The 72,089-nt window shown below is 53.3% G+C and overlaps 1 protein-coding gene across 1 annotated transcript; it reads right to left on the bottom strand.

The window, feature by feature from the left end:
- Window positions 1-23,117: 23,117 nt before the first annotated feature.
- ZNF318 (zinc finger protein 318) lies at window positions 23,118-68,130 on the bottom strand. The gene is made up of 10 exons (XM_075332472.1): window positions 67,511-68,130; window positions 64,199-64,284; window positions 39,576-39,699; window positions 37,353-38,774; window positions 27,689-27,788; window positions 27,357-27,607; window positions 26,706-27,167; window positions 26,484-26,574; window positions 26,291-26,409; window positions 23,118-26,129 (listed from the first exon to the last, which is right to left on the bottom strand). The coding sequence occupies exons 1-10, from the start codon at window positions 68,108-68,110 to the stop codon at window positions 23,961-23,963; spliced, it is 5,424 nt and encodes a 1,807-aa protein (XP_075188587.1). The 5' UTR covers window positions 68,111-68,130; the 3' UTR covers window positions 23,118-23,960.
- Between the last annotated feature and the right edge of the window lie 3,959 nt (window positions 68,131-72,089).

The raw sequence follows: 72,089 nt of genomic DNA, 5'->3' as shown, positions 1-72,089 counted from the left end.
TTTTTTAATAAATGGGGTCTGTCTTATAATGCCAGTGTCCGTCTAACAAATAATATAGGGTATATGTCCCTCATAGCCCCCTCATCCTAAAATTAGCCCCCTTAATCTGGATATGGCCAACCTTATATTGAACACGTCCCCCAGTGATGCCACATTTCCTCTATGGCTGGCACACAGGCCCACTCTGGCTGGCACACAGGTCCACTGTGGCTGGCACACAGGCCCACTGTGGCTAGCATACAGGCCCACTGTGGCTAGCATACAGGCCCACTGTGGCTGGCACACAGGCCCACTGTGGCTAGCATACAGGCCCACTGTGGCTGGCAGACAGGCCCACTGTGGCAGGCAGACAGGCCCACTGTGGCAGGCAGACAGGCCCACTGTGGCAGGCAGACAGGCCCACTGTGGCAGGCAGACAGGCCCACTGTGGCTCGCATACAGGCCCACTGTGGCAGGCAGACAGGCCCACTCTAGCAGGCAGACAGGCCCACTGTGGCTGGCATACAGGCCCACTGTGGCTAGCATACAGGCCCACTGTGGCTGGCACACAGGCCCACTGTGGCTGGCACACAGGCCCACTGTGGCAGGCAGACAGGCCCACTGTGGCTGGCAGACAGGCCCACTGTGGCTGGCAGACAGGCCCACTGTGGCAGGCAGACAGGCCCACTCTGGCAGGCAGACAGGCCCACTGTAGAAGGCAGACAGGCCCACTGTGGCAGGCAGGCAGACAGGCCCACTGTGGCAGGCACACAGGCCCACTCTGGCAGACACACAGGCCCACTGTGGCAGGCAGACAGGCCCACTGTGGCAGGCAGACAGGCCCACTCTGGCAGGCAGACAGGCCCACTGTAGAAGGCAGACAGGCCCACTGTGGCAGGCAGACAGGCCCACTGTGGCTGGCATACAGGCCCACTGTGGCTAGCATACAGGCCCACTGTGGCTGGCACACAGGCCCACTGTGGCTGGCACACAGGCCCACTGTGGCTGGCACACAGGCCCACTGTGGCAGGCAGACAGGCCCACTGTGGCTGGCAGACAGGCCCACTGTGGCAGGCAGACAGGCCCACTGTGGCAGGCAGACAGGCCCACTGTGGCTGGCATACAGGCCCACTGTGGCTGGCAGACAGGCCCACTGTGGCTGGCACACAGGCCCACTGTGGCTGGCACACAGGCCCACTGTGGCAGGCAGACAGGCCCACTGTGGCTGGCAGACAGGCCCACTCTGGCAGGCAGACAGGCCCACTCTGGCAGGCAGACAGGCCCACTCTAGCAGGCAGACAGGCCCACTCTAGCAGGCAGACAGGCCCACTCTGGCAGGCACACAGGCCCACTCTGGCAGGCACACAGGCCCACTCTGGCAGGCACACAGGCCCACTCTGGCAGGCACACAGGCCCACTGTGGCAGGCAGACAGGCCCACTCTGGCAGGCAGACAGGCCCACTCTGGCAGGCAGACAGGCCCACTCTGGCAGGCAGACAGGCCCACTCTGGCAGGCACACAGGCCCACTCTGGCAGGCACACAGGCCCACTGTGGCAGGCAGACAGGCCCACTGTGGCAGGCAGACAGGCCCACTGTAGAAGGCAGACAGGCCCACTGTGGCAGGCAGGCAGACAGGCCCACTGTGGCTGGCACACAGGCCCACTGTGGCATTAAGGAATAACGTTTGGAACTCCATTCTATGTCTGAACTGGGTGCAAAAAACCTAAAAAACATCACTATGGGGAGATAAGGTATGCACACCAGTGACTATGGAAGGGGAATACATGGAATAGCAGAAACTGCTGTGTGAATACTGACATGAAAAATCCAATAGCTATATGTAAGAATGAAATGTGAAAAATGGAACCTGCATTACTGCCATGAATATATGAATCAAGAGAAATTTAGTTACTGAATTGATCAATGCAGAAGAGCCCCAACACTACGCCAAAGTATTTCTCTACGTTGGGGTCCCTAGCTTGTGTGTGTCCTCTCATGCAGTTAATACACACCTATTGCCAATCCACATTATACGCATATATAGCCTGGGTCTCAGCGTCCCATACACGGTAAGTTTTTTAACTGCATGAGAGGACACACACAAGCTAGGGACCCCAACGTAGAGAAATACTTTGGCGTAGTGTTGGGGCTCTTCTGCATTGATCAATTCAGTAACTAAATTTCTCTTGATTCATATATTCATGGCAGTAATGCAGGTTCCATTTTTCACATTTCATTCTTACAAATAGCTATTGAATTTTTCATGTCAGTATTCACACAGCAGTTTCTGCTATTCCATGTATTCCCCTTCCATAGTCACTGGTGTGCATACCTTATCTCCCCATAGGCCCACTGTGGCAGGCAGACAGGTCCACTCTGGCAGGCAGACAGGCCCACTCTGGCAGGCAGACAGGCCCACTGTGGCAGGCAGACAGGCCCACTGTGGCAGGCAGACAGGTCCACTCTGGCAGGCAGACAGGCCCACTGTGGCTAGCATACAGGCCCACTGTGGCTGGCAGACAGGCCCACTGTGGCTGGCACACAGGCCCACTGTGGCAGGCAGACAGGCCCACTGTGGCAGGCAGACAGGCCCACTGTGGCAGGCAGACAGGCCCACTGTGGCAGGCAGACAGGCCCACTGTGGCAGGCACACAGGCCCACTGTGGCTGGCAGACAGGCCCACTGTGGCTGGCACACAGGCCCACTGTGGCAGGCAGACAGGTCCACTCTGGCAGGCAGACAGGCCCACTCTGGCAGGCACACATCACCCTCTGTTACATATCGCCCCCATGTTGCTGCTTTTAGTAAAATAAACTCTTTCCTTACCTTCTGCAGCGCTGTCCTGTCTCGTGTGTCCCTCCTCGGGGTTGAGCTCCTCCAGTGTCTCCTGCACTTCCTACTTCCTGGTTCTAGTGCAGGTCATGTGATCGGGACAGCAGAGAGATATCTCTGCGTGCCTAATCACAGCAGCAGGAGGGAGACCGGGCAGACACGCTGGAGGAGGTGAGGAAAGAGTTTATTATTTTACTATGGGCAGCAGCATGGGGGCCATAGCTAACACAGGGGAAGGGGGGATCCTGTGCAATCAAAGGTAAGCACAGGCAGATAATATGCACAGCTCCCCCAGCCCATCAGCGCGATGCAGTTTCAGCACCACGCTTCTGATGGACAGCGGCTGTGCATATTATATGAGCGGGAGCAGGAGATCAAACGCTGCCGCTCCCAGCTCTTCCTGCCCCCAGCAGCACCCAGCACCGCTCCAGAGCAGCCTGCACCTCCACTGGACTCTGTATATATATAATAATCACGAAAAACGTTTGGAACACCATTCTAAGTCTGAACTGGGTGCAAAACTGGGGGTTCTCTTGATTCATATGTTCATGGCAGTAATGCAGATTCCATTTTTCACATTTTCACTCTTGCATATAGCTATTGGATTTTTCAAGTCAGTATTCACACAGCAGTTTCTGCTATTCCATGTATTCCCCTTACATAGTCACTGGTGTGCATACCTTATCTCCCTATAGTTCTGTATATATATACACACCCCCCTCCCGTATATTCGGATTATAAGACGCACCCCCTACTTTCCCCCAAAATTTGGGGGAACAAAAGTGCGTCTTATAAAGCGAAAAGGTTACCTGGTGACAATAAACAAGTCTCTCGATGTTCAGCCTCTCCATGTGCAAAACTGATAGACACATCCCCCAAGAGACTGCAGCTGTAATCGCAGCAAAAGGGGGCGCTACAAAGGATTCACTTACAGGGGATGAATAATATTGCACGCCCCAATTTACAGTTATTCATTTTTTTAAAAAGTTTAAAATAAGCAATAAATATCCTCCATCTTCACAATTGTGTCACTTGTTGATTCTTCACCAGAACATTAACATTTTATCTTTATGTTTGAAGCCTGAAATGTGGGAAAAGGTTGAAAAATTCAAGGGGGCTGAATACTTTCACAAGGCTCTGTAAATATAAATGAGATCTCCTCTGAGACATCTTTTTTTCTAAGCTAAACAGATCTAACTTTTTCAACATCTCAGATGGGCGGCCTCCATTACCAGTAGTCGCCTAGTTACCCAACTTCAAACTAACTTCTGAATGTCCTTTTTAAATGTGGAGCCCAAAACTGGATCCCATATTCCAGATGTGGCCTTACCAGTGATCTATAGAGGGGTAACAATACGTTGGGATCTCAGGATCTAATCTCTTTTTATACAACCTAAAATCTTGTTTGCTTTTGCAGCTGCTGCCTGACATTGATGCTGCTGCTCAGCTTAGTTGTAAGGAGAATCCACAGGTCCTTCTCCTGTTCTGTAGTCCCGAGTTTACTTCCATTTAATGTATACGCAGCTATAGGATGACGCAGTGTTTGGGGAGTTACACTACATTTATCCCCATTACATCTCCTCTGTTCAGTGTCTGCCCATTCTGACATCTTCCAGATCTTTTTGTAATATTGTATCAAGGTCAGTTTTTAATATCCTACATAGTTTGGTGTCATCAGCAAAGACTGACACTTTACTATCCGTCTCATCCACAAGGTCATTAATAAAGAGATTAAAAAGAATCGCCAATTCCTTACCCATCTGCATATAGTTTCGGGTGGTCGCGGCTTCTGGAGCTTTAGTATAAGGCTATTGTGTGGTACAGTATCAAATGCCTTTGCAAAGTCCAGATAAATCACATCAGCTGCATTACCAATATCCAGGTTTGCACTTACCCCCTCATAGTAACCCAACAGGTTGGTCAGACACGACTTATCTTTCATGAATCCATGCTGTCTGTCAGTTATTATATTATTTTCTGCAACATATTTTTGCATGTCATCCCTTACAATGCCCTCAGACACCTCACACACTGCTGATGTCAGGCTTACTGGACGGTAGTTGCCTGGATCCACCCTCTTACCTTTCTTAAATATCAGTACCACATCAGAAATCCTTCAATCCTGAGGCACCAACCCTGTTATAGTCTAAGAAAATGAGATACAGCGGCCTGTTGATTACGGAGCTCAATTCCCTTGATATTCGTGGATGAATGCCATCTAGCCTGGGGGATTTGTCAGTGTTTAATTCACTCAGACATAGGCGTACTTCTTCTTGTGTTAAAATGAGTTATATCAGTTGGTGAACTTTGATTTTTGCTTTGTTGAATGATCCCTGGTACAGTCAGTTCCTTGGTGAACACTGATGAGTAGTGCCTGTTTAATATCTCAGTCTTTTCTTTGTCCTCTATAACTAACTTATTATATTTTAAGGGGCTGATACGATCCTTTTTTTCCTTTTGGCATTAAAGTATATATAAAAGATTTTGGGATTTATATTAATGTCATTGGTGATTTTTGTTTCAGTAGCTAGTTTTGCTTCTTTGATTTCTTTTTTTGCATTTCCTATTGATATCTTTATACTCCTGAAATGCTATTTCTGTATTCTCAGCCTTAGAGATTTCTCGGCCCTTTGTTTTTGCTTTATTATACTTTGTACAGTCTTATTTATCCATAGTGGTTTCTTTATTCCTGGACATTTTATTACCAGAGGGTATACGTTTTTACATGACTCTAGGAGTATATCCTTAAACTTGCCCCATTTATGTTCCATATCCCCAGCTACCATGACATTGTCCCAATCTATACAACTAAGCTTTTTTCTTAATGGGAAGGTGTCGTCAAAAATTTTTTTTCAATAACTGAAAAAATATAAAGTATTAATGTTTTAATGTTTTGTTTAAATAAAATTATTTTTAATTGAGAAAAATTAAAAAAAAAATTAAAAGTTTGATATTTTCCACTCAAACACTAGGGGGAGCTGTAACAGAGTGTCCCTCCCCCACCTGTGCTCATGGTGTAATAGTCTGTCCCTCCTTTGTACTGCTTCTGCTGGGAGATTGGAGAAGTCCCATGCTGAGAAGAACAAACAATCACAACTTGGTAAACAGAACAGAGCCAGGAGTCTAAACTCCATTCATGTATCAAGTGTCCAGGCAGAGTTGGGCTCTTCTGCCCACCTAAGGGGCTGATCCCAGGAGAGAAGAACAATGAGACCCATGTTAGGTTAGTTGGATCTTGGCTGGAGAAGCACTAGGATCTATAGCTGAGGCTGGATCCTAGGGCCTGTGTATGGACTGTTCAGTGGCCACGTGGGATTGTGTTTTGTTGTTCCCCCTGTTGGACTCAAGGAACTCATATAAGGACCATTGCCATATTTTCCCTGGCATCGGAATACCGGGCGGTGCCCCTGGATCTTTTGTTTTGTTGTGGACTCCTTGCAGACTTTAAGGATCTATATTTATGTTTGGTGCTTTATCTTTGTGGTTCCAATAAAGCCCTTTGGATTGTTCCTTGACCTGGTGTCCCTTACTGCTCTGCCGCATACCCCGTCACAGGAGCAGCTGCTGAAATCCTGCTTCAGGAGCTACTGTAGAACTGGCTCACATTACAACTGCAGTAAAGGGGGCAGACTCTGCTCTCCTGTGTGTGATGTCACAGCTCCCCCTCCCAATCTGGGTGTTTCCATAAGGATAAGGGAAGATGAAGTTTAGTATCACAGTCCGGAGCCATTTTGTTGGTGGCCACAGAGTGATGCTAATATGTCTAAAGTGTCACGAAGGCCAGCTGCATAGTGCTTCACTGTGTCCCAATACCCCGCTAGCTGTTTCCCTAGGCCCCGCTGGTTGTTTTCCTATGCCTTGCTGTTTCCCTATGCCCCGCGGACTGCATCCCGCACCCACATATACTGTGCTGCCGACCGGGATCGGAGGTCCGAGGTGACACGCGGCGAGGAGGGGTGATCGGTAGTGTAGTGCTGCTTAGGCTGTGTTTGTTAGCCGCAATCACCACTCCCAGCCGCATGCTCTCACCCCAGACCTGCGCCTCCAGGAGCCTGTTTTGTCAGCAATCACCGTACAAGCAGCGGAGGTTCGAGGTGACCTGAAGGGGGGGGTGAGTGGAGTGGTTAGGGGGGGGTGCACGGCAGTGTGGGGGGAGCATAGCAGAGTGAAGGGGGATGCGGCAGAGTGCGGGGGATACGCGGTAGAGTGTGGAGGGGCGCGGCTGAATCAGTTACGGTCCAATCACCGGTGGCCGGCGTCGGTACTCACCCCATCGATTCTGGAGGGTGACAGAGGGTAAGTACAGCATACAGCATATGTTGTGTGCTCCACAAAGATGGCACGGATCTCCTCCCTCTGCTGTGATCTGGACAGCCCAGGGGGCGCGTACATTCAAAGCAGATGCCTTCTCTATGTTAAAGTACAGGGTCGGAGTCCGACAAAGGTCTTCTATGCCCTGGGCACTGCCATAAAGGAGGTAACTGTCGTTACTCACAGCAAATCCAAGATGGCAGCGCCCAGTGTGTCAGTAAAACTAGAATTAAATAAAAACAAAATAAACAGTGAATTTAATTTTGTACTAAAAATACTTGATTCCATAATTACTATTAATACAAAAATAAAAAAACGTGACACCTTACCTTTAATTTGTTGAAATCACCTTTGCTAAAATTCCAGGTTTTTGCATTTCCCCTTTCAAATGTTCTATTGAATATTACTTTGAAGCTTAAAATATTATGATCGCTGCTGCCCAAGTGCTCCCGGACCTGTCAAGTGCTCCCGGACCTGTCAAGTGCTCCCGGACCTGTCAAGTGCTCCCGGACCGGTCAAGTGCTCCCGGACCTGTAGATCTGAAATTGCTTCTGGTCTATTTGATAGGACCAGATCTAGCAAATAGATTGCTCTATATACAGTAATATGTTTCCTTTTTGTATTGAATTACTGAAATAGAATATCATCAAAAAGTTAATTTAATTTATTGAGAAGCACTTGAATATACACGCCCGGTTCCAATGCATGCAATATACATATATACACACACACACACCTCGGTGCGGTCACTGCCAAGCTCCGCAATAACCTCCAAGACAACTAGCTACCACCACCAATCGTTTATACAGGCAGATTGGACTCCTGTTACTGGTAGGGTTTGGCCTCATGAGACTTCAGTCACGTAGTTTAGAGCAAGATAAACAAAGCTCTTACATTTTATATATTTAATCTGAAAAGTCGGCAATGTTTATAAAAATATGCAAAAGATGTTACAAAGGGGACAAAACAATACAGTATCTAGTTACATAAAAGTGCTTTACCTGTGGTGTCAGGGGTGCCACAATTCTCTTTTTGGAGTGAAGCACTCCCATTAGAAAATATGGAACAATTCTACATAGAAGTGCATCTTCCAGCATTGAACAAAGGTGTCAACTCAAAAGAACAGTCACGTCCACATACCTCCCCTTGGTGACTTCATATGGGGCAGGTCATGGGATGTAGCTTTGTTCCCTAGAAAATTATGGGTTCCCCAACATTCAGGATCGCTTCTTTCCTGGAAGTACCAGTTGGAATATGTTAATGTCATATTTCCTATCATGATTTTAATTTTCCATAGATAGGAAGAAGGGAATTTTGTTACTTACCGTAAATTCCTTTTCTTCTAGCTCTTATTGGGAGACCCAGACGATTGGGTGTATAGCACTGCCTCCGGAGGCCACACAAAGCAATTACACTAAAAAGTGTAAGGCCCCTCCCCTTCTGGCTATACGCCCCCAGTGGGATCACTGGCTCACCAGTTTTAGTGCAAAAGCAAGAAGGAGGAAAGCCAATAACTGGTTTAAACAAATTCACTCCGAGTAACATCGGAGAACTGAAAACCGTTCAACATGAACAACATGTGTACCCGCAAACAAACCAAAAATCCCGAAGGACAACAGGGCGGGTGCTGGGTCTCCCAATAAGAGCTAGAAGAAAAGGAATTTACGGTAAGTAACAAAATTCCCTTCTTCTTCGGCGCTCTATTGGGAGACCCAGACGATTGGGACGTCCAAAAGCTGTCCCTGGGTGGGTAAAGAAATACCTCATGTTAGAGCTGCAAGACAGCCCTCCCCTACGGGGAGGCAACTGCCGCCTGCAGGACTCTTCTACCTAGGCTGGCGTCCGCCGAAGCATAGGTATGCACCTGATAATGTTTGGTGAAAGTGTGCAGACTCGACCAGGTAGCTGCCTGGCACACCTGTTGAGCCGTAGCCTGGTGTCGTAATGCCCAGGATGCACCCACGGCTCTGGTAGAATGGGCCTTCAGCCCTGACGGAACCGGAAGCCCAGCAGAACGGTAGGCTTCAAGTATTGGTTCTTTGATCCATCGAGCCAGGGTGGCCTTAGAAGCCTGCGACCCTTTGCGCTTACCAGCGACAAGGACAAAGAGTGCATCCGAACGGCGCAAGGGCGCCGTGCGGGAAATGTAGATTCTGAGTGCTCTCACCAGATCTAACAAATGTAAATCCTTCTCATACCGATGAACTGCATGAGGACAAAACGAAGGCAAAGAGATATCCTGATTAAGATGAAAAGAGGATACCACCTTCGGGAGAAACTCCTGAATGGGGCGCAGCACTACCTTGTCCTGGTGGAAGACCAGGAAGGGAGCCTTGGATGACAGCGCTGCTAGCTCAGACACTCTCCGAAGAGACGTGATCGCTACCAGAAAAGCCACTTTCTGTGACAGCCTAGAAAGTGAAACCTCCCTCAGAGGCTCGAAGGGCGGCTTCTGGAGGGCAACTAGTACCCTGTTCAGATCCCATGGATCTAACGGCCGCTTGTACGGGGGTACGATATGGCAAACCCCCTGTAGGAACGTGCGCACCTTAGGAAGGCGTGCCAAACGCCTCTGAAAAAAGACGGATAGCGCCGAGACCTGACCTTTAAGGGAGCCGAGCGACAAACCTTTTTCTAACCCAGATTGCAGGAAAGAAAGAAAGGTAGGCAATGCAAATGGCCAGGGAGACACTCCCTGAGCAGAGCACCAGGATAAGAATATCCTCCACGTTCTGTGGTAGATCTTAGCGGACGTGGGCTTCCTAGCCTGTCTCATGGTGGCAACGACCCCTTGGGACAACCCTGAAGACGCTAGGATCCAGGACTCAATGGCCACACAGTCAGGTTCAGGGCCGCAGAATTCCGATGGAAAAACGGCCCTTGGGACAGTAAGTCTGGTCGGTCTGGTAGTGCCCACGGTTGGCCGACCGTGAGCTGCCACAGATCCGGGTACCACGCCCTCCTCGGCCAGTCTGGGGCGACAAGTATGACGCGGCTGCAATCGGATCTGATCTTGCGTAGCACTCTGGGCAAGAGTGCCAGAGGTGGAAACACATAAGGGAGCCGGAACTGCGACCAATCTTGCACTAGGGCGTCTGCCGCCAGCGCTCTTTGATCGCGAGACCGTGCCATGAAGGTTGGGACCTTGTTGTTGTGCCGTGACGCCATTAGATCGACGTCCGGCACCCCCCAGCGGTGACAGATTTCCTGAAACACGTCTGGGTGAAGGGACCATTCCCCTGCGTCCATGCCCTGGCGACTGAGGAAGTCTGCTTCCCAGTTTTCTACGCCGGGGATGTGAACTGCGGATATGGTGGAGGCTGTGGCTTCCACCCACATCAGAATCCGCTGGACTTCCTGGAAGGCTTGCCGACTGCGTGTCCCCCCTTGGTGGTTGATGTATGCCACCGCTGTGGAGTTGTCCGACTGAATTCGGATCTGCCTTCCTTCCAGCCACTGCTGGAAGGCTAGTAGGGCAAGATACACTGCTCTGATTTCCAGAACATTGATCTGAAGGGTGGACTCCTGCTGGGTCCACATACCCTGAGCCCTGTGGTGGAGAAATACTGCTCCCCACCCTGACAGACTCGCGTCTGTCGTGACCACCGCCCAGGATGGGGGTAGGAAGGATCTTCCCTGTGATAATGAGGTGGGAAGAAGCCACCACTGCAGAGAGTCCTTGGCCGTCTGGGAAAGGGAGACTTTCCTGTCCAGGGATGTTGACTTCCCGTCCCATTGGCGGAGAATGTCCCATTGAAGTGGGCGCAGATGAAACTGCGCAAACGGAACCGCTTCCATTGCCGCCACCATCTTCCCGAGGAAGTGCATGAGGCGTCTTAAGGAGTGCGACTGACTTTGAAGGAGAGCCTGCACCCCAGTCTGCAGTGACCTCTGCTTGTCCAGCGGAAGCTTCACTATCGCTGAGAGAGTATGAAACTCCATGCCAAGATACGTTAGTGATTGGGTCGGTGACAGATTTGACTTTGAGAAGTTGATGATCCACCCGAACATCTGGAGAGTTTCCAGTGCAACAGTCAAGCTGAGTTGGCATGCCTCTTGAGAGGGTGCCTTGATCAGTAGATCGTCCAAGTAAGGGATCACAGAGTGTCCCTGAGAGTGCAAGACTGCTACCACTGCCGCCATGATCGTGGTGAACACCCGTGGGGCTGTCGCTAGACCAAATGGCAGAGCTACGAACTGAAGATGGTCGTCTCTTATCACGAAGCGTAGAAAGCGTTGGTGCTCTGTAGCAATCGGCACGTGGAGATAAGCATCCTTGATGTCTATTGATGCTAGGAAATCTCCTTGAGACATTGAGGCAATGACTGAGCGGAGGGATTCCATCCGGAACCGCCTGGCGTTGACATGCTTGTTGAGCAGTTTTAGGTCCAGAACAGGATGGAATGAGCCGTCCTTTTTTGGCACCACAAAGAGATTGGAGTAAAAACCTAGACCTCGTTCCTGAATAGGAACAGGGACCACCACTCCTTCTGCTCTTAGAGAATTCACCGCCTGCAGAAGGGCATCTGCTCGGTCGGGATGTGGGGAAGTTCTGAAGAACCGAGGCGGAGGACGAGAACTGAACTCTATCCTGTACCCGTGAGACAAAATGTCTGTTACCCACCGGTCTTTGACCTGTGGCAGCCAAATGTCGCAAAAGCGGGAGAGCCTGCCACCGACCGAGGATGCGGAGGGAGGCGGCCGAAAGTCATGAGGCAGCCGCCTTGGAAGCGGTACCTCCGGTTGCTTTCTTGGGGCGTGAGTGAGCCCGCCATGAATCAGAGCTCCTTTGCTCTGAGTCCCTTTGGACGAGGAGAATTGGGGCTTGCCCGAGCCTCGAAAGGACCGAAACTTTGACTGCCACTTCCTCTGTGGAGGTTTGCTTGATCTGGGCTGGGGTAAGGAGGAGTCCTTACCTTTGGACTGTTTGATGATTTCCGCCAATTGCTCACCAAACAGTCTGTCTCCAGATAATGGCAAGCTGGTTAAACATTTTTTAGAAGCAGAATCTGCTTTCCATTCCTTTAACCACAAGGCTCTGCACAAAACTACAGAGTTGGCAGAAGCCATTGAGGTACGGCTCGTAGAGTCCAGTACCGCATTGATAGCGTAGGTCGCAAACGCAGACAATTGCGTAGTTAGGGACGCCACTTGCGGCACTGCTGGACGTATGAGAGAGTCCACCTGTGCCAGACCAGCTGAAATAGCTTGGAGCGCCCACACGGCCGCGAATGCTGGAGCAAACGACGCGCCGATAGCTTCATAGACAGATTTCAACCAAAGGTCCATCTGTCTGTCATTGGCATCTTTAAGTGAAGCCCCATCCTCCACTGCAACTATGGATCTAGCTGCAAGCCTGGATATTGGAGGGTCCACTTTTGGACACTGGGTCCAGCGTTTGACCACGTCAGGGGGAAAAGGATACCGTGTATCCTTAAGGCGTTTAGAAAAACGCTTGTCCGGATAAGTATTATGTTTCTGGATGGATTCTCTGAAGTCAGAGTGGTCCAGAAAAGTACTCAATTTACGCTTGGGATACAGGAAATGGAATTTCTCCTGCTGTGCAGCTGCCTCCTCTGCAGAAGGGGCTGGGGGAGAAATATCCAACAGCCTATTGATGGCCGCTATAAGGTCATTTACCATGGCGTCACCATCTGGCGTATCCAAATTGAGTGCGGCGTCAGGACAAGACTCCTGATCACCCACCTCTGAACCCTCATATAGGGACCCTTCTCGCTGAGACCCTGATCCACGTGATGACGTGGAGGGTCTCTCCCAGCGAGCTCGCTTAGGCGGGCTGGGACTGTCATCGGAGTCAGAGCCCTCAGCCTGTGATGCCTGGGACCCCCTTGAAGTACGGATTAGTTCCAACTGAGGGGGACCGGGGAACATAGACACAGCAGTGTCTATGGTCTGAGCAACTGGCCTGGACTGCAAGGTTTCCAGGATTTTTGTCATGGTCACAGACATTTTATCAGCAAAGACTGCAAATTCTGTCCCCGTCACCGGGGCAGGGTTCACAGGCGTCTCTGCCTGGGCTACCACCACAGTAGGCTCTGGCTGACGAAGTGCCACTGGGACTGAACATTGCACACAATGAGAGTCGTTGGAGCCTGCTGGTAGATTAGCCCCACATGCTGTACAAGTAGTGTATACAGCCCGTGCCTTGGCACCCTTGCGTTTTGCGGATGACATGCTGTTGTCTCCTCAAGCAATATAGGGTGTACAGCCAAGAAGCGACCTTACAGTGCAGTATTAAATATATCTAGACACAGCAGTGTCTATGTACAGTGACAAATATAACACTGTGGCCCTAGAGGGGCTGCACGTATGTGCTGCTTACCGCCCGCTGAGTGCGGGTGTGTGGTCGCCAGAACCCCCTAGTCTGGGTCCCCCAGAGCCTGCGTGTGTTCTCCAGCCAGACTGCATGTGTATAATGGCTCCCGGCGTCCTGGGGAGCTGCAAGCCTGGGGGCGGGCCTAGGGCGTGCACAGAGAAAAAAGCGCGAAGCCTGTGTCTACTGTGCTCAGTGAGAGGGCTGGAGCATGTAAATCGTGCCCCAGCCCTCGGCGCTGCTGATTGAATAACGTCTCTCCCCTACCCTGATTGACAGGGTGGGGGCGTTAACGAAGCGGAGCTAGGCCGCAGAAAGCCGGGGACTAAAGTTAGAAGCGCCGCCGCCGTAAAAGCGCGGTCGGCGCGACCCCGGCGCACTACAAGTCGCAGCTGCGCCGCCGCTCCAGGGGCGGTCGGCGCGGCGATCCACACACATAAAGTCCCCCAGAAATCTGCGGGGACTATAAGCCCAGCGCACAGCGCTACAGTCCCCGGCGCACTAGCACACCCAGCAAGCCTGGAGTGTGCGTGGCCTGCCATACGGGGACACAGAGTACCTGAAAGTTGCAGGGCCTTGTCCCTGAACGGCACTCCCGCTCCACATCCAGCAGGTTCTATGGGTCTGTGGATGGAGCCTGGCCTCAGGGCTTGGTGGCCGGTAAGATCCCACTTCCTCAGAGCCCCTCAGGGGGATGGGGAAGGAAAACAGCATGTGGGCTCCAGCCTCCGTACCCGCAATGGGTACCTCAACCTTACAAACCACAAGTGGGGTAAGAAGGGAGCATGCTGGGGGCCCTAGTATGGGCCCTCTTTTCTTCCATCCGATATAGTCAGCAGCTACTGCTGACTAAACAGTGGAGCTATGCGTGGATGTCTGACCTCCTTCGCACAAAGCAGAAAACTGGTGAGCCAGTGATCCCACTGGGGGCGTATAGCCAGAAGGGGAGGGGCCTTACACTTTTTAGTGTAATTGCTTTGTGTGGCCTCCGGAGGCAGTGCTATACACCCAATCGTCTGGGTCTCCCAATAGAGCGCCGAAGAAATATGATATATACTGTCATCTGATTTTAATGTGTAGCTCATTACCATTTCACGACATCAAAAATATATCTTAAAGAACCCAAATATTAATAACTATATGTCAGATCTGAAGAGTCTGGTTGCAGTCCTTTGAAGTCAAGCAGAGCTGACTCCAGAGGTGATACCTTTAACATGTCTATGCTCTGGTATATACGGATCCCAGCCCTTGTGTCTGTTTTGCAGATGTGTTAGATCAATTACCGCCTGGTGTGAACAGGTAGTAGCTAAACGGGAGCCAGATGTTTAGAGTGTTTGCTTGTTTGGTTTCCAAATTATGAGCCATGTTTTAATAGACTGGTACTCTCTTACCATCACAACATAGGTCCCAGGTTTTATTTGCAGACACTAGAAGTGTAAAAACTGTTTGGATATCGAGAGGTGCAAACTGTCCAAAAACCGTGTCAGCAAATGAGTTCAGTGTATCTGCACCTTGTTCTAGATCAGAATCCTACTGCACCAGACCCAGACTGTGGATGGTATTTCGTCCTCTGCAAGTTCAAAATTGTTATCGTTCCTAGTCTGCCCCACATCACACAAGCACAGCTTGCTCAAGTCTCAGGACAGAACACTTGACATGTGGACAATACCTGTCCTGACCAGAGAACAGCCGAGTTCAGAGGGTCTGCTGTATTAGCGTGCACAAGAAACGTTTGTAGTCTGTAACCACAATGCTCCACATAGGATCTGTAGAGCGAGGATTCAGCACTGCATACTGACCTTGCTTCTGTTGGTTCACAATCTCGTAGAAAGCTGGAGGCGATCCTTTATGTTTTGAAGATCACATGTGTGAGTGAAATACATGCCTTTTATGCCAAATTAATATTTGTTTTACGAGCGTTTGGGAAACCATTGCAGCGCACACGCTTTGTGGTGTGCTGAAAGTTTCTGCTTTATTGTATCATGTGACCAGTTTATATAGTACCTCAAACAAAGAAATAACTCATATGAACTATGCACCAATAAGAACAGTAGGGGTGTGAATGGAAATGTGAAACTTCCTGCCCATCGGTGTTAGCTGAACCCTCTGACATCAATTATATGACAAGATGGATAGGAACAAAATGGATTCTATTCTCGCGCACATGTAACACAAATGTCGTCTGCAGTGTTCAGGTACCACAAGGCTGTGTCCCCATCACTGAACTCAAATCCTCGATGATCTGCTTGGTTAATACCATCCTACTCCAGCAGCTCCATGTGCCTTCTCCCTGCTCACAACCCTAGAGCCGCCTGAACAATTCTGGCTGACGGCAGCCATCACTAGAGGAGGATCACTGCAAGGGGAGATTATACATTCAATGGTCGCAGTCATTTGTACAGAATTTTATCATAGAAGTCTACAGCTGAAAGCAAAGGTTAAGCCATTCGTCTTTCCTGCATTGTTTACTACGACAATGTTGCCTGATTGTACAGAAGTCTCAATGATAGACAACATGTAACTGAACAGACAGATCACAAGGAGTACACGACCAGTGTAGGGAAGGAAAGTACGGAATAACCAGAAGCCCTCCCATTAACAGCCACCACCTCCAGCTATGTGCCGGAGCTGCGGATACAAATTACTAACATTTCAGGAGGAATTATGGACCATTCCTTTCCACCAATATGTTCAGTTTATCAATTTGTCTGGGAGGGAATGCAGCAATCTTAACTGGGAGGTTGTCTTTAGAAAGTAGGCACAGTCCTGAATGTGTCCATGTGTCAGGTAAGTCTGTGAATTTATTATACCCAGGTCTTTAGCATTTGTAGCTTTGTCCTGTAGATGTGAAGCACCTTCATTGCGGATGTCCACTGTGGACATACAAGTGTCATGGCACCTCTTCCTCCATAACGCCCTTCTTACAACCACCTCTACCAGATCTAAAGAAGCAAATCTCTGGGTCTCCGCTCCACCCCATCAAAGATGATTAAACAACGGAATGAACCCAGGGAACCCATTTACCAGTCTCAGCTATAGCAGAAAGACAAAGATCCAACTTACTGAAAACTCAACGCACAGGCACCCAAACACCAACGTGGCTGCTAAATGAGAAAAGCTGGACCTCCGTATCTGCTGAGAAGAGCTGGACCTCCGTGGCTGCTGAGAAGAGCTGGACCTCCGTATCTGCAGAGAAGAGCTGGAACTCCGTGGCTGCTGAGAACAGCTGGACCTTCGTATCTGCAGAGAAGAGCTGGACCTCCGTGGCTGCTGAGAAGAGCTGGACCTCCGTATCTGCAGAGAAGAGCTGGACCTCCGTATCTGCAGAGAAGAGCTGGACCTCCGTATCTGCTGAGAAGAGCTGGACCTCCGTATCTGCAGAGAAAAGCTGGACCTCCGTGGCTGCCGAGAAGAGCTGGACCTCCGTGGCTGCCGAGAAGAGCTGGACCTCCGTGGCTGCCGAGAAGAGCTGGACCTCCGTGGCTGCCGAGAAGAGCTGGACCTCCGTGGCTGCCGAGAAGAGCTGGACCTCCGTGGCTGCCATTAGCATACAGTACTTGCAGCCATTACATAGCTCCTGGGATCTTTATATTTGATGCTCAGACATGCAGGGCCTTACACCTGCGAAAGGCAATAGGTTCCTACAATAAAAAACTGCTGAATAGGTTGTTCACAGCAACACCCCAACATCTGTGCGTGAAACTTCTTGGCTGAAAGTTAGGGTGATGCACCATGGTGCAGTGTGATCCACCATACAAGGTTCCACAGATTACTACTGTATATTACCAAAACAAACACTTGTGTATATCCATGTGAACCCGCTCTACCCTATGAAGTTTTAAGAGGTCGACCACTTTCTCTGGTTACGAGCTTTCCAAACTGACCTGCACTTCTGTCCTTACAATGGCTTCTGCTGGAGGGTGCGCAATCCCACCCAACAGCCTCCGCCAACAGAAAAGCAACTATTCCTTCTGAGTGGTTTTACAATTGGAGGAGGTTAATGGGCATTTGGTCACAGCCGCCACTGTATGGACAGAAGTGCTGGTCAGTGTGAGAGAAAAATGACAACCCCATTAATGGCATCAGATGGCAAACTAGATTTCTGACCAAACTGACTTTCTCTGGTGTCAGTATGGCCATCCGCTACATACTTTCTGCCCATTTTATATAGTAGCTTGTGAGTAATACAACTGCACACAATCATTTTCACTGGTCTCGGGAGTACACTGTGTGTCGTCCCGGGAGTGCACCGCGTGTCGTCCCGGGAGTGCACCGCGTGTCGTCCCGGGAGTGCACCGCGTGTCGTGCCTGGAGCCCCTGTAATTGCCAGCTGCAGAAACACTGGTTTCTATACCAAGTGCCACTCACCAGCCACCGAAGGTCACCGTCCGCTAATGCCCTTCGATGTGCTTTATTGGCACACAGAACATAACATGCAGCACAATCTGCCTGACCACAGCTTAGACAAGTCATGGAGGTTGAGAAAGGCCAGAGTATTATTACATCTGCACAGTGGTGTAGTATCGACTGGGCTCGTATCATATTCCATAGTCTCTGGATAAGGCAAATATGGATGAACGGCGGACCGGATACATTACAGAACGCCACCAATTGTCAGCAATATTGTATCTTCAGGATTTGCCAATCTGCACAGATCCTCTTCTATTCCCCCCCCATGCACAGCTGCTGAGAATAGGACCACACAGCCACGCAAGACACGGCTTCCCTCACACTGGCCCCAAGAAAAGACCTGTTTATCTCTAGACAGGACGGATACGGGTCATTCCATGTCGAGTGATCCAAATAGGAATTTTTTTTTACCGGACGTCTTTATATTGTTTTCATGAAGTACAACTTTAGTTAATTACAAATTAAAAGTTTTGAATTTTTTTCTTCATCGGTTAATTTTTTACAGACTTTGAAAGTTTTGAAAAAGTGTGAATTTTGGCCTGGTCTGGCCTTACATTGTTTATCATCTCTCGGGCTGGAAGATAAAGAGGTGGAGTGGCGTCATCCTCTCAGAACGGCACCGGCTTTCATTTGATGTTTCTTTATATTTTGTTTTGGAGAAATTAAATTCAAAATTTTGATACACAATTGTGAAAAAAACGTATGTAAAAAAATTGTGAAAAATTGCGAGTGTGTTACTGGTGTCCTTGGTTCTATTTGTGCAGGGCCCAGCTCTCCGCTCGTGTGGTCGGTGGCATGAGCTGCGCACTTCTGCTCTGGGGGGATTAAGCTGCAGAATGATCTGTGAATCAGTGGCATTGTTTCCTTCACCTTCTGCTGGCACCGGACTCATTAAGGAGATTTTTTTTTTTGTAACTTTTTCTAATTTTTGTTGGCGATATCATGGACAATGTTTTGTTTTTTTGCAATGGGCAATTCTTCAAATGTTAGAAAGTGATTTATTCAAATACTCTATTGATAGATCAGGATTTATAAAATCCTCTGTGCTGGAAGTGACAGGTTCTTGGATATTTTGTGCCTGCAGAGTATACAGTGGAACCTTGCTTAACGAGAACAATCCGTTCTGGGACTGTGCTTGTTAACCAAGTTACTTGTTCAGCAAAAAAACACCAAAAAGGAGCCAAGACAAATGATATGTGCACACACAGAATGTGGTGAGCCTTCCTCATAAAGATGGCTGCAGCCGAGGTGCAAGATGCTGATGTCACAGCCACTCAACCTCCACACTAGGGGGGAGGGGCGGCTGCTTAGCATAAGACATGCACACTAATAAGGCTTGCACTGGGAGCCCATCATATAATGAGTGAAATGCACAGTGTCTGAACTGTGACCTATAAATGACGCCAGAAACCCAGGTCAGGCGGCTAAACAGCACTATATAGGTGCATCTCGCACGAATGCACGAGACGCACAGTGTCTGAATAATGGCGTATAAATGACGCACAGCACCAGGTCCAGGCGGGTCAGTTAGCACTATAAGTGTGAGAATCCTTGACGAACGGATTGCGATCTTACATATTTTGGGCCAAAATATAAACTAATATCTCACTATTTAAGGTATGGCACATTTTATCCATTTTTGCAGGATGTGTGTGGACCTTTTGAATTCAGGTGGTTAAATGGTGAGCCTGTCATGTGTTATGTACTCATAGTGCTAACTGACCCGCCTAGACCTGGTGTTGTGCGTCATTTATAGGCCATTATTCAGACACTGTGCGTCTCGTGTATCCGTGCGAGATGCACCTATATAGTGCTGTTTTGCCCGCCTGACCTGGGTTTCTGGCGTCATTTATAGGTCACAGTTCAGACACTGTGCATTTCACTCATTATATGATGGGCTCCCAGTGCAAGCCTTATTAGTGTGCATGTCTTATGCTAAGCAGCCGCCCCTCCCCCCTAGTGTGGAGGTTGAGTGGCTGTGACATCAGCATCTTGCACCTCGGCTGCAGCCATCTTTATGAGGAAGGCTCACCACATTCTGTGTGTGCACATATCATTTGTCTTGGCTCCTTTTTGGTGTTTTTTTTATATAGTTCTTTGGGAAATCTTGCTTTGCTGAACAAGTAGAAAAACCACATAGGAAATCATTGCAATGCAGACAATCCGTTCCACAACTTGTGCAATGTCCCATCCTGGTCCCCTTTTGTGCCATTCCACACACGTTCAAACACTTATTATGCTCACCTTACCTTCTGTTCCCTCGCCGGTCTCCTGGAACTTGCAGTGCGCCCGTACAAGACGTGTATTAAGTAACCAAGGCAACCGATGCCGGACCTTCCGCACTAAGCGCGCTGACGTCAAAGGCAGGAGCCGCTTGCCTCTGATTGGCCAGCACGCTGCATTTGAGTAGCGTCTGACAGGGGAAGTTCCTCCCTCGTCGCGATGGTTACCGGATACACATCCTGTGGAGGGAGGACCTTCCCGTCAGCCGCTACTCAAAAGGCAGCGCGCTGGCCAATCAGAGGCAAGCGTCTCCTGCCTTTGACGTCCGTGCGCTAAGTGCGGAAGGTCCGGCATCGGTCACCTTGGTTACCCAATACATGCAAGTTCCAGGAAGCCGGCGATGGAACGGCAGGTAAGGTGAGCATAATACTGTGTGTGTTTATGCAGACTGCAAGAGCGGGTCAGAGCGCGGTGGATGTACGGAACCGGAAGTGTGTGCGATTAGTATTTTGTTTTGTACAGCAAAGCTTTCTCGTAAACAGAGTTACAAATTTACAGAAAGCTTTGCTCGTTAGGTGAAATACTCGCTAACTGGGTTACTCAATAAGCGAGGTTCCACTGTATTTCTCTTTTGCAAGTTGCTTTCAACAAGTGTCACACATTTTCATGCTGCATTGCTTGATGGATTTATATGAAACATCCAGTCTTGTACATGCCGAAGATCTTTTCTTGTTGTGTCCAATTTTTCAAAAGGATTACAACAGCTTATATCATAAAATGCTGTTCCCTGAGAAGTAGCAGCCATTGCGGTGTGAGAAAAATACAGATAATAAGGAAGATGGGTAATAATATTTACAGTCCACTTCAGCTATAACTGTCACTATATAGTGAGTATTGGGGCTCGTGCACACACAGCTCTGTCTGTCTGCGGATAGACGCTGCGGTTTTGGCAGCATTTTTCTACCCAATCTTCACTATATCTAGTTTGTTTTTTTAATCGCTAGTGAAAACAATGGCAGCTTTTTTCATATAAATAGTGATAGATCACTGCAATAAACGCAGCATTTACCAGTGGAGCACGCAGTGATTTACTCACTCTGAGGGTTTACCCCATTGAAATGAATGGAGGGTGTTTTTCTGAAAGATGATCACTCAGATTAGCGCTGTGTTTGTATGTGTATTAGCCCTTAATAAGAAAAGCATTAAACTATTAATATAAATTTACTCAAACTTTAAACACCCCAATATTGTAGCACACAGCTCCCTTATTGCCTGTGTAGAGAACGGTTTGTGCACAAGTGCCCATGTCCAGGCGTCCACATGAACGCTCTAAGGCCGGGGCCACACGGGGCACTAGTGCAATGCTCGCATGACACTCGGATCACACTGGCAGCACAGCAGGAGCCGAGTGTCATGCGAGTGTCCCTGCGACTGAGGTCTGATCATGCAAGCGGACCTCAGCTGCGGGGGGCGGACCTCAGCTGCGGGGGGCGGGCCGGCTCTGCGGAGGGGCGGGCCGGCTCTGCGGAGGGGCGGGCCGGCTCTGCGGAGGGGCGGGCCGGCTCTGCGGAGGGGAGGAAGGGATTTCTCTCCCTCTCTCCTTCGTAGCCGGCTATCGCCATTCTCGCACTGCACTCGCGGTACACCGGTGTACTGTGAGTGCAGTGCGATTTTTCTCTCACTCCATACACTTGAATGGGTGCGAGAGAAAGTCTCGCATTACACCTGCAGCATGTTGCAATTGTTTTCTCGGTCCGATTGGGGCTGAGAAAACAATCGCTCATGGGTCTAATATTGGTCCGAGTGGAATGCGATGTTTTATCGCATCCGTTGCAATACGCCGCCTTGCGGAATTACAGTAACCGTTGCAGAAGGCCGTTTATTCCCCATAGACTTCTATTAAGGGGGCGGATTGCAACTGATGGTCTTGTGTTTCATCCGCCCCGTGGCGCATCAGTCGTTTAGTGACTAACAGTGGGGTGGGAGGAACATGGAATGTAACGTTTTTTGTTGCTGTGAAAAAGCACACTCCGCATGATTCCGTCGGAATCCGTTAAGAGGCATAATGAATGTGTCTGGTGACTAATTCGAGCACAAGATTCTGTCACGTTCTACTGAGCATGCTCAGTGTCTCCTGCAGAACGATCTATATTGTGTAAAAGCACTCCGGGTCACTCACTCTCTCTAATATCCCTTCCCGGCAATAGAAAAAAAAGAAAAAAAAAAAAATCACAAGCGTTTTTATTTTACAGGAATCCGTTGCCTTTATTATCGCACTATTTACAACGCATCCGTCACCTGCGTCACACAACGCACTGTGACTGATGCCAAACAACGCAAGTGTGAAAGCGGCCTTACTTCCAGATTTTTATATATGATCCCATCGCGATCCCCACTTGCATTTTGGTACAGATGTGGCCAGGAACATAGCGGGCACATGGGCATTTTTTTTAAATTTTTAAATTAAACGTTTTTTTTCGGAAATTAGTTATAAAATATTGCGTTTGCACGGGTAAAATATTAACAAAGCTCCTCTTGTGACACATCCGGTGAGAGCCTGCACTGTGCTGAGCAGATGGGGCGCATTTTGTTTCTCTAGCTTTTTTTCTAGCCGGCGTTATGAGGAGAGATGTAAAGGTAACACCCAAATTCACACTATTTCCAAACTTTGAAAATCAATTAAAAAAAACAAACATATCTAGAATTTTTTTTTTCTTCACATTTTGCATTCACTGACTCACTATTACCAAATAACAAAATCTCAACAGAATTAAAAATATAGGAGGTAAAAATTATTGGTTCACGTGACATGGAATGACCCATACTTGCTATGCCACCATTCACATATTGCCAGTGCCAAGAGACAGAAGCTTTCGGCCTTGTTCACTAGCATGAGGAATATGTCCACATACCTGATGGCCATGGTCTATAGAGGCTACAGGACAAGATACCTTAGAGAGGCGTAATGACATCGGCAGACGTCCTGAAGGGGACACACAAATGACAAGAAAAAGAAGCGACTGAACATGAATGGAGGGAAAGCTTTTATTGAAATGTTCAAAATGTACATCAGAGACCTGGAGTACAACTCGGGGGCAGAAGACACTTCTGTGACCTTCTGCTTTATGTCTTCTACATATACTATATAACAAACAAAAAAACCCACTATGTGCAGGACCCCAAAACCAGGGTCAATATGTACAAACATCTCTTACCCAGATGCGCTCTCCAGGCTCAACCTTCGCAACCCTTGGGGATGACCTTGATGGAAGATGGTTGCAAGATGCATGAAAACATAAACCATTACAAAATCAAACAAGCTACAGAGCAAACGAATGTCCATCAATACAACAATGGGCTGTACCCCACGCTGGACGCAGAGCGCACGTGTGAGAACCGGAATGTCAATGTAAAAATACAACAGTAAAGACGAGGATTAACATTCGAGGAGAGTGGATGAGCACGGTCACTTCTGCTCCACCGGATCAATAGCGTAGGCCAGTAGATGAGCACGGTCACTTCTGCTCCACCGGATCAATAGCGTAGGCCAGTAGATGAGCACGTCACTTCTGCTCCACTGGACCTTCTTAACATCAGGCCTGCACTTTAGGCCTTCAGGGAGCAGACATGCAGGGCCGCACTGGCATCGGGCCATTCACCAGGTGTCACACTTCTGTTCACAATTCTAGTGCAATATGTCAGGATATATACTGCTCACTGTACACAACTCCTCGCTACTAACCCTTATAGAGAGCTTCACAAGCCTAGACTCCAGAGGGATCCGTGCTATCCCAGCCTAAATCCCTTACTAGGTAATGTTCGCTTACATTGGGTCTGGGGGACAGCTGTTCATCTTCTCTTTATGAGACATTAATCAGAATCACACGTAACACACACAGACAGATCTTCCATGGAATTTTCTGGTGCGGATGTTGTGGTCATTTGTCTCTCTTTGGATTGGTCTTTCTTCATTGAAGCTTTTCCAGATGCCAAACCTGATGCATGTTGGCTGCCACTTAATGTGAAACTGGACTTCATGGGTTTCCAGCCAGACGTCTGAGCAACAGAACTCAAAGTGGCATCAGGAACTTCACACGCCATATCAGAGTCATCAACATCATCACCAGAAAGGTCTGGCACAACTGGTCTGATCGGTGTTTTCACAAGTGCAGGTGGCCTTTCTAATTGCACCTTCTGCTCGGTTGGACTTTCTACCCTTGTCTGCAGGGGAGTTGTAGTTACATTTGTGGGTTGAAGGGCAACTTCCGAGTCTTGATCTTCAGACGTAGTTAAGTCTTCAGGATCATCCTCAGATGCGATTAGCTTATAATATGAGTCGAGTTCTTGCTGTATGGGGTTGGCAGGGCTGTATATAGTCGGTGGAATCAGAGGACTGTCTCTTTTGTCTGGGCCATAATTGGGCTTCTGGGCTTCTATTGATGTGATTTTGATGTCTTTACATCCAGCATCTTGCACATGACCAAACAGAGAAGTGGGCAAGGACAACGGAGCTTTCTTAAATTTCTGGTTAAGCTTGGTAGTAGCGTTGAACGTTGGCTTTGCTTTCTGCATGGGTAGCGGAGGAGTAGATTCTGGTTTGTCACGGTTTTCATAATTATCCTCTGCAGGCATGGGTTTAGTTTTTTGTAAGTTTTGGTCATTTGTGTCCTCGTCATTAGTTTGTTGAAAAAGTAAATGTTCCTGCTGGCCAGTTGTAGGGTTCCTCAAAACCACTGAGGTCTTAACCTCTTGGGGCGTCTCATTTTTGGATTTGCCAGGAGTTGTTTCTTTAGGTGTTTGGACTGCATTTTTGTCTGTTCTCAGCGTTGGTCCAGCTTTATCGGTCTGTGGGTTAGTGGGATTGATGCTGCCGTCCGATTTAGCATAGTTAGATAAACTACTGGTTGACTTGTTTACGGATGATATTGCAGATTTTGGGCTACTAATTGGAGATGAAGCAGCATTTGTCACAGGAGACTTGGTGTTTGGGGAGTGTTGAACCTTTGAAGGCCCTGGGCTCGCTGTAGGTCGGATGGGACCAAAGATGTTTGTGTGAGAAGTGCTTTTGGGGACAGGATCAGATTTCTGAGAAAACCAACTTGAGGATGGCTTAGAGACAGAGCTTTCCTTTTCATTCTTGACTCCTTGCTTTTCTACAGTCTCTTTTTTATTGAACAGCTCTTGACCTTTCTTCACCTGTATAGTTTTTGCGCTTTGTCCAGCTGTCTTCTCCAGCTCTTTACTTGGGGTTTTAGCCTTGGATTCTGGTTGTGCACTCTTTTTAAGTACAACCACTTCACCTCCAAAAGCTTTCGAGACCAAGTCCTCTGGTAACCCACCTGAGGGCTTGTTTTTCACTATTGGGATAGATTTTGAGGTTGTATTTGAGGACCTTATAGACAGGAAAGTGTTTAGTGGAGCAGGTTTACTCATCGTCACCTGAGGGGTCGGTAAACGGACATTCACTAGACCTGGCAGGTTAGGTCGAACTTTTGTTTGAGTTGTGGAAGTAGATGTAGGTGCAGCAGATGTTGAGGTCGGGGAAGCAGTAGAGGTGACTGTTGTGGAGGCAGTCGAATGGGAAGGGGACAAAGCATTTCCAGGCAGGGCACTGGGTTTACCCAGGAGTTTTATGACAAAACCCTTTGGCTTCAAGCTGAGAGTTTTCGACTCCTCTTCCTTCGGTTTGATGGGTGCAGCTTCTACGTCCGCAGAATTGACTGCTGCCTGGGTTTTTTCTGCTGTTTTCCATGCAAACTTCCCAAACGTGGTGTTCTTTGAAGGCTCCTTTTCTGGTGTCTTATTCCGTTTCTGTTCGGTGGAGTGTGGAGAGGAAGATATGTGATGTTTGGATTTGGCTCTCTTTTCGTCTTCCTTCCTTGCCCTCTTAGATTTGTAGACTGGGACTTCAAATTTCTGCTCTTGAATCTTGCGTTTGTGGTCTGCTATTTTCCGATCTAATTCTTGAGCAGCAGTCAGGCTTGCCTTCTTCTTCTCACGACGCGTCACTTCATAATTGATCTGCATATCAATGTGTTTCTGTAAAGGAATATCAATGAATGTCCAGAGTTTCTGGAATTTTAAGCATAAAAATTATCTAAGCTTTCCCCATTTGTGAAAACACTAATCTCCAGCCATCTAAATTCCACCCTATAAGGCGACTTACCAGGGACGATACCAGTGGCATGAATGACACAAACCTTGTACTTATCATTGTGGGCATACGCTTTCAGATGCTCTTCCCCAGCAATGTGATCCGGAAACATCTCCTCACATAGTCCACAGTAGTAGCCACTAACTGGGACCACGAATTCGGGACCTGCAACACCAGTAACATAAGAAACTGTACAAGCCCCATATCCCCCAGGGTCAGTGTGAAGGGAACAGGTTTACCTTTAAGAGGAATATTCACTTTCTGTTTCATTGTAGAGGTCGGTTCTTGAGGTTTCTTTTTCATCCATGGTCTCTTCACCTCTTTTATACTCTGTACATATGTGAAAAATATAGCAGAAAAGTATCAGCTGGGTGTCATCTAGGAGATCTATGGTGAGGACATCCTCCCATGGCCAGTGACAATAGACACAGCCACACATCATCCCCGGCTCCACATCTTACCTCACTGTGCTTCTTATTGTGCAGGTGTAGCAGGAATTCGGGCAGCGTCAGGCAGATTTCATTACAGTCCTCACACCAATGTGAGCCTGAGTCATAATACTCAAAGATGTCAGATAGATCAAAAGGCAGAGGCTCTTCAGACTTGGTGGCTGTCTTGGAGGAAGGTGTGGTGGGTCTTGGGCTTTTAGAGCGTGACTTGTCTCTTGATTTTGACATGTGGGGTGAGTGGGGCTCCGGTGAGCTCTTAGGGTCAGGGTGTGGCACGACTGGCGTGCCTTTACACTTGACTTCTGACTTCTTGGTCACATTGGGCAGGTGTGTGTCCCCCAATAACTTAGCATCTGCTCCAAATATTAAGGAGCTGCTCTTGGCTTTAGCATCAGACCCTGGGTCACTTCTGGACTTCAGGTGATCTCCTGACTTCGAGGAGTCATTACTTATTCTCGACTCATTATTAGAGTCCTGGATAAGAAACAGAAAAAGTCTAAGAGCAAAAACGACAGGTGGGTACAAATGTGTGGAGCAAAGCTCAGGCAACATACATAACAGCATGGAGTCGACAATACGCGCTCAATCAGAAGATACAATCATGACAGGTTACAGATACAGGATTATACTTGTGCGCAGCTGCGGAGTAGACCATGCTCTCACCCGGGGAAGCGGAGGAGAACCTGGGCTTCCCTCCTCTTTCTTTGGGGCGCTCTTCACTGTGAGCTCCGCGGGGCTGACGCCCAGGATCTCCGCCACCTTGGTGAGCTGCTGTTGCTTCTGTTTGGTTGTGCTTATCTCCTCAGAGAGGGAGCTGATTTGCTTTTGGGCGCTCTCCAATACATTGTTCAGTTCTTCCAGTAGAGGATCCTTATGTCCGTCCTTCTCCCGTCGCTTCTTCCGGAGGAGGATACCTGCGACAGACAATGAGAAAGGGTCATCTGCAGCCATAGAATGAGACTGTATGTCTTCACTGATGCCCCCATGTAACTCACCCTGCTGGATGCGCAGCTGCTCCACTTTGGTGCTGAGGGTCTTTAAACTCTCGCTCTTGACCTTGTGCTCCTTCCTGACAGAGTCAAGCTCCTCCAAGACCTTCAATAAATGAAAGGCTTTTTTGTTAGGGTGATAACAAGCATTTGTACAAGGCACTACAGCCCCCCACAACACGGGCACTGCTTGACCACACTTACCTGGACCAGCAGACGCTGGGCCTAGCTTCTGCCAGTAACAGGACATTACTAGAAGCTCTAATGGTGCATTCATATTGCCGACTTCCACCCCTAACGAGCGCTGATCCACCCTATACAGATCAGTGAGTGCTCGTTTATGCACAAGTTCACACTGGCCCATAATGCACAGATACAGAATGATGGTTTAACGGTTCTGTCCTCACACAGCACTGCATGGTCCATGGCCCCTTGTATACGGGAGGTGCTAAGTGATTCACTCGCCAACTATCAGCTTCTGGCTTGTTTAGCAGGGTTTATATACATCTATCCTACAGCACAGGGGTCAGAGGTCTGCTCGGCACTGACCCACCCACTACCCTACAGCACAGGGGTCAGAGGTCTGCTCGGCACTGACCCACCCACTACCCTACAGCACAGGGGTCAGAGGTCTGCTCAGCCCTGACCCACCCACTACCCTACAGTACAGGGGTGACGGGTCTGCTTAGCCCTGACCACCAACTACCCTACAGTACAGGGGTCAGAGGTCTGCTCGGCTCTGACCCACCCACTACCCTACAGTACAGGGGTGACGGGTCTGCTCGGCACTGACCCACCCACTACCCTACAGCACAGGGGTCAGAGGTCTGCTCGGCCCTGACCCACCCACTACCCTACAGTACAGGGGTGACGGGTCTGCTTAGCCCTGACCACCCACTACCCTACAGTACAGGGGTCAGAGGTCTGCTCGGCACTAACCCACCCACTATCGTACAGTACAGGGGTCAGAGGTCTGTTCGGCACTGACCCACCCACTACCCTACAGTACAGGGGTCAGAGGTCTGTTCGGCACTGACCCACCCACTACCCTACAGCACAGGGGTCAGAGGTCTGCTCGGCCCTGACCCACCCACTAACCTACAGTACAGGGGTGACGGGTCTGCTCAGCCCTGACCACCCACTACCCTACAGTACAGGGGACAGAGGTCTGCTCGGCACTGACCCACCCACTATCGTACAGCACAGGGGTCAGAGGTCTGCTCGGCCCTGACCCACCCACTACCCTACAGTACAGGGGTGACGGGTCTGCTCGGCACTGACCCACCCACTATCGTACAGCACAGGGGTCACGGTCTGCTCGGCACTGACCCACCCACTATCGTACAGCACAGGGGTCACAGGTCTGCTCGGCCCTGACCCACCTACTATCGTACAGTACTGGGGTCAGAGGTCTGCTCAGCCCTGACCACCCACTACCCTACAGTACAGGGGTCAGAGGTCTGCTCGGCACTGACCCACCCACTACCCTACAGCACAGGGGTGACGGGTCTGCTCAGCCCTGACCACCCACTACCCTACAGTACAGGGGTCAGAGGTCTGCTCGGCACTGACCCACCCACTACCCTACAGTACAGGGGTGACGGGTCTGCTCGGCACTGACCCACCCACTATCGTACAGCACAGGGGTCACGGTCTGCTCGGCACTGACCCACCCACTATCGTACAGCACAGGGGTCACAGGTCTGCTCGGCCCTGACCCACCCACTACCCTACAGCACAGGGGTCAGAGGTCTGCTCGGCACTGACCCACCCACTATCGTACAGCACAGGGGTCACGGTCTGTTCGGCACTGACCCACCCACTATCGTACAGCACAGGGGTCACAGGTCTGCTCGGCCCTGACCCACCTACTATCGTACAGCACAGGGGTCACGGGTCTGCTCGGCCCTGACCCACCCACTACCCTACAGTACAGGGGTCAGAGGTCTGTTCGGCACTGACCCACCCACTACCCTACAGCACAGGGGTCAGAGGTCTGCTCGGCACTGACCCACCCACTACCCTACAGCACAGGGGTCAGAGGTCTGCTCGGCCCTGACCCACCCACTACCCTACAGTACAGGGGTCAGAGGTCTGCTCGGCACTGATCCACCCAATATCCTACAGCACAGGGGTCAGAGGTCTGCTCAGCCCTGACCACCCACTACCCTACAGTACAGGGGTCAGAGGTCTGCTCGGCACTGATCCACCCAATATCCTACAGCACAGGGGTCAGAGGTCTGCTTAGCCCTGACCACCCACTACCCTACAGTACAGGGGTCAGAGGTCTGCTCGGCACTGATCCACCCACTATCCTACAGCACAGAGGTCAGAGGTCTGCTCGGCCCTGACCCACCCACTACCCTACAGTACAGGGGTGACGGGTCTGCTTAGCCCTGACCACCCACTACCCTACAGTACAGGGGTCAGAGGTCTGCTCGGCACTAACCCACCCACTATCGTACAGCACAGGGGTCACGGGTCTGCTCGGCCCTGACCCACCCACTACCCTACAGTACAGGGGTCAGAGGTCTGTTCGGCACTGACCCACCCACTACCCTACAGCACAGGGGTCAGAGGTCTGCTCGGCCCTGACCCACCCACTACCCTACAGTACAGGGGTGACGGGTCTGCTCAGCCCTGACCACCCACTACCCTACAGTACAGGGGTCAGAGGTCTGCTCGGCACTGACCCACTCACTATCGTACAGCACAGGGGTCAGAGGTCTGCTTGGCCCTGACCCACCCACTACCCTACAGTACAGGGGTGACGGGTCTGCTCGGCACTGACCCACCCACTATCGTACAGCACAGGGGTCACAGGTCTGCTCGGCCCTGACCCACCTACTATCGTACAGTACTGGGGTCAGAGGTCTGCTCGGCACTGACCCACCCACTATCGTACTGCACAGGGGTCACGGGTCTGCTCGGCCCTCACCCACCCACTACCCTACAGTACAGGGGTCAGAGGTCTGCTCAGCACCGACCCACCCACTATCCTACAGTACAGGGGTCAGGGGTCTGCTCGGCACTGACCCATCCACTATCGTACAGCACAGGGGTCACAGGTCTGGACAGCACTGACCCGCTCGCTATCGTACAGCTCAGGGCTCACAGGTCTGGGTGGTACTGACCCGCTCGCTATCGAACAGCTCAGGGGTCACAGGTCTGGGCAGCACTGACCCGCTCGCTATCGTACAGCTCAGGGGTCACAGGTCTGGGCGGTGGTACTGACCCGCTCGCTATCGAACAGCTCAGGGGTCACAGGTCTGGGCAGCACTGACCCGCTCGCTATCGAACAGCTCAGGGGTCACAGGTATGGGTGGAACTGACCCGCTCGCTATCGTACAGCTCAGGGGTCACAGGTCTGGGTGGTACTGACCCACCCGCTATCGTACAGCTCAGGGGTCACAGGTCTGGGTGGTACTGACCCACCCGCTATCGTACAGCTCAGGGGTCACAGGTCTGGGCAGCACTGACCCGCTCGCTATCGAACAGCTCAGGGGTCACAGGTCTGGGTGGAACTGACCCGCTCGCTATCGTACAGCTCAGGGGTCACAGGTCTGGGTGGTACTGACCCACCCGCTATCGTACAGCTCAGGGGTCACAGGTCTGGGTGGTACTGACCCACCCGCTATCGAACAGCTCAGGGGTCACAGGTCTGGGTGGAACTGACCCACCCGCTATCGTACAGCTCAGGGGTCACAGGTCTGGGTGGTACTGACCCACCCGCTATCGTACAGCTCAGGGCTCACAGGTCTGGGTGGTACTGACCCGCCCGCTATCGTACAGCTCAGGGGTCACAGGTCTGGGCGGTACTGACCCGCTCGCTATCGTACAGCTCAGGAGTCACAGGTCTGGGCAGCACTGACCCGCTCGCTATCGTACAGCTCAGGGCTCACAGGTCTGGGCGGTACTGACCCGCTCGCTATCGTACAGCTCAGGGGTCACAGGTCTGGGTGGTACTGACCCACCCGCTATCGAACAGCTCAGGGGTCACAGGTCTGGGCGGTACTGACCCGCTCGCTATCGAACAGCTCAGGGGTCACAGGTCTGGGCAGCACTGACCCGCTCGCTATCGAACAGCTCAGGGGTCACAGGTCTGGGCAGCACTGACCCGCTCGCTATCGTACAGCTCAGGGGTCACAGGTCTGGGCGGTACTGACCCGCTCACTATCGAACAGCTCAGGGGTCACAGGTCTGGGCAGCACTGACCCGCTCGCTATCGAACAGCTCAGGGGTCACAGGTCTGGGTGGAACTGACCCACCCGCTATCGTACAGCTCAGGGGTCACAGGTCTGGGTGGAACTGACCCGCTCGCTATCGTAGAGCTCAGGGGTCACAGGTCTGGGCAGCACTGACCCGCTCGCTATCGTACAGCTCAGGGGTCACAGGTCTGGGTGGTACTGACCCACCCGCTATCGTACAGCTCAGGGGTCACAGGTCTGGGTGGTACTGACCCGCCCGCTATCGTACAGCTCAGGGGTCACAGGTCTGGGCAGCACTGACCCGCTCGCTATCGAACAGCTCAGGGGTCACAGGTCTGGGTGGAACTGACCCACCCGCTATCGTACAGCTCAGGGGTCACAGGTCTGGGTGGAACTGACCCGCTCGCTATCGTACAGCTCAGGGGTCACAGGTCTGGGCAGCACTGACCCATCCACTATCGTACAGCTCAGGGGTCACAGGTCTGGGTGGTACTGACCCGCTCGCTATCGTACAGCACAGGGGTCAGAGGTCTGGGTGGTACTGACCCGCTCGCTATCTTACAGCTCAGGGGTCACAGGTCTGCTCGGCACTGACCCACCCACTATCGTACAGCACAGGGGTCAGAGGTCTGGGTGGTACTGACCCGCTCGTTATCGTACAGCTCAGGGGTCACAGGTCTGGGCGGTACTGACCCGCTCGCTATCGTACAGCTCAGGGGTCACAGGTCTGGACAGCACTAACCCGCTCGCTATCGTACAGCACAGGGGTCACAGGTCTGGACAGCACTGACCCGCTCGCTATCGTACAGCTCAGGGGTCACAGGTCTGGACAGCACTGACCCGCTCGCTATCGTACAGCTCAGGGGTCACAAGTCTGGGCGGTACTGACCCGCTCGCTATCGTACAGCACAGGGGTCACAGGTCTGGGCAGCACTAACCCGCTCGCTATCGAACAGCTCAGGGGTCACAGGTCTGGGTGGAACTGACCCGCCCGCTATCGAACAGCTCAGGGGTCACAGGTCTGGGTGGAACTGACCCGCTCGCTATCGTACAGCTCAGGGGTCACAGGTCTGGGTGGAACTGACCCGCTCGCTATCGTACAGCTCAGGGGGTCACAGGTCTGGGCGGTACTGACCCGCTCGTTATCGAACAGCTCAGGGGTCACAGGTCTGGGTGGAACTGACCCGCTCGCTATCGTACAGCTCAGGGGTCACAGGTCTGGGTGGTACTGACCCACCCGCTATCGTACAGCTCAGGGGTCACAGGTCTGGGTGGTACTGACCCACCCGCTATCGAACAGCTCAGGGGTCACAGGTCTGGGTGGAACTGACCCACCCGCTATCGTACAGCTCAGGGGTCACAGGTCTGGGTGGTACTGACCCACCCGCTATCGTACAGCTCAGGGCTCACAGGTCTGGGTGGTACTGACCCGCCCGCTATCGTACAGCTCAGGGGTCACAGGTCTGGGCGGTACTGACCCGCTCGCTATCGTACAGCTCAGGAGTCACAGGTCTGGGCAGCACTGACCCGCTCGCTATCGTACAGCTCAGGGCTCACAGGTCTGGGCGGTACTGACCCGCTCGCTATCGTACAGCTCAGGGGTCACAGGTCTGGGTGGTACTGACCCACCCGCTATCGAACAGCTCAGGGGTCACAGGTCTGGGTGGTACTGACCCACCCGCTATCGAACAGCTCAGGGGTCACAGGTCTGGGCGGTACTGACCCGCTCGCTATCGAACAGCTCAGGGGTCACAGGTCTGGGCAGCACTGACCCGCTCGCTATCGAACAGCTCAGGGGTCACAGGTCTGGGTGGAACTGACCCGCTCGCTATCGTAGAGCTCAGGGGTCACAGGTCTGGGCAGCACTGACCCGCTCGCTATCGTACAGCTCAGGGGTCACAGGTCTGGGTGGTACTGACCCACCCGCTATCGTACAGCTCAGGGGTCACAGGTCTGGGTGGTACTGACCCGCCCGCTATCGTACAGCTCAGGGGTCACAGGTCTGGGCAGCACTGACCCGCTCGCTATCGAACAGCTCAGGGGTCACAGGTCTGGGTGGAACTGACCCGCTCGCTATCGTACAGCTCAGGGGTCACAGGTCTGGGCAGCACTGACCCGCTCGCTATCGTACAGCTCAGGGGTCACAGGTCTGGGCGGTACTGACCCGCTCACTATCGAACAGCTCAGGGGTCACAGGTCTGGGCAGCACTGACCCGCTCGCTATCGAACAGCTCAGGGGTCACAGGTCTGGGTGGAACTGACCCACCCGCTATCGTACAGCTCAGGGGTCACAGGTCTGGGTGGAACTGACCCGCTCGCTATCGTAGAGCTCAGGGGTCACAGGTCTGGGCAGCACTGACCCGCTCGCTATCGTACAGCTCAGGGGTCACAGGTCTGGGTGGTACTGACCCACCCGCTATCGTACAGCTCAGGGGTCACAGGTCTGGGTGGTACTGACCCGCCCGCTATCGTACAGCTCAGGGGTCACAGGTCTGGGCAGCACTGACCCGCTCGCTATCGAACAGCTCAGGGGTCACAGGTCTGGGTGGAACTGACCCACCCGCTATCGTACAGCTCAGGGGTCACAGGTCTGGGTGGAACTGACCCGCTCGCTATCGTACAGCTCAGGGGTCACAGGTCTGGGCAGCACTGACCCGCTCGCTATCGTAGAGCTCAGGGGTCACAGGTCTGGGCAGCACTGACCCATCCACTATCGTACAGCTCAGGGGTCACAGGTCTGGGTGGTACTGACCCGCTCGCTATCGTACAGCACAGGGGTCAGAGGTCTGGGTGGTACTGACCCGCTCGCTATCTTACAGCTCAGGGGTCACAGGTCTGCTCGGCACTGACCCACCCACTATCGTACAGCACAGGGGTCAGAGGTCTGGGTGGTACTGACCCGCTCGTTATCGTACAGCTCAGGGGTCACAGGTCTGGGCGGTACTGACCCGCTCGCTATCGTACAGCTCAGGGGTCACAGGTCTGGACAGCACTAACCCGCTCGCTATCGTACAGCACAGGGGTCACAGGTCTGGACAGCACTGACCCGCTCGCTATCGTACAGCTCAGGGGTCACAGGTCTGGACAGCACTGACCCGCTCGCTATCGTACAGCTCAGGGGTCACAAGTCTGGGCGGTACTGACCCGCTCGCTATCGTACAGCACAGGGGTCACAGGTCTGGGCAGCACTAACCCGCTCGCTATCGAACAGCTCAGGGGTCACAGGTCTGGGTGGAACTGACCCGCCCGCTATCGAACAGCTCAGGGGTCACAGGTCTGGGTGGAACTGACCCGCTCGCTATCGTACAGCTCAGGGGGTCACAGGTCTGGGTGGAACTGACCCGCTCGCTATCGTACAGCTCAGGGGGTCACAGGTCTGGGCGGTACTGACCCGCTCGTTATCGTACAGCTCAGGGGTCACAGGTCTGGGCGGTACTGACCCGCTCGCTATCGTAAAGCTCAGGGGTCACAGGTCTGGGCGGTACTGACCCGCTCGCTATCGTACAGCTCAGGGGTCACAGGTCTGGGCGGTACTGACCCGCTCGCTATCGAACAGATCAGGGGTCACAGGTCTGGGTGGAACTGACCCGCTCGCTATCGTACAGCTCAGGGGTCACAGGTCTGGGCAGCACTGACCCGCTCGCTATCGTACAGCTCAGGGCTCACAGGTCTGGGTGGTACTGAGCCGTTCGCTATCGTACAGCTCAGGGGTCACAGGTCTGGGTGGTACTGACCCGCTCGCTATCATACAGCTCAGGGGTCACAGGTCTGGGTGGTACTGACCCGCTCGCTATCGAACAGCTCAGGGGTCACAGGTCTGGGCAGCACTGACCCGCTCGCTATCGTACAGCTCAGGGCTCACAGGTCTGGGCGGTACTGACCCGCTCGCTATCGTACAGCTCAGGGGTCACAGGTCTGGGCGGTATTGACCCGCTCGCTATCGTACAGCTCAGGGGTCACAGGTCTGGGCGGTACTGACCCGCTCGCTATCGTACAGCTCAGGGGTCACAGGTCTGGGCGGTACTGACCCGCTCGCTATCGTACAGCTCAGGGGTCACAGGTCTGGGCGGTACTGACCCGCTCGCTATCGTACAGCTCAGGGGTCACAGGTCTGGGCGGTACTGACCCGCTCGCTATCGTACAGCTCAGGGGTCACAGGTCTGGGTGGTACTGACCCACCCGCTATCGTACAGCTCAGGGCTCACAGGTCTGGGTGGTACTGACCCGCTCGCTATCGTACAGCTCAGGGGTCACAGGTCTGGGTGGAACTGACCCGCTCGCTATCGTACAGCTCAGGGGTCACAGGTCTGGGCGGTACTGACCCGCTCGCTATCGTACAGCTCAGGGGTCACAGGTCTGGGTGGAACTGACCCGCTCGCTATCGTACAGCTCAGGGCTCACAGGTCTGGGTGGTACTGACCCGCCCGCTATTGTACAGCTCAGGGGTCACAGGTCTGGGCGGTACTGACCCGATCGCTATCTTACTCACATCTGTGACCCCGGTGCTGTCTGTTGGTGTTCAGGTCCATCAGCTTCGTCTTGCATTCATCCATAATTGAGATCCTTATTTACAGGGGAGGGGCACACATCGTTACCATCTATAGAGACAGTCTCACTTCTCCAATGGGTCAGGCTAAACCGCAGTGCCGAAATATTCTGAATAATGCGGGTGTCACACGATACGCTCCATCGTGCAATCGTACCCGCCCCCGTCGTTTGTGCGTCACGGGCAATTAGTTGCTCTTGTCGCACAAAGTCGTTAAACTCCCGTCACGTGTACTTACCTGCTGAGCGACCTCGCTGTGGGCGGCGAACATCCACTTCCTGAAGGGGGAGGGACGTCACAGAGCGGCCGGCCAATAGAAGTGAAGGCGTGGAGATGAGCGAGACGTAAAAATCCCGCCCACCTCCTTCCTACCGCATTGCCGGCGGGACGCAGGTAAGCTGTGTTCATCGTTCCCAGGGTGTCACACGGAGCGATGTGTGCTGCCCCGGGTACGATGAACAACTGGTGCAAAGAAAAATAAACGACGTGTAAACAATACACGATTTGTAACAGATTTGAGATCGTTCTGAGACGCTCGTAGGTGTCACACGAAACGACGTTGCAAACGGATGTGCGTCACGAAAACCGTGACCCCGACGACATATCGCACGATAGATCGTCTCGTGTGACGCCCGCATAAGGTGGCTCTGGATGAACAAAGATCCAACTACCACTAATATAGTAAAGTGGAGCAGAGAACTGTAGGAGACAATGACTGTACTGCAGCCGGAAGTCTCGCGGCTGCACTGCTATCTATGGGGGGTGTTAGTTTTGATGATGCATCATTTCCAGGTCCTACACCACTGCGGGGTATTACATGAAGAGATGGTGCCGGTGTAGGCTTCTCATAAACCTGCTGGATACGGTGAAGGCTAAACACTGAAGAAGCAAGACTCGGGGATGCAGACAGACTTACTTTTAGCTTCTCGGATTCTTTGTTTTTACGGTCAGATTCCTGTTTTGCCAGCCACTCCCCTAATGAAGTTGTGGGTTTGGGTTCGGTTTTGACAATGGCTTTGGCATCCGTAAGATCTTCAGTGGTTTCAATGATGCGCAGGTTACTGCGGGGGTTGTACACTGGGGTGGGTGTGGGTGCACTGAAAGGGGCACTAATAGGAGGCGGTGGTGGTGTCTGCATGTGTGCAGGTGGTGGCGGGGGGGGCATCGGTGGATACATTGTCCAGCTGGACGTTGGATATGACCCGTAGGGAGTATAGGGATTGTAGTTGGGTGGCATGCTGTATCCATGGACCATAGGGGGATGTGAGTAACCAGGATAGACGGGGATTTGCGAGGGACTTATTGGAGGAGGTGTGGGTTCAGGCACAGGGCAGGAGATGGGTGGCTGAATGGGTTCCTCTACTTTCGGTGCTGCAATCGTCTCATTGGGTAAAGGATTTTTCAAAATAAGTTTTGGCTTGTCTTTAGGGATGGGGGTTGGGAGCGCTTTAGTGACTGGTTTTGCAAGTGGCTTAGCCTTCACTGCGGCTTCTGCCTTCACTTGGGGCTTCGGCACGTTGGCCTTGGGTTTGGGAACTTTAGCCTTGGGCTGAACAGATGGGGTTGTGGGCTTGCTATGTGGCTGCTCGGCTGGAGGCTGCGTCGTCTTAGGTGCCACTGTCTTCCCATGAAGCCGCTCTTGTGTTCTAATGGCAAGTTTCCCGATTTCAGCAACGCCAATATCCAGGCCAATGGTCTTCAGCAGGTCATGGATTTTCTCAAACTCTTGCTTGTCCTCGGAGCTTTTAGCCGGTGGGGCGGAGGCCTTTTGGTCAGAAGGAGCTTTCTTCTGCTTTGGCTTCTCCTCCTCGTCTCCGTAAAGGAAGCGCTCCTCATCCTCGATCTCGGTGGAGCTCCGCTGTTTCATATCTGGAGTTTTATTTGAGAGAGGAGACGATTTGTACTCCTGCTCATGAGGCAATAGGAAGCTGTGAGGCTCATCTGCCGCCTTCTGCTCAGGGAAGACGTTCCCTCCACTGAGAGGAGAAGGCTGAGATTTAGTGGAGCTCTTGGTAAAATCCTTTCCAATAGTGGAAGAGAACGGTAGGTTCATCTTGGGGCTGTCTGTCGGCTCGCATGGAGAGGATTTATCCATGATGTTTCCTTTCCTCCCAAAATCTGCGCTACTGTTTAGTGTCCAACTTGTTGGCACCACTGTAAGCGGTGTGCCGCCATGTGGAGGAGGAGCCTTGGGGTTCTGTTCCACAGCTGCTAAAGCAGAGGAGCTGGAGGAGCTGGACGTGAGGAGACCCATTTTTACCACCATAGAGACAGAGCTTTCTGTGGTCAGATTGTTCTTCACACTTCTCACATCCTGACTGCTCGAGAACATATCAACCTGGAGAAACATGGAAATAACATGAGCAGAATCTGCAGCATGGAGCCCCACCTCAACCCGGGAGACAGAGGACGGGGGCCCCACCACCTGACCCCGAGAGACAGAGGACGGGGGCCCCACCACCTCACCCCGAGAGACAGGACGGGGGACCCACCACCTCACCCCGAGAGACAGAGGACAGGGCTCCACCACCCCACCCTGAGAGACAGAGGACAGGGGCCCCACCACCTCATCCCCGAGAGACAGAGGACGGGGGCCCCACCACCTCATCCCCGAGAGACAGCGGACAGGGGCCCCACCACCTCATCCCCGAGAGACAGAGGACAGGGGCCCCACCACCTCACCCCGAGAGACAGAGGACGGGGGCCCCACCACCTCATCCCCGAGAGACAGAGGACGGGGGCCCCACCACCTCATCCCCGAGAGACAGCGGCCCCACCACCTCATCCCCGAGAGACAGAGGACAGGGGCCCCACCACCTCACCCCGAGAGACAGAGGACGGGGGCCCCACCACCTCATCCCCGAGAGACAGAGGACGGGGGCCCCACCACCTCATCCCCGAGAGACAGCGGCCCCACCACCTCATCCCCGAGAGACAGAGGACAGGGGCCCCACCACCTCACCCCGAGAGACAGAGGACAGGGGCCCCATCAGCTCACCCCGAGAGACAGAGGACGGGGGCCCCATCACCTCACCCCGAGAGACAGAGGACGGGGGCCCCATCACCTCACCCCGAGAGACAGAGGACGGGGCCCCCACCACCTCACCCCCGCTCTTAGTAGAAGTAGCAGCACTTGCACCTGAGGAGACTGGTCGCAGCTGGAAGACTCCACATCCGGACGTTTCTTCAAGATGGACTTCTTGGGCATGGGCAGAGCAGCGCTGTGCAAGGAGTCATTGCCCACCACCTTCACATCACTGGATCTAGAACAACAAGCACAGCGTGTCTGAGGGCGGCGAGCGTGTGTGAGGGCGGCGAGCGTGTCTGAGGGCGGCGAGCGTGTCTGAGGGCCGCCAGCGTGTTATATATCGGGATAATGCTGGGCAGGCTGGTGAGACACAAGCTTTCCCAACAACACCATGTTGGGTGGCTGGTACACATAAAACTAGATGACAAAGATGACAGACTTATCCTCTGACTCGGAGCGCCTCACTCCGGTACCGGAGAGGACTGCAGAGGATCTATCCCGATTCGATCAGCTTTTTACACTGTATCTCCATCTGTCCCCAGGAGCAGGCACTGCTGAGATGGGTATACCATTACAGGCATCTCCTCACATATCTGGGCAAGCCAGTGTCACATGGGAGGTAGACCCCAAGAAAAGCATCCCGTACCCTCAAAGTATCCTCATACACTCACACGGTAGTCATACACTAAATATATAACCATACAGCAGTACATAAAGCTAGCCAATATATCATGCATCTCTAGGATAGTCTATGGTTTTGTGCCAAACAATCTGGGCAGGATATATCAGAAAGACTGGCTATAACTAGTGATGAGCGCGTGTATTCGTTACTATTCACACAGATAGTGCGGTATTCGGGTTATATAGCGAGTAATGGTGTATCCGCCTCGAGATATTCGGATGTCCCGCCCCCAGCAGGTTTGGCGCCTGATTTGCAGCCAATAAACATGCTGGGCTTCTTAACCAATCACAGTAATGCCGCAGCCATCTTGGTTGTGGCATTACTGTGATTGGCTGGCCGTGCAGCGTCACAGGGTCTATAATAGCGCTTCCGCCGCTATTTTGCGCCCATTGAGTCCAGAGCCAGTGTTGTATGAGTCTAGGGATAGAGCGAGCAGCTGCTAGGGAGAGTGTAGGCCTTTTCAGAGCTGGCTGCAGTGCATAGTAGGTCGGTGTAGTGTAGGGAGCGAGAGATTTGAGCAGGGACAGTTTAAAGGAGCGCGTCACTACCTTCGTAGTACCAGAATACAATAGCTCTTTTAAGAGCTGAAACCACTGAACAAGCTCACAGCAGGGAGGGAGAGATTGTGGATTAGGTAGGGACAGGTTACACGGTTCTAGCTCTTGTCAGAGGCAGAGCTCTTTTTTCCCAGCACACAGTGTCGTTTTGTGCTGCCTCTTGTTTACAAGCACTGGTCCTTTTTTCCCGCTATTTCTGGATTCACAGCCTGACTTGTTCTGTCCGTCCACATCAGCCACTTTAATACGTTGCTAGTGGCTTTGCATATACAAAGCAGGACTCTAGTACTTACTGCTGCCTGATGCACTGTGCCCGTTTCCCCAATACTTTGGGGATCACACCTCTTGTCTTGTGACATCCACATCAGTCACATTAATTCGGTGCTAGTGGGCTTGCTAAATACGAAGCAGTACTACTACCATTTTGTGCTGCCTGGTACAAAGTACTCACTTGTACTTTCTCCACAATATTTTTGGGTTCAAAGCATTCTTGGCTTGGGCTATCAACATCTGCAAATATGTCAGCAAACCCCAAAATGACAAAAAAGACAGTTGAAGGACAGGGACATGGGCATGGTGTTTGTCAGTGGTGGGCGACAAGGCACGGAGTCTGTGTCAGGTCAGAAGAAGCTTGATGCATCTATTATGTTTCTTGCCAAATTTCCCGGTCTGGAACGTAAACGTGTGGGGAAGCCAGAAGAGTGAGAGCAGATTCTGTCTTGGATGGCTGACAAGGTCTCTTCACATTTTTCAAGCAGCAACAAATCTTCCATGACCACACAGTCTACTGTGGATACACAAAAGGCTGGCCCATCCAATCCTCAACCTGATCCTGCCCCCCATCAGTCACAGGAGACATCCGACCCAATCTTGGCCACTCTGAGGATCTGTTTTGTACGTATCCTTTGGTTGGCTCTGGCCTCTCGCCGTGCAGCATTGAAGAGGGATGTGAGGAGGTGGCGTACATTGATGCGCAAGTATTTGAGGACCTACGACCAGAAGAAAGCCAGTTTGAGGAACCTGATTTACTGTCTCTAGAGGTGGAGGCTGATGATGATGAGACACAGGAAGGAAGATGGATATGTAGCACCAACACAGGCACCAAGGGGTAGTGGTTTGCCCAGAGTGAGAACTGGGTCAACTGTTCCGAAGATCACCCCACTGTGGCCCAAGTGAAAGCAATGGGGCTTTCAGCCGCTGTCTGGAAGTTTTTTCTGAAAGTCCTTCAGAGGAAAACATTGTAATCTGTAGCATCTGCCATAATAAGTTGAGCAGAGGCAAGGGCAAAGGCAACCTGAGCACCACCAGTATGCAGAACCACACAACTGTGGAGTGGGTGTGGATCGCTGACATTTGAGAGGTTCTTGAGAACTTTGAGTACTGCACCAAGCTCGTGAGCGGTGATCAGGCCATTATCAGCTTAACCATCCCGCTGTTATGTCTGCTGAAACCACCACTGCATAATCCCAAAGAGGAAGCTGTGAGTGCCCAGCATGTGGCTATGGAGCCAGATTTGTAAATGGGTGATACTACCCAGCCCAGCCAATATTCTGAGGCAACAATGGGTTTTGATGAGAAGGGAGAGGACTTGTTTTTCTGTGCTACCGAGGGGACTCCCAATGGTACATAAGGGACTCAACCCCAGCTTCATGTCTGTCCAGCATGGATTGGCTGGAGAGGTAGAGGAGGAGAGTCAGCATGAGGAGAGGATGAGAGTTGTTCCTCCTGGTGGACATACCGAACCTTTGCCTGTTTGCAGCTTGGCCCATACAGCACAATGTCTGTAGCAAGACCCTTGCGTGATACACATTTTATCCAACAACCTATACTGGTTGGCCACCTTTCTGAACCCACGGTACAAGGAGAAATTTCCTTCTCTCCTTTTGGAGCCACCAAAGGGTTACACAATGGAAGCCTTCAAGAGGGTCGTTGTAGATCACTTGTTGAAAACATCAACCTCAGACAACGCTGGCGGCAGAGTTACCGGCACATTTCAACACCAAGGATTTATGGGGAAAGACACCAAAGAAGGGAATTTTGTTACTTACCGTAAATTCCTTTTCTTCTAGCTCTTACTGGGAGACCCAGACGATTGGGGTATAGCTACTGCCCTCCGGAGGCCACACAAAGCACTACACCAAAAGTGCAAGGCCCCTCCCCTTCTGGCTATACACCCCCAGTGGTATCACGGGTACTCCAGTTTTAGTGCCAAAGCAAGAAGGAGGAAGCCAACAACTGGTTTAAACAAATTAACTCCGATTAACATCGGAGAACTGAAAAACCGTTCAACATGAACAACATGTGTACCCGCAAACAGCAAAAACAATCCCGAAGGACAACAGGGCGGGTGCTGGGTCTCCCAATAAGAGCTAGAAGAAAAGGAATTTACGGTAAGTAACAAAATTCCCTTCTTCTTCAGCGCTCTATTGGGAGACCCAGACGATTGGGACGTCCAAAAGCTGTCCCTGGGTGGGTAACGAAATACCTCATGTTAGAGCTGCAAAACAGCCCTCCCCTACGGGGATGTCACTGCCGCCTGCAGGACTCTTCTACCTAAGCTGGCATCCGCCGAAGCATAGGTATGCACCTGATAATGCTTGGTGAAAGTGTGCAGACTCGACCAGGTAGCTGCCTGACACACCTGTTGAGCCGAAGCCTGGTGCCGTAATGCCCAGGACGCACCCACGGCTCTGGTTGAGTGGGCTTTTAGCCCTGAAGGAACCGGAAGCCCAGCAGAACGGTAGGCCTCTATAATTGGTTCTTTGATCCATCGAGCCAAGGTAGCTTTAGAAGCCTGCAACCCCTTGCGCGGACCAGCGACAAGGACAAAAAGTGCATCGGAACGGCGCATGGGCGCCGTGCGGGAAATGTAGATCCTGAGAGCTCTCACCAGATCTAGCAAACGCAAGTCCTTTTCATACCGGTGAACCGGATGAGGATAAAAGGAAGGCAAGGATATATCCTGATTAAGATGAAACGAGGATACGACCTTAGGGAGAAACTCCGGAATGGGGCGCAGCACTACTTTGTCCTGGTGGAACACCAAGAAGGGAGCCTTGGATGACAGAGCTGCCAGCTCAGACACTCGCCGAAGCGATGTGATCGCAACAAGAAACGCCACTTTCTGTGACAGGCGAGAAAAAGAAACTTCTTTGAGAGGCTCGAAAGGCGGCTTCTGGAGAGCAACTAGTACTCTGTTCAGATCCCATGGATCCAACGGCCGCTTGTACGGGGGCACAATATGACAGACCCCCTGCAGGAACGTGCGCACCTTAGGAAGACGTGCTAGACGTTTCTGAAAAAACACGGATAGTGCCGAGACTTGCCCTTTAAGGGAGCTGAGCGACAAGCCCTTTTCCAACCCTGATTGCAGGAAAGACAGAAAAGTGGGCAATGCAAATGGCCAGGGAGACACTCCCTGAGCAGAGCACCAGGATAAGAAAATCTTCCACGTTCTGTGGTAGATCTTAGCAGAAGTTGACTTCCTAGCTTGTCTCATTGTGGCTACCACTCCCTGGGATAAGCCTGTTGACGATAGGATCCAGGACTCAATGGCCACACAGTCAGGTTCAGGGCCGCAGAATTCTGATGGAAAAACGGCCCTTGGGACAGTAAGTCTGGTCGGTCTGGCAGTGACCACGGTCGGCCGACCGTGAGATGCCACAGATCCGGATACCACGATCTCCTCGGCCAGTCTGGGGCGACGAGTATGATGCGGCTGCAATCGGATCTGATCTTGCGTAATACTCTGGGCAAGAGTGCCAGAGGCGGGAATACATATGGGAGGCGGAACTGCGACCAATCTTGCACCAAGGCGTCTGCCGCCAGAGCTCTTTGATCGCGCGACCGCGCCATGAATGCCGGGACCTTGTTGTTGTGCCGAGACGCCATTAGGTCGACGTCCGGCACCCCCCAGCGGCGACAGATTTCTTGAAACACGTCCGGGTTAAGGGACCATTCCCCTGCGTCCATACCCTGGCGACTGAGGAAGTCTGCTTCCCAGTTTTCTACGCCTGGGATGTGAACCGCGGAGATGGTGGATGCTGTGTCCTCCACCCAATTCAGAATGCGCCGGACTTCCTGAAAGGCTTGCCGGCTGCGCGTCCCTCCTTGTTGGTTGATGTATGCCACCGCTGTGGAGTTGTCCGACTGGATTCGGATCTGCTTTCCTTCCAGCCACTGTTGAAAGGCTAGTAGGGCAAGATACACTGCCCTGATTTCCAGAACATTGATCTGAAGGGTGGACTCTTGCGGAGTCCACGTCCCCTGAGCCCTGTGGTGTAGAAACACTGCTCCCCACCCCGACAGACTCGCATCTGTCGTGACCACTGCCCAGGATGGGGGCAGGAAGGATCTTCCCTGAGACAATGAGGTGGGAAGGAGCCACCATTGTAGAGAGTCCTTGGCCGTCTGGGAAAGAGAGACTTTCCTGTCTAGGGAAGTTGTCTTCCCGTCCCATTGGCGGAGAATGTCCCATTGAAGTGGACGCAGATGAAACTGCGCAAAGGGAACTGCTTCCATGGCTGCCACCATCTTCCCTAGGAAGTGCATGAGGCGCCGCAAGGGGTGCGACTGGCCCTGAAGGAGAGATTGCACCCCTGTCTGTAAGGACCGCTGCTTGTTTAGCGGAAGCTTCACTCTCGCTGCTCGAGTATGGAACTCCATGCCAAGATACGTTAGTGACTGTGTCGGTGACAGATTTGACTTTGGAAAGTTGATGATCCATCCAAAAGTCTGGAGAGTCTCCAGCGTAGCATGTAGACTGAGTTGGCATGCCTCTTGAGAGGGTGCCTTGACAAGTAGATCGTCTAGGTAAGGGATCACCGAGTGTCCCTGAGAGTGCAAGACTGCTACCACCGCCGCCATGACCTTGGTGAAGACCCGGGGGGCTGTCGCCAGACCGAATGGCAGAGCTACGAACTGAAGATGGTCGTCTCCTATCACAAAACGTAGAAAACGTTGATGTTCTGTAGCAATTGGCACGTGGAGATAAGCATCTTTGATGTCTATTGAGGCAAGGAAGTCTCCTTGAGACATTGAGGCAATGACAGAACGGAGGGTTTCCATCCGGAACCGTCTGGCGTGCACATGCTTGTTGAGCAGTTTTAGGTCCAGAACAGGACGGAACGAGCCGTCCTTTTTTGGCACCACAAAGAGATTGGAGTAAAACCCTCTCCCTTGTTCCTGAGACGGTACAGGAACCACTACTCCTTCCGCTCTTAGGGAGTCCACCGCCTGCCGCAGGACATCTGCACGGTCTGGATGTGGGGAGGTTCTGAAGAACCGAGCTGGAGGACGAGAACTGAACTCGATTCTGTACCCGCGAGACAAAATGTCTGTCACCCACCGGTCTTTGACCTGTGACATCCAAGTGTCGTAAAAGCGGGAGAGCCTGCCCCCGACCGGAGATGCGGAGGGAGGGGACTGGAAGTCATGAGGTAGCCGCTTTGGAAGCGGTTCCTCCATTTGCTTTCTTGGGGCGTGAGTGAGCCCGCCAGGAATCTGAGTTTCTTTGCGTCCTCTGAGTCCCTTTGGACGAGGAGAATTGTGTTTTGCCCGAACCTCGAAAGGACTGAAACTTCTGCTGCCACTTTCTCTGCTGAGGTTTGCTTGATCTGGGCTGGGGTAAAGAGGAGTCTTTACCCTTGGACTGTTTAATGATGTCAGCCAATGGCTCCCCAAACAGTCTATCTCTAGATAAAGGCAAGCTGGTTAAACATTTTTTGGAACCAGCATCTGCTTTCCAGTCCTTTAACCACAATGCCCTGCGCAAAACTACCGAATTGGCAGACGCCATTGAGGTGCGGCTGGTAGATTCTAGGACCGCATTGATAGCGTAAGAGGCAAACGCAGACATCTGCGAGGTAAGGTGCGCCACTTGCGGCACCGCTGGATGTATGATAGCATCCACTTTTGCTAAACCAGCTGAAATAGCTTGGAGTGCCCATACGGCTGCGAATGCTGGAGCAAACGACGCGCCGATAGCTTCATAGACAGATTTTAACCAAAGGTCCATCTGTCTGTCATTGGCATCCTTAAGTGAAGCGCCATCCTCCACTGCAACTATGGATCTAGCTGCAAGCTTGGAAATCGGGGGGTCCACCTTTGGACACTGGGTCCAGCGCTTGACCACATCAGGTGGGAAAGGATAACGTGTATCCTTAGAACGTTTAGAGAAACGCTTTTCTGGATGAGCGTCGTGTTTCTGGATTGATTCTCTGAAGTCAGAGTGATCCAACAGAGCACTTAATTTACGCTTGGGATAGAGGAAACGAAACTTCTCCTGCTCTGCCGCTGCCTCTTCTGCTGAAGGGGCTGGGGGAGAAATATCTAACAGCCTATTGATGGCTGAGATAAGATCGTTTACCATGGCGTCCCCATCCGGGGTATCCAGATTGAGAGGGGTTCCAGGATTAGACTCCTGATCACTCTCTTCAGACACATCACATGGAGACTGATTGCGCTGAGACCCTGAGCAGTGTGATGACGTTGAGGGTCTTTCCCAGCGAGCCCGCTTGGGGTGGCTGGGGCAATCATCTGAGTCATTATACTCATTCTGAGAAGCCGGGGACCCCCTTGCAGTCTGGATTAAATCCAACTGCGGAGGATTAGAGGACATAGACCTCGCCGTGTCCATAGACTGAGCCCCAGGCATGGATTGCAAAGTTTCCAGGATTTTTGCCATAGCCACAGACATATTATCCGCAAAAACTGCAAAGTCTGTCCCTGACACCGGGGCAGGACTTACAAGCGTCTCAGCCTGGGTCACTACCTCTCCGGACTCCGGCTGGCGAAGCAGCACCGGATCTGAGCATTGCACACAATGGGGGTCATTGGAGCCTGCTGGTAGAGCAGCCCCACATGCAGCACACGCAGTGCACACAGCCCTAGCCTTGGCAGCCTTGCGTCTTGTGGATGACATGTTGCTGCCTCCTCAGAGCGATCTGGGGTATTCAGCCAGGAAGCGACCTCACAGTGCAAGAAATCAATAAATATCTATGTCCAGTGACACAGTACACTAATACACAGTAAGGCACTAGAGGGGCCAGCTGAAAAGCCGCTTACCGCCCGCTTAAGAGCGGGTGTGTGGTCTCCCAAAGCCCCTCAGTCTAGGTCTCCCAGAGCCTTGCGTCCTTCCTCCAGCCAGACATGCATGTAATGGCTGCCGGCGTCCTGAGAGAGGAGGGGGGGCGGGCCCTGGGCGTTCCTGACCAAGAGCGGGAAGCCTGCTTCCCTCTGTGCATAGTGAGAGGGCTGGAGCATGTAAATCAGGCTCCAGCCCTCGTCGCTGCCGTGAAACAGCGTCTCTCCCCTACCCTGATTGACAGGGTGGGGGCGGGAACGATCGGAGCTGCCGGCGTCCTAGGCCCAAAAGCCGGGGACTAGAGTTATAAACGCCCCCGCCGTAAAAGCGCGGTCGGCGTATCCCCGGCGCACCACAAGTCACAGCAGCGCCGCCGGTCCAGTGAGGGTCGGCGCTGCGTTCCCAGAACACAAAGTCCCCCAGATAACTGTAGGAACACCAGCTCAGTGTACGGTCCCCGGCGCACTACAACGCCCAGCCAGCCCGGAGTGCGTCTGTGCCTGCCGGGGACACAGAGTACCTGTATGATGCAGGGCCCGGTCCCTGATGGTACTCCTGCTCGGCATCCACCAGGTTCTATGGGTCTGTGGATGGAGCCCGGCGTCAGAGCTTTGAGGCCGGCAGGATCCCACTTCCACAGAGCCCCCAAGGGGATGTGGAAGGAAAACAGCATGTGAGGCTCCAGCCCTGTACCAGCAATAGGTACCTCAACCTTACAACACCATCCAGGGGTGAGAAGGGAGCATGCTGGGGGCCCTATATGGGCCCTCTTTTCTTCCATCCGAAATAGTCAGCAGCTACTGCTGACTAAAATCTGTGGAGCTATGCATGGAATGTCTGACCTCCTTCGCACACAAAGCTAAAACTGGAGTACCCGTGATACCACTGGGGGTGTATAGCCAGAAGGGGAGGGGCCTTGCACTTTTGGTGTAGTGCTTTGTGTGGCCTCCGGAGGGCAGTAGCTATACCCCAATCGTCTGGGTCTCCCAATAGAGCGCTGAAGAAACCAGGTCCAACAGAGATGGAGGAAAAAATGTGAGCGAACTGGGCCATCTTCAATAAACCAGGACATCAGCAAGGACTATCTGTGCCTGTAACAATGGCAAGGAGGGAAAAGTTGCACAAGCATGGTCAATGGGCACTTAAGTGACCATACCTGCGTGCTTTCTGACGCTTCAGTTCCCTTTAATTATTGGGTGTCTAAGCTGAACACTTGGCCCGACCTCTCCTTATACATCTTGGAGGTGGTGGCCTCTCCTTATACGCCACCTTGGAGGTGGTGGCCTCTCCTTATACGCCACCTTGGAGGTGGTGGCCTCTCCTTATACGCCACCTTGGAGGTGGTGGCCTCTCCTTATACGCCACCTTGGAGGTGGTGGCCTCTCCTTATACGCCACCTTGGAGGTGGTGGCCTCTCCTTATACGCCACCTTGGAGGTGGTGGCCTCTCCTTATACGCCACCTTGGAGGTGCTGGCCTCTCCTTATACGCCACCTTGGAGGTGCTGGCCTCTCCTTATACGCCACCTTGGAGGTGCTGGCCTCTCCTTATACGCCACCTTGGAGGTGCTGGCCTCTCCTTATACGCCACCTTGGAGGTGCTGGCCTCTCCTTATACGCCACCTTGGAGGTGCTGGCCTCTCCTTATACGCCACCTTGGAGGTGCTGGCCTCTCCTTATACGCCACCTTGGAGGTGCTGGCCTCTCCTTATACGCCACCTTGGAGGTGCTGGCCTCTCCTTATACGCCACCTTGGAGGTGCTGGCCTCTCCTTATACGCCACCTTGGAGGTGCTGGTTGCCCGGCTGCTAGTGTGATGTCAGAGCGTGTTTTCGGTTCTGCGGGGGCAATCATCACTGATAGACGCTCACGCCTCTCCACAGAAAATGCAGACACACTTACTCTGATTACATTCTACAAGGACTGGATTTCTTCACAGTTTCTAATCCCTCCAGATGAGAGGAAACCAGACTAAATTCCCCCAAAATGGTCATTGTGACTGCTGATAACGTCCACCCCTTCCCAAGCCGTTTCCTTCCTGCGTCCACCATGACTCCGGCCATAGGGCTAAGGTTTGTAAACACTACCGTGTTTTTCCAAAAATAAGACCTCCCCCAAAAATAAGCCCTAGCAGGGATTTTCAGCATTTTCGGAGAAAGGCTTAAATATAAGCGCTCCCCCGAAAATAAGCCCTAGTCCCGGAACAATAATGAAGTGTCCGTGCAGCTAAAAAAGTTACAGATACTGCAGGACACTTCATTATACACAGCAGCACCCGGCAATTACACTCACCAGACGCCGAGCAGAGGACCTGCAAGTGATCACACACCCGCACACATCAGCTCACACACACACACACATCAGCTCTCACACACACACACACACACACACACACACACACACACACACACACACACACATCAGCTCACACACACACACACATCAGCTCACACACACACACACATCAGCTCACACACACACACACACATCAGCTCACACACACACATCAGCTCACACACACACACACACACACACACATCAGCTCTCTCACACACACACACACACCAGCTCTCACACACACACACACACACCAGCTCTCACACACACACACACACACATCAGCTCTCTCACACACACACACACACACACACATCAGCTCTCACACACACACACACATCAGCTCTCACACACACACACACATCAGCTCTCACACACACACACACACATCAGCTCACACACACACACACATCAGCTCACACACACACACACACATCAGCTCACACACCCGCACACATCAGCTCACACACCCGCACACATCAGCTCACACACCCGCACACATCAGCTCACACACCCGCACACATCAGCTCACACACCCGCACACATCAGCTCACACACCCGCACACATCAGCTCACACACATACACACACACATCAGCTCTCACACACACACACACACACACATCAGCACACACACACACACACACATCAGCTCACACACCCGCACACATCAGCTCACACACGCATACACACACATCAGCTCACACACACATACACACACACACATCAGCTCTCACACACACACACATCAGCTCTCACACACACACACATCAGCTCACACACACACACACATCAGCTCACACACACACACATCAGCTCACACACACACACACATCAGCTCACACACACACACATCACCTCACACACACACACACATCAGCTCACACACGCATACACACACATCAGCTCTCACACACACACACACATCAGCTCACACACCCGCACACATCAGCTCACACACCCGCACACATCAGCTCACACACCCGCACACATCAGCTCACACACCCGCACACATCAGCTCACACACCCGCACACATCAGCTCACACACACACACACATCAGCTCTCACACACACACACACACACACACACACACACACACACACACACACACACATCAGCTCACACACACACACACATCAGCTCACACACACACACACATCAGCTCACACACACACACACACATCAGCTCACACACACACATCAGCTCACACACACACACACACACACACACATCAGCTCTCTCACACACACACACACACCAGCTCTCACACACACACACACACACACACCAGCTCTCACACACACACACACACACATCAGCTCTCTCACACACACACACACACACACACACATCAGCTCTCACACACACACACACATCAGCTCTCACACACACACACACATCAGCTCTCACACACACACACACACATCAGCTCACACACACACACACATCAGCTCACACACACACACACACATCAGCTCACACACCCGCACACATCAGCTCACACACCCGCACACATCAGCTCACACACCCGCACACATCAGCTCACACACCCGCACACATCAGCTCACACACCCGCACACATCAGCTCACACACCCGCACACATCAGCTCACACACACACACACATCAGCTCTCACACACACACACACACACACACACACACACACACACACACACACACACATCAGCTCACACACACACACACATCAGCTCACACACACACACACATCAGCTCACACACACACACACACATCAGCTCACACACACACATCAGCTCACACACACACACACACACACACACATCAGCTCTCTCACACACACACACACACACACCAGCTCTCACACACACACACACACACCAGCTCTCACACACACACACACACACATCAGCTCTCTCACACACACACACACACACACACACATCAGCTCTCACACACACACACACATCAGCTCTCACACACACACACACATCAGCTCTCACACACACACACACACATCAGCTCACACACACACACACATCAGCTCACACACACACACACACATCAGCTCACACACCCGCACACATCAGCTCACACACCCGCACACATCAGCTCACACACCCGCACACATCAGCTCACACACCCGCACACATCAGCTCACACACCCGCACACATCAGCTCACACACCCGCACACATCAGCTCACACACATACACACACACATCAGCTCTCACACACACACACACACACACATCAGCACACACACACACACACACATCAGCTCACACACCCGCACACATCAGCTCACACACGCATACACACACATCAGCTCACACACACATACACACACACACATCAGCTCTCACACACACACACATCAGCTCTCACACACACACACATCAGCTCACACACACACACACATCAGCTCACACACACACACATCAGCTCACACACACACACACATCAGCTCACACACACACACATCACCTCACACACACACACACATCAGCTCACACACGCATACACACACATCAGCTCTCACACACACACACACACACATCAGCTCACACACACACACACACACATCAGCTCACACACACACATCAGCTCACACACACACATCAGCTCACACACACACATCAGCTCACACACACACACACACACACATCAGCTCACACACCCGCACACATCAGCTCACACACGCATACACACACATCAGCTCTCACACACACACACACACACACATCAGCTCTCTCACACACACACACACACACATCAGCTCACACATACACACACACACACATCAGCTCACACACACACATCAGCTCACACACACACATCAGCTCACACACACACATCAGCTCACACACACACACACACATCAGCTCTCACACACACACATCAGCTCTCTCACACACACACACACACCAGCTCTCACACACACACACACACACACACACACATCAGCTCTCACACACACACACACACACACACACACATCAGCTCACACACCCGCACACATCAGCTCACACACGCATACACACACACATCAGCTCACACACACACATCAGCTCACACACACACATCAGCTCACACACACACATCAGCTCACACACACACATCAGCTCACACACACACACATCAGCTCACACACACACACATCAGCTCACACACACACACATCAGCTCACACACACACACATCAGCTCACACACACACACATCAGCTCACACACACACATCAGCTCACACACACACACATCAGCTCACACACACACACACATCAGCTCTCACACACACACATCAGCTCTCACACACACACACATCAGCTCACACACACACATCAGCTCACACACACACATCAGCTCACACACACACATCAGCTCACACACACACATCAGCTCACACACACACATCAGCTCACACACACACATCAGCTCACACACACACACATCAGCTCACACACACACACATCAGCTCACACACACACACATCAGCTCACACACACACACATCAGCTCACACACACACACATCAGCTCACACACACACACATCAGCTCACACACACACATCAGCTCTCACACACACACACACACACACACACACACATCAGCTCACACACACACATCAGCTCACACACACACATCAGCTCACACACACACACACACACACATCAGCTCACACACACACACACACACATCAGCTCACACACACACACACATCAGCTCACACACACACACACACACATCAGCTCACACACACACATCAGCTCTCACACACACATCAGCTCTCACACACACATCAGCTCTCACACACACACACACACACACACATCAGCACACACACACACACATCAGCACACACACACACACACACACACACATCAGCTCACACACACACACATCAGCTCACACACCCGCACACACATCAGCTCACACACCCGCACACACATCAGCTTACACACCCGCACACACATCAGCTCACACACCCGCACACATCAGCTCACACTCGCATACACACACACATCAGCTCTCACACACACACACACACACACACACACACATCAGCTCACACACACACATCAGCTCACACACACACACACACACATCAGCTCACACACACACACACACACATCAGCTCACACACACACACACACACACACACACACATCAGCTCACACACACACACACACACACACACATCAGCTCACACACACACACATCAGCACACACACACACACACACACATCAGCTCACACACCCGCACACACATCAGCTCACACACCCGCACACACATCAGCTCACACACCCGCACACACATCAGCTCACACACCCGCACACACATCAGCTCACACACCCGCACACATCAGCTCACACTCGCATACACACACACATCAGCTCTCACACACACACACACACACACACACATCAGCTCACACACACACACATCAGCTCACACACACACACACATCAGCTCACACACACACACATCAGCTCACACACACACACATCAGCTCACACACACACACACATCAGCTCACACACACACACACACACATCAGCTCACACACACACACACATCAGCTCACACACACACACACACACACATCAGCTCTCTCACACACACACATCAGCTCACACACACACACATCAGCTCACACACATCAGCTCACACACACACACATCAGCTCACACACACACATCAGCACACACACACATCAGCACACACACACATCAGCTCACACACCCGCACACATCAGCTCACACACCCGCACACATCAGCTCACACACGCATACACACACACACATCAGCTCTCACACACACACACACATCAGCTCACACACACACACATCAGCTCACACACACATATCAGCTCTCACACACACACACACACACATCAGCTCACACACACACACACATCAGCTCACACACACACACACACACACACACATCAGCTCACACACACACATCAGCTCACACACACACACACACACACATCAGCACACACACACACACACACACACATCAGCACACACACACATCAGCTCACACACACACATCAGCACACACACACACATCAGCTCACACACACACATCAGCTCACACACACACATCAGCTCACACACACACATCAGCTCACACACACACATCAGCTCACACACACACATCAGCTCACACACACACATCAGCTCACACACACACATCAGCTCACACACACACATCAGCTCACACACACACATCAGCTCACACACACACATCAGCTCACACACACACATCAGCTCACACACACACATCAGCTCACACACACACATCAGCTCACACACACACATCAGCTCACACACACACATCAGCTCACACACACACATCAGCTCACACACACACATCAGCTCACACACACACATCAGCTCACACACACACACACACACATCAGCTCACACACACACACACACATCAGCTCACACACACACACACACACATCAGCTCACACACACATCAGCTCACACACACATCAGCTCACACACACATCAGCTCACACACACATCAGCTCACACACACACATCAGCTCACACACACACATCAGCTCACACACACACATCAGCTCACACACACACATCAGCTCACACACACACATCAGCTCACACACACACATCAGCTCACACACACACATCAGCTCACACACACACATCAGCTCTCACACACACATCAGCTCACACACACACATCAGCTCACACACACACATCAGCTCACACACACACATCAGCTCACACACACATCAGCTCACACACACACACACATCAGCTCACACACACACACACACACACACACCAGCTCACACACACACACACACACATCAGCTCACACACACATACACACACACACACACACACATCAGCTCACACACACACATCAGCTCACACACACACATCAGCTCACACACACACATCAGCTCACACACACACATCAGCTCACACACACACATCAGCTCACACACACACATCAGCTCACACACACACATCAGCTCACACACACACACATCAGCTCACACACACACACATCAGCTCACACACACACACATCAGCTCACACACACACACATCAGCTCACACACACATCAGCTCACACACACACACATCAGCTCACACACACACACATCAGCTCACACACACACACATCAGCTCACACACACACACATCAGCTCACACACACACACATCAGCTCACACACACACACATCAGCTCTCACACACACATCAGCTCTCACACACACATCAGCTCTCACACACACATCAGCTCTCACACACATCAGCTCTCACACACACACACACATCAGCTCACACACACACACACATCAGCTCACACACCACATCTCAGGCACACACCACATCTCAGGCACACACCACATCTCAGGCACACACCACATCTCAGGCACACACCACATCTCAGGCACACACCACATCTCAGGCACACACCACATCTCAGGCACACACCACATCTCAGGCACACACCACATCTCAGGCACACACCACATCTCAGGCACACACCACATCTCAGGCACACACCACATCTCAGGCACACACCACATCTCAGGCACACACCACATCTCAGGCACACACCACATCTCAGGCACACACCACATCTCAGGCACACACCACATCTCAGGCACACACCACATCTCAGGCACACACCACATCTCAGGCACACACCACATCTCAGGCACACACCACATCTCAGGCACACACCACATCTCAGGCACACACCACATCTCAGGCACACACCACATCTCAGGCACACACCACATCTCAGGCACACACCACATCTCAGGCACACACCACATCTCAGGCACACACCACATCTCAGGCACACACCACATCTCAGGCACACACCACATCTCAGGCACACACCACATCTCAGGCACACACCACATCTCAGGCACACACCACATCTCAGGCACACACCACATCTCAGGCACACACCACATCTCAGGCACACACCACATCTCAGGCACACACCACATCTCAGGCACACACCACATCTCAGGCACACACCACATCTCAGGCACACACCACATCTCAGGCACACACCACATCTCAGGCACACACCACATCTCAGGCACACACCACATCTCAGGCACACACCACATCTCAGGCACACACCACATCTCAGGCACACACCACATCTCAGGCACACACCACATCTCAGGCACACACCACATCTCAGGCACACACCACATCTCAGGCACACACCACATCTCAGGCACACACCACATCTCAGGCACACACCACATCTCAGGCACACACCACATCTCAGGCACACACCACATCTCAGGCACACACCACATCTCAGGCACACACCACATCTCAGGCACACACCACATCTCAGGCACACACCACATCTCAGGCACACACCACATCTCAGGCACACACCACATCTCAGGCACACACCACATGTCAGATCACACACCACATGTCAGATCACACACCACATGTCAGATCACACACCACATGTCAGATCACACACCACAGTCAGATCACACACCACAGTCAGATCACACACCACAGTCAGATCACACACCACAGTCAGATCACACACCACAGTCAGATCACACACCACAGTCAGATCACACACCACAGTCAGATCACACACCACAGTCAGATCACACACCACAGTCAGATCGCACACACAGTCAGATCGCACACAAACATCAAATCACATACAAACATCGGATTGCACACACATCGGATCGCACACACACTCACCTCATCCAGCGACACCGATCTCTTCTCACCGGGAGAATCCTGAGAGGCAGTGCGGTGCAGCGCGATGAACAGGACCTGCGGCCGGACACGTGACTTGCTCTCATTCTCTGCTGTCGTAAGTGCTGGATGTGATGTGCCTGCGATCGGATGGGGGTGTGCCTGCGATCGGATGGGGGTGTGCCTGCGATCGGATGGGGGTGTGCCTGCGATCGGATGGGGGTGTGCCTGCGATCGGATGGGGTTGTGCCTGCGATCGGATGGGGGTGTGCCTGCGATCGGATGGGGGTGTGCCTGCGATCGGATGGGGGTGTGCCTGCGATCGGATGGGGGTGTGCCTGCGATCGGATGGGGGTGCGCGTCTGTGATCGGATGGGGGTGCGCGTCTGTGATCGGATGGGGGTGTGCCTGCGATCGGATGGGGGTGCGCGTCTGTGATCGGATGGGGGTGTGCCTGCGATCGGATGGGGGTGTGCCTGCGATCGGATGGGGGTGCGCGTCTCTGATCGGATGGGGGTGCGCGTCTGATCGGATGGGGGTGCGCGTCTCTGATCGGATGGGGGTGCGCGTCTCTGATCGGATGGGGGTGCGCGTCTCTGATCGGATGGGGGTGCGCGTCTCTGATCGGATGGGGGTGCGCGTCTCTGATCGGATGGGGGTGCGCGTCTCTGATCGGATGGGGGTGCGCGTCTCTGATCGGATGGGGGTGCGCGTCTCTGATCGGATGGGGGTGCGCGTCTCTGATCGGATGGGGGTGCGCGTCTCTGATCGGATGGGGGTGCGCGTCTCTGATCGGATGGGTGTGCGCGTCTCTGATCGGCGCTGTGCGCGTCTCTGATCGGCGCTGTGCGCGTCTCTGATCGGCGCTGTGTGCGTCTCTGATCGGCGCTGTGTGCGTCTCTGATCGGCGCTGTGTGCGTCTCTGATCGGCGCTGTGTGCGTCTCTGATCGGCGCTGTGTGCGTCTCTGATCGGCGCTGTGTGCGTCTCTGATCGGCGCTGTGTGCGTCTCTGATCGGCGCTGTGTGCGTCTCTGATCGGCGCTGTGTGCGTCTCTGATCGGCGCTGTGTGCGTCTCTGATCGGCGCTGTGTGCGTCTCTGATCGGCGCTGTGTGCGTCTGCGATCTGCTGTGTGCGTCTGCGATCTGCTGTGTGTGTCTGCGATCTGCTGTGTATATCTGTGATCTGCTGTGTGTGTGTGTGTGTGTGTGTGTGTGTGTGAGAGATCTGCTGTGTGTCTGTGTGTGATCTGCTGTGTGTGTCTGCGATCTGCTGTGTGTGTCTGCGATCTGCTGTGTGTGTCTGCGATCTGCTGTGTGTGTCTGCGATCTGCTGTGTGTGTCTGCGATCTGCTGTGTGTGTCTGCGATCTGCTGTGTGTGTCTGCGATCTGCTGTGTGTGTCTGCGATCTGCTGTGTGTGTCTGCGATCTGCTGTGTGTGTCTGCGATCTGCTGTGTGTGTCTGCGATCTGCTGTGTGTGTCTGCGATCTGCTGTGTGTGTCTGCGATCTGCTGTGTGTGTCTGCGATCTGCTGTGTGTGTCTGCGATCTGCTGTGTGTGTCTGCGATCTGCTGTGTATATCTGTGGTCTGCTGTGTGTGTGTGTGTGAGAGATCTGCTGTGTGTCTGTGTGTGATCTGCTGTGTGTGTCTGGGATCTTCTGTGCGTGTCAGCCAGCAGCAGGTTAGGACGGCGTGCAGCACCGACCGGAGATCGCAGGAGGCCCTGGGAGCCACGCAGACGTCCGGGTCTGGTGAGTATGAGTCTCCTGGGAAGTGGGGGGGGGGGGTCTGTTTTTTTGGGGGGTAAACTTACCCCCAACTGTGTTTCTCCAAGAATAAGACCTCCTCCAAAAATAAGCCCTAGCATATTTTTTTTGCCCCCCAAAAAAGCAAGACTGTCTTATTTTTGGAAAAACACGGTAGGCACATTGTGCAGAGGACAAACCAGGACAGTAGTCCCACCAAACTAATATTTGTCATTGGAGACCATGGTCATGGGTTGTCCCACATTGTGACTGAGATAGGGGATACATATTCGATAGCAATTAACAATGAGTGTTGATGAACTGTTGGCCCTCTGAAACTTGAATTGAGGGCCACAACTGCTACACTAGTCCTACGTAGATGTTTGTCATGGGGGGCCCTTGTCATGTTGTCTTCCTGCATCTATGACACGGCCCCAGGAGTAATTGTTAGAAGGCCACAGCACATTCTGAACCGGACCAAGCACTACCGCATTATCACGTCTCCTCTTCCTATATAATCTGGGGAATATTGCCAATAAATATCTGTGAGCCGTTTGGAGGATCTTCTCCAGCCCCTCCTGGAGGGGGGGGGGGCTCCATGTATCCTTTGTCCCTCTCTTGCACAGGTGATATATTGGAGCTCGTCATCCGGTGTCTACTGCAGCTTTCTTCTTTCTGGTGGCAGAGGTCAGTCCTCCATGAGGCGCACAGGCTGCAGTCACCGCTCTCGTCTTGTACTCCACGTCACTTGCCCTTCTTCTCTGTAGTCTCTGCCCTTAAATGTGAGGGCACTCTGAAATGTACAGAAGAGGGGCCTCCAAAATTTATAGAGGCGGGCCCTTCCACATGTATGTTACTGGGCCACCTCAGGACCCTCACCAAACCCAGGTTTCCTGACACCTGCAGGCCCCAGAAAACATGAATGGAGGGCTGAAGAATGACATGGAGGAGGAGGAAGGTAAAGGCCAACGCTACAATGGGCGCATTGTAAACTGCTATGGAATATTTGTTCCACTATGAGGGAGGGATTCACCCAAATGTATAAGTAACAGCAGTCCCTCCAAAACGTGAGGCCCCTCAGGTGAAAGCCACGAGCCAACGGGCGCGTCCTAGCCGGCCTTGTGAAGTGCTGGGGAAGAGCTAAGTAGGAATTATGCAGCACGTTCTGCAGCTCTCCCCATTCAGTGTCATCACTTGCCCCTCCATCGCAGCCTTCTCCTCAGGCCCAGACCTTGTCCAGCAGAACATTACTCGTATTTCCCAGTGACTTGCCTTGTACTCGCTATTCAGAACGAATATTACAGAGCACAGTGGAACCTTAACGAGAACAATCCGTTCTGGGACTGCGCTGGTTAACCAAGGTACTCGTTCAGCAAAGCAAGGTTTGCCATAGGAATCATTACAATGCAGACAATTCCTTCCACAACGTGTTAAATGTCCCATCCTGGTCCCCTATTGTGTCATTCCACACACGCACAAGCACGCACAAACACGCAAGCACGCACACACACGCAAGCACGCACACACACGCACATATTACATGCTCACCTTACCTTCCATTCCATCGCCGGTCTCCTGGGACTTGCTGTTCTCCGGTGTGGGCCGTGTATCAGGTAACCATAACGACGAGGGCAGAACTTCCTACCAGAGCGCTGACGTCAAAGGCAGAGCCGCTTGCCTCTGATTGGCCAGCGCGCTGCCTTTGACAAGCGGTGACAAAGGAAGTTCCTGCTTCGTTGCTATGGATGCCGATGCCTGGAGTGGAGCGGAGCGGTGCACTACAGGACCCAGGAGGCCGGCTATGACACGGAAGGTACAGATATTATATGCTCACCTTACCTTCCGTTCTACCGCCGGCCTCATGGTACTTGTAGTTTGCCGCAATGTACCCGGGAACTACAAGAACCAGGAGACCGGCGGTTGAACGGAAGGTAAGGTGAGCATAATACTGTGTGTGTGCGCGTGCGTGTTTGTGTGGACTGCAAGTGCGGGTCAGAGCACGGTGGATGTACGGAACCGGAAGTGTGTGCGGTGAGGATTGCGCTCGTACAGCAAAGCTTTCCCGTAAAGCGGGTTACAAATTTACAGAACGCTTTGCTCGTTAAGTGGGTTACTCGTTAAGCGAGGTACCACTGTATTCATAACGAGTCCAGCGATTGCGGATATTACCGTACTCGCTCATCTCTAGGTATAACACAGCACAAGATCCGGCTACAGGACAGAAGGCAATGGAGACACAGACTGGTAAGTAAGGCTCCTACCAACACCGGTGTCTGTCCGTGCATCCTCCGTCTGCAGCTGCCGGATCGCAGGCATTCTCCTCTGTCTTCTCCTGCCCACCAGGGACGCCAAAATGGCAGGGTGGTCTTAATCAGACCTTTAAATATATTGGATGGTGGTCGAATCGCAGGATGAGGCTATGTGCACACATTGCATATTTGCATGCAGTTACGCTGCGATGTGCACCACAGCGTAACTGCATGCGTCCTGCGTCCCAAGCACAATCTATGAAGATTAGAGCGTATTAGAGCGCAGGGCTCCGGCTGCTGCCCGAAGCGCGCGTTCTAAGAAGTGACGTCACTTCCTCCGTGCGCTCTGCCTGCAGCCCCCGCTCTGTCTATAGGAGGGGCTGCACTTGGAGCGCAGGAAATCGGCTTTTTTTCATTATGGACTCTTTCTGCAGCGATCTGAAGCCCTCGTGTGATGTTCAAATCACTGCAGAAATTTCTACAGGGCAGAACGCAGCGTGCGCACATAGCCTGACACTGCGGTGAGTGTGCAATCAGCACAGAGTCAATGAGGAGTCTGGGCAGAAGAAAGCGCTACATACATACATACATACATACATACATATATATATATATATACACACGCACACAGGCAGGTGTGTGTTACAGCCATATTCCGCTCCGCTAATCAGCTTGTATGGATATGATGTAATGTCAGACGTGGCCTCTGCAGCCGTGGTACAGAGGGTGGCTCTGATCCGTGTCCTCAGTGCAGCGATATAGCATATACGCCTCGTGTATACCTTCTACCCGCACAGCAATAACACTGATTAGTAGGAAGCCATAGTGACAGTATCTAAAGCTCATCATGCCCTGTACGTCTGCCACGTGAGACTGTATCCCCAGAAACTGGCCAGGACAGGCGCGCCTCCCGTGCGGGTGTGGGACAGGCGCGCCTCCCGTGCGGGTGTGGGACAGGCGCGCCTCCCGTGCGGGTGTGAGACAGGCGCGCCTCCCGTGCAGGTGTGGGACAGGCGCGCCTCCCGTGCGGGTGTGGGACAGGCGCGCCTCCCGTGCGGGTGTGGGACAGGCGCGCCTCCACTGTGGGGGATGTGCCGCCATCACTGCCCTATACACCTGTATCATGTGTGCCCACCGACAAGGCACAGGACCCTCCACCTATTAGACCTGCAAATGTCAAGGGCAGGCTGGATTCAACACACTGAATAAAACCCATCCCAGGAAGAAAGATGGTAATACGAGAGCCCCGGCCGTGTGTGACCGCGCAGGAACATGGACGGCACAAACCACCGCTCCTGGGCAGAGACAAGTCATTACACAGAGCACACTGCTACGGCAGACCATTCTGTGAGGTAACACATTTCTCTGCCTGTGCTATCACAGGAGCGGGTGTGAACAAGTCATTACACAGAGCACACTGCTCCAGCAGACCATTCTGTGAGGTAACACTTTTCCCTGCCTGTGCTATCACAGGAGCGGGTGTGAACAAGTCATTACACAGAGCACACTGCTCCAGCAGACCATTCTGTGAGGTAACACTTTTCCCTGCCTGTGCTATCACAGGAGCAGGTGTTTCTGCCACGTCTCCAGCACTCTGAGCTCCTTATAAATCAGGTCAGTCACTTACGATCTCAGCAGCAGCAGAAGCAACCACCTCACTCACCTGATTTATGAGGAGCTCAGCGTGCTGGAGACACGGCAGAAACACCGGCTCCTGTGATAAAACAGGCAATGTGTTACCTCACAGAAAGAATCAGCTGCGCTCCCCAACTGTCCCGTTTCCTCCCATGGCGATGAGCTGTGATTTGTGGCGGCAATGTTTCCGTACGGTCAGACACCCCCATTACACAGCACATAGCGGGGGGCACAGGTACAGGATTATTTCAGCACAGAAACATTTTGTATAACGTGGAACCAGGATCTATTCATTGTGTGTGAAGTGACTGCTGATGAGGGGGTAAAGAGGTGATCAGCACCCCCAATACTACAAAGCCTGAGCGGCACCCGCGACCGATGCCTGAGACCGCGACACAGCCGCCATCACTGCTGACAGCAGAAGAGCGCCAGGGAGTAGCAGCCCGGCCAGCCAACCCTCACTGAGCGAGCGTCCCCGACCTGGCGGGACGAGGCTGCGGCTCCTCTGCGTGCTCAGCACAGCGCCCAGCGCGGCCTCCACCCTCCCCTGTGACAGAGCAACGCTCACCTTGCTGATGGTTTCCTGAAAGCAGCGGAACAATGGAAATATAACACTAAATGGAGAAACATGGAGCCTCGGGGGGACATTCCCCAAGACGCATTGCAAACCAGCACCACAACCCCACCAGGGAAGGGTCACAGTCCCAGCAGACCTACCTGTCATGTTCTTGTGTCAGAGGCCGGTGGTCCGGGGAGCGGCGCTCACTGGCTGGACTGGAGCGGTAACTGGGGGAGGGGCGGCGCTGAAAAAAAAGAAAGGCAATCAGAGAGCAGAATGATGTCAAGAAGACCCCCCAGACCGCAGGGCCGGACCCCCGAGTGTTCGAATACAGGGCCCCCCAGACCGCAGGGCCGGACCCCCGAGTGTGCGAATACAGGGCCCTCCAGACAGAAGGGCTGGACCCCCGAGTGTACGAATACAGGGCCCTCCAGACAGAAGGGCCAGACCCCCGAGTGTACGAATACAGGGCCCCCCCAGACTGCAGGGCCGGACCCCCGAGTGTATGACAGCAGAGCCCCCCAGACCGCAGGGCCAGACCCCCGAGTGTACGACTACAGGGCCCCCCCAGACTGCAGGGCCGGACCCCCGAGTGTACGACTACAGGGCCCCCCAGACCGCAGGGCCGGACCCCCGAGTGTACGACTACAGATACCCCCCAGACCGCAGGGCCGGACCCCCGAGTGTACGACTACAGATACCCCCCAGACCGCAGGGCCGGACCCCCGAGTGTACGACTACAGATACCCCCCAGACTGCAGGGCCGGACCCCCGAGTGTACGAATATAGGGCCCCCCAGCCCGCAGGGCCGGACCCCCGAGTGTACGAATACAGGGCCCTCCAGACAGAAGGGCCGGACCCCCGAGTGTACGAATACAGGGCCCCCCAGACCGCAGGGCCGGACCCCCGAGTGTACGAATACATGGCCCTCCAGACAGAAGGGCCAGACCCCCGAGTGTACGACTACAGATACCCCCCAGACTGCAGAGCCGGACCCCCGAGTGTACGACTACAGATACCCCCCAGACTGCAGAGCCGGACCCCCGAGTGTACGACTACAGATAACCCCCAGACTGCAGAGCCGGACCCCCGAGTGTACGACTACAGATACCCCCCAGACTGCAGGGCCGGACCCCCGAGTGTACGACTACAGATAACCCCCAGACTGCAGGGCCGGACCCCCGAGTGTACGACTACAGATACCCCCCAGACTGCAGGGCCGGACCCCCGAGTGTACGACTACAGATACCCCCCAGACTGCAGGGCCGGACCCCCGAGTGTACGACTACAGATACCCCCCAGACTGCAGGGCCGGACCCCCGAGTGTACGACTACAGATAACCCCCAGACTGCAGGGCCGGTCCCCCGAGTGTACGACTACAGATACCCCCCAGACTGCAGGGCCGGACCCCCGAGTGTACGACTACAGATACCCCCCAGACTGCAGGGCCGGACCCCCGAGTGTACGACTACAGATACCCCCCAGACTGCAGGGCCGGACCCCCGAGTGTACGACTACAGATACCCCCCAGACTGCAGAGCCGGACCCCCGAGTGTACGACTACAGATAACCCCCAGACTGCAGGGCCGGACCCCCGAGTGTACGACTACAGATACCCCCCAGACTGCAGAGCCGGACCCCCGAGTGTACGACTACAGATACCCCCCAGACCGCAGGGCCGGACCCCCGAGTGTACGACTACAGATACCCCCCAGACTGCAGGGCCGGACCCCCGAGTGTACGACTACAGATAACCCCCAGACTGCAGGGCCGGACCCCCGAGTGTACGACTACAGATACCCCCCAGACTGCAGGGCCGGACCCCCGAGTGTACGACTACAGATACCCCCCCAGACTGCAGAGCCGGACCCCCGAGTGTACGACTACAGATACCCCCCAGACTGCAGGGCCGGACCCCCGAGTGTACGACTACAGATACCCCCCAGACTGCAGGGCCGGACCCCCGAGTGTACGACTACAGATACCCCCCAGACTGCAGAGCCGGACCCCCGAGTGTACGACTACAGATACCCCCCAGACTGCAGGGCCGGACCCCCGAGTGTACGACTACAGATACCCCCCAGACTGCAGGGCCGGACCCCCGAGTGTACGACTACAGATACCCCCCAGACTGCAGGGCCGGACCCCCGAGTGTACGACTACAGATACCCCCCAGACTGCAGAGCCGGACCCCCGAGTGTACGACTACAGATACCCCCCAGACTGCAGGGCCGGACCCCCGAGTGTACGACTACAGATACCCCCCAGACTGCAGGGCCGGACCCCCGAGTGTACGACTACAGATACCCCCCCAGACTGCAGAGCCGGACCCCCGAGTGTACGACTACAGATACCCCCCAGACTGCAGGGCCGGACCCCCGAGTGTACGACTACAGATACCCCCCAGACTGCAGGGCCGGACCCCCGAGTGTACGACTACAGATACCCCCCAGACTGCAGGGCCGGACCCCCGAGTGTACGACTACAGATACCCCCCAGACTGCAGAGCCGGACCCCCGAGTGTACGACTACAGATACCCCCCAGACTGCAGGGCCGGACCCCCGAGTGTACGACTACAGATACCCCCCAGACTGCAGAGCCGGACCCCCGAGTGTACGACTACAGATACCCCCAGACTGCAGGGCCAGACCCCCGAGTGTACGACTACAGATACCCCCCAGACTGCAGGGCCGGACCCCCGAGTGTACGACTACAGATACCCCCAGACTGCAGGGCCAGACCCCCGAGTGTACGACTACAGATACCCCCAGACTGCAGGGCCGGACCCCCGAGTGTACGACTACAGATACCCCCAGACTGCAGGGCCGGACCCCCGAGTGTACGACTACAGATACCCCCCAGACTGCAGGGCCGGACCCCCGAGTGTACGACTACAGATACCCCCAGACTGCAGGGCCGGACCCCCGAGTGTACGACTACAGATACCCCCCAGACTGCAGAGCCGGACCCCCGAGTGTACGACTACAGATACCCCCCAGACTGCAGGGCCGGACCCCCGAGTGTATGACTACAGATACCCCCCAGACTGCAGGGCCGGACCCCCGAGTGTACGACTACAGATACGCCCCAGACTGCAGGGCCAGACCCCCGAGTGTACGACTACAGATACCCCCCAGACTGCAGGGCCGGACCCCCGAGTGTACGACTACAGATACGCCCCAGACTGCAGGGCCAGACCCCCGAGTGTACGACTACAGATAACCCCCAGACTGCAGGGCCAGACCCCCGAGTGTACGACTACAGATACCCCCCAGACTGCAGGGCCGGACCCCCGAGTGTACGACTACAGATACCCCCAGACTGCAGGGCCGGACCCCCGAGTGTACGACTACAGATACCCCAAAGAAAGGGCCCCTCTACATGAGACTTTGTTGCTCTGGAAACCGTAAGACGCATTAATAACCCACGTGACGAGGCGGGGCTACATCCGCGGGGGCGGGGCCTCACCTCATGGCGGTAGTCGAGTTGCGGAGAGCGGCGCCGGTAGCGGGAGACCGGGGACTGCCGGGGTCTGGAGCGGCCTCGTCTGTCAGGGGAGCGGCGGGAGGGGGAGACCGGGGACTGCCGGGGTCTGGAGCGGGAGCGGCCTCGTCTGTCAGGGGAGCGGCGGGAGGGGGAGACCGGGGACTGCCGGGGTCTGGAGCGGGAGCGGCCTGCGCGGCCTCGGGACTTAGAGCGTGATCGTCCTCCAGGTCTGGAGCGAGAGCGGCCTCGTCTGTCAGGAGAGCGGCTGCGGCGGGAGGGAGAGCGGCTGCGGCGGGAGGGAGAGCGGCTGCGGCGGGAGGGGGAGCGGCTGCGGCGGGAGGGGGAGAGGGCCCGGCGGGAGGGGGAGAGGGCCCGGCGGGAGGGGGAGAGGGCCCGGCGGGAGGGGGAGACCGGAGACTGCCGGGGTCTGGAGCGGGAGCGGCCTCGTCTGTCAGGAGAGCGGGCCCGGCGGGAGGGGGAGTGACCCCGGGACCAAGAGCGGTCCTGCCGAGAACGAGGACTATCCCGGAAAGACCCCGGAGAGTCCGGAGACAAAGCGCGGCGACCCGGAGTCCGGTGCATGGTGGAAGCTCCGAGCTCTGCGTCACTACGTCACACGCTCTGCGTCCCTACGTCATCACGGAGTACTTCCGCCATCTTACTACACCCGTACACGCCTCTCCATCTCACTACACCCGCCCTACACCTGTACACACCTCTCCATCTCACTACACCCGCCCTACTACACCTGTACACACCTCTCCATCTCACTACACCCGCCCTACACCTGTACACACCTCTCCATCTCACTACACCCGCTCTACTACACCTGTACACGCCTCTCCATCTCACTACACCCGCCCTACACCTGTACACACCTCTCCATCTCACTACACCCGCCCTACTACACCTGTACACACCTCTCCATCTCACTACACCCGCCCTACACCTGTACACACCTCTCCATCTCACTACACCCGCTCTACTACACCTGTACACGCCTCTCCATCTCACTACACCCGCTCTACACCTGTACACGCCTCTCCATCTCACTACACCCGCCCTACTACACCTGTACACACCTCTCCATCTCACTACACCCGCTCTACTACACCTGTACACGCCTCTCCATCTCACTACACCCGCCCTACTACACCTGTACACACCTCTCCATCTCACTACACCCGCTCTACTACACCTGTACACGCCTCTCCATCTCACTACACCCGCTCTACACCTGTACACGCCTCTCCATCTCACTACACCCGCCCTACACCTGTACACGCCTCTCCATCTCACTACACCCGCCCTACTACACCTGTACACACCTCTCCATCTCACTACACCCGCTCTACTACACCTGTACACACCTCTCCATCTCACTACACCCGCCCTACACCCGTACACGCCTCTCCATCTCACTACACCCGCCCTACTACACCTGTACACACCTCTCCATCTCACTACACCCGCTCTACTACACCTGTACACACCTCTCCATCTCACTACACCCGCCCTACTACACCTGTACACACCTCTCCATCTCACTACACCCGCCCTACTACACCTGTACACACCTCTCCATCTCACTACACCCGCCCTACTACACCCGTACACACCTCTCCATCTCACTACACCCGCCCTACTACACCTGTACACACCTCTCCATCTCACTACACCCGCCCTACACCTGTACACGCCTCTCCATCTCACTACACCCGCTCTACACCTGTACACACCTCTCCATCTCACTACACCCGCCCTACTACACCTGTACACGCCTCTCCATCTCACTACACCCGCCCTACACCTGTACACACCTCTCCATCTCACTACACCCGCCCTACTACACCTGTACACACCTCTCCATCTCACTACACCCGCTCTACTACACCTGTACACACCTCTCCATCTCACTACACCCGCCCTACACCTGTACACACCTCTCCATCTCACTACACCCGCCCTACTACACCTGTACACACCTCTCCATCTCACTACACCCGCCCTACACCTGTACACGCCTCTCCATCTCACTACACCCGCCCTACACCTGTACACACCTCTCCATCTCACTACACCCGCCCTACTACACCTGTACACGCCTCTCCATCTCACTACACCCGCCCTACACCTGTACACACCTCTCCATCTCACTACACCCGCCCTACTACACCTGTACACACCTCTCCATCTCACTACACCCGCCCTACTACACCTGTACACACCTCTCCATCTCACTACACCCGCTCTACTACACCTGTACACACCTCTCCATCTCACTACACCCGCTCTACTACACCTGTACACACCTCTCCATCTCACTACACCCGCCCTACACCTGTACACACCTCTCCATCTCACTACACCCGCCCTACTACACCTGTACACACCTCTCCATCTCACTACACCCGCCCTACACCTGTACACGCCTCTCCATCTCACTACACCCGCCCTACACCTGTACACACCTCTCCATCTCACTACACCCGCCCTACTACACCTGTACACGCCTCTCCATCTCACTACACCCGCCCTACACCTGTACACACCTCTCCATCTCACTACACCCGCCCTACTACACCTGTACACACCTCTCCATCTCACTACACCCGCCCTACTACACCTGTACACACCTCTCCATCTCACTACACCCGCTCTACACCTGTACACACCTCTCCATCTCACTACACCCGCCCTACTACACCTGTACACACCTCTCCATCTCACTACACCCGCCCTACTACACCTGTACACACCTCTCCATCTCACTACACCCGCCCTACTACACCTGTACACACCTCTCCATCTCACTACACCCGCTCTACACCTGTACACACCTCTCCATCTCACTACACCCGCTCTACACCTGTACACACCTCTCCATCTCACTACACCCGCCCTACTACACCTGTACACACCTCTCCATCTCACTACACCCGCCCTACTACACCTGTACACACCTCTCCATCTCACTACACCCGCTCTACACCTGTACACACCTCTCCATCTCACTACACCCGCCCTACTACACCTGTACACACCTCTCCATCTCACTACACCCGCTCTACACCTGTACACACCTCTCCATCTCACTACACCCACCCTACTACACCTGTACACACCTCTCCATCTCACTACACCCGCTCTACACCTGTACACACCTCTCCATCTCACTACACCCGCTCTACACCCGTACACGCCTCTCCATCTCACTACACCCGCTCTACACCCGTACACGCCTCTCCATCTCACTACACCCGCCCTACTACACCTGTACACACCTCTCCATCTCACTACACCCGCTCTACACCTGTACACACCTCTCCATCTCACTACACCCGCCCTACTACACCTGTACACACCTCTCCATCTCACTACACCCGCTCTACACCTGTACACACCTCTCCATCTCACTACACCCGCCCTACTACACCTGTACACACCTCTCCATCTCACTACACCCGCCCTACACCTGTACACACCTCTCCATCTCACTACACCCGCCCTACTACACCTGTACACACCTCTCCATCTCACTACACCCGCCCTACTACACCTGTACACACCTCTCCATCTCACTACACCCGCCCTACTACACCTGTACACACCTCTCCATCTCACTACACCCGCCCTACTACACCTGTACACACCTCTCCATCTCACTACACCCGCCCTACTACACCTGTACACACCTCTCCATCTCACTACACCCGCCCTACTACACCTGTACACACCTCTCCATCTCACTACACCCGCCCTACTACACCTGTACACACCTCTCCATCTCACTACACCCGCCCTACTACACCTGTACACACCTCTCCATCTCACTACACCCGCCCTACTACACCTGTACACACCTCTCCATCTCACTACACCCGCCCTACTACACCTGTACACACCTCTCCATCTCACTACACCCGCCCTACTACACCTGTACACACCTCTCCATCTCACTACACCCGCCCTACTACACCTGTACACACCTCTCCATCTCACTACACCCGCCCTACACACCTGTACACACCTCTCCATCTCACTACACCCGCTCTACTACACCTGTACACACCTCTCCATCTCACTACACCCGCTCTACTACACCTGCACACACCTCTCCATCTCACTACACCCGCTCTACACCTGTACACACCTCTCCATCTCACTACACCCGCCCTACACCTGTACACACCTCTCCATCTCACTACACCCGCCCTACTACACCTGTACACACCTCTCCATCTCACTACACCCGCCCTACTACACCTGTACACACCTCTCCATCTCACTACACCCGCCCTACACCTGTACACACCTCTCCATCTCACTACACCCGCCCTACACCTGTACACACCTCTCCATCTCACTACACCCACCCTACTACACCTGTACACACCTCTCCATCTCACTACACCCGCTCTACTACACCTGCACACACCTCTCCATCTCACTACACCCGCTCTACACCTGCACACACCTCTCCATCTCACTACACCCGCTCTACACCTGTACACACCTCTCCATCTCACTACACCCGCTCTACACCTGTACACACCTCTCC

Source organism: Anomaloglossus baeobatrachus, unplaced genomic scaffold, assembly GCF_048569485.1.
Source record: "Anomaloglossus baeobatrachus isolate aAnoBae1 unplaced genomic scaffold, aAnoBae1.hap1 Scaffold_3376, whole genome shotgun sequence".
NCBI lineage: Eukaryota > Metazoa > Chordata > Amphibia > Anura > Aromobatidae > Anomaloglossus > Anomaloglossus baeobatrachus.
Note: the sequence above shows the minus strand (reverse complement) of the source record. Positions and strands in the feature narration are given on the sequence as shown.

Coding starts and splice junctions, on each gene's coding strand:
- ZNF318 (XM_075332472.1), bottom strand. CDS start 68,110: ATGCACCGGACTCCGGGTCGCCGCGCTTTGTCTCCGGACTCTCCGGGG. Junction 64,285..67,510: donor AACTCGACTACCGCCATGAG/GTGAGGCCCCGC, acceptor CTTTTTTTTCAG/CGCCGCCCCTCCCCCAGTTA. Junction 26,575..26,705: donor ACAATAAGAAGCACAGTGAG/GTAAGATGTGGA, acceptor ACATATGTACAG/AGTATAAAAGAGGTGAAGAG.